This window comes from Catharus ustulatus, chromosome 4, assembly GCF_009819885.2.
Source record: "Catharus ustulatus isolate bCatUst1 chromosome 4, bCatUst1.pri.v2, whole genome shotgun sequence".
Taxonomy (NCBI): Eukaryota; Metazoa; Chordata; class Aves; order Passeriformes; family Turdidae; genus Catharus; species Catharus ustulatus.
In genome coordinates this window covers 31728525-31800613 of record NC_046224.1, presented here as the reverse complement: position 1 = coordinate 31800613, position 72089 = coordinate 31728525, and the positions used below count along the sequence as shown (strand labels likewise).

General features: G+C 39.2%; 2 protein-coding genes across 6 annotated transcripts; both read left to right on the top strand.

Moving 5' to 3' along the window:
* The first annotated feature begins 22613 nt into the window (after nucleotides 1–22613).
* Nucleotides 22614–24751, top strand: SMIM30 (small integral membrane protein 30). 2 transcript variants are annotated; one of them, XM_033058008.1, is made up of 2 exons: nucleotides 22614–22689; nucleotides 23396–24751. In XM_033058008.1, the coding sequence occupies exon 2, from the start codon at nucleotides 23467–23469 to the stop codon at nucleotides 23650–23652; it is 186 nt and encodes a 61-aa protein (XP_032913899.1). In that variant the 5' UTR covers nucleotides 22614–22689; nucleotides 23396–23466; the 3' UTR covers nucleotides 23653–24751. The 2 variants fall into 2 exon arrangements, with proteins under 2 accessions (XP_032913899.1, XP_032913901.1); XM_033058010.2 differs by lacking the exon at nucleotides 22614–22689 and adding an exon at nucleotides 22896–23114.
* An 18032-nt stretch (nucleotides 24752–42783) lies between these two features.
* Nucleotides 42784–52979, top strand: GPR85 (G protein-coupled receptor 85). 4 transcript variants are annotated; one of them, XM_033058339.2, is made up of 3 exons: nucleotides 42784–43154; nucleotides 43249–43802; nucleotides 45456–52979. In XM_033058339.2, the coding sequence occupies exon 3, from the start codon at nucleotides 45631–45633 to the stop codon at nucleotides 46741–46743; it is 1113 nt and encodes a 370-aa protein (XP_032914230.1). In that variant the 5' UTR covers nucleotides 42784–43154; nucleotides 43249–43802; nucleotides 45456–45630; the 3' UTR covers nucleotides 46744–52979. The 4 variants fall into 4 exon arrangements, with proteins under 4 accessions (XP_032914230.1, XP_042635152.1, XP_032914232.1 ...); XM_042779218.1 differs by having other exon boundaries at nucleotides 42784–43802; XM_033058341.2 differs by lacking the exons at nucleotides 42784–43154; nucleotides 43249–43802 and adding an exon at nucleotides 43812–44117.
* Nucleotides 52980–72089: the final 19110 nt, after the last annotated feature.

The window sequence follows — 72089 nt, the reverse complement described above, 5'->3', positions numbered from 1 at the left end:
AAATATCCACAGCTATGTTGTCACAATGGACTTTTCTAAGAGGATATGAGACTGCACCTTAGGATAATTGCAATAAGAGTAAATCACCTTTGTACCATTTCCTACTCCTTCTACAGATTTTGTCAGAAAAATTAATATGTCTTATACTGCATTCTGTACTTGCTGTAGTCTGTCTCAGGAATGAATTATCACCAAATTTTAATGCTTCAATACTGTGCATTTTTATTCTCATTATATTCTCCCTTTTTTCTCAATCTTGTGAGAAAAATTATAATAATAAAGAGAAAATAGCAGAACATTTATCCATTTATCCATTCCCTTGACATCCTTAATATTGTAACCAGAACAGAAAATTATATGAAAATGATTTGTTCTTATACTAAATATAGACCCAAGAAAAGAAATAAGTTTAAAATTAATCAGTCCCCTGAAGAATATGAATCCTTAGTCCATCTCCAGTGTCCTAAAATGTACTTCTACACTGAGCATTGTCATCAATTAAAGCTACAGTCAGTATTAAACATTGACATCTGCTACTGCAATGAGGGCTGCCGTGAACTAAGACTGCAATTGGACATAATACCATTTTGGTACAAGGAGGCATAGAGAAAAGAAAGGCAGAGCACTAGATCTCTGAAATGTTTTACAGAAGCACAGATATTAGGAAATCTGAACTCTGCAAGTCCTTGTCTCTAAACTGAAGAGGATCACATTTCTGCAAAATATGCAGAATATGTTACATTTAATGTTACTTGGTCATTCCTTCTTTTATAACAGAATGAGATACAAATACATAAATTGTCATTTTCTTGGTATATAACACTTCCATCCAAGGAAGAAAATAAATCCATCAAACTGTTTATTAGAGTACCATTTCATAACTACAATTCATCTTTAAGTACATATATATTTCTTTGAATACACATATCATTACAGTATTGATACACACATACAGAACAACCATAGTCCAAGTAAAAACAGCCAAACAACTTTTTGTAAGTGAGCTTAGGATAACCTTGCAGCTAAGTAAGCTGTCAAAACTGTCTGCACATCTTTACCAAGGAAGAAGCATAAAGAAAATTATCCTGGATGCCCCGCAGACTATGTGTATACTCAATAGCAGTGACCATGATCAAATTCATATTGCATCTTTTATAGACATGACTAGTTCACCTGATCCTTCCAGTGTCAGGTCTGTCCTTTAGGTTGCTCCACTGTCATGTAGTCAAGAGCTATTCCTGTCCCAAAGGGATCATCAACTGCCTCAGTAAGAAACGGGAGAAGAATCTGAGGCACAAAGACTTGCCATAAGGATGAACAAAGAATCAGTGACAAAAAATATTGTTGGACTCAGTGAGCCAGGAGTCTCCCTGAATTCTTCAGGGAGAAATCAGAGCGCAAGAATTGAATTAAAGCCTTTGGATGGATTAAAGTATATTAAGCCACTCACACATAAAGTAGAAGTTTAAGTTTTAGTATAAGTTTAAGAAAATTAAGTGAGTCAGTAAGTAAGTTTTAGTATGAATTCTAATTCTTTTAGTAAGTGAAAGGTTTAGATGCCAGAGTAGAAGTGCAAGTTCTAGTGAAGGTTGAAAACCATACTAGTGTTTTCAGTGAAGGTTCCAGAAATGCAATTTTAGATATAATATAGTAAGAATATTGTTTACATTTTTCAGATAGAACAAGATAGACCATATGCGTAGTTTATATGTAACCTGGCGTGTTAAGAAACTAGAATTCTAATAGGTTAAGGAGTGGTGGTCCGAGTTTGTGTCTTAACTTGTTGGGAAGATCTTATATAAAAGCATGTATTAAAGAGAGCTGGTGCTTTTTGCTATAGCTTTTTGCCATTGCTTTTACTATTTTACTTTTGCTTTGCTTTGCTTGCTGCCATCAGCAACACCAAGGAAGAAGACAGGAGTTGCCCAGCAATGTCGGCCCCTCCAGGACCTCCGGGAGCAGCTTCTGCTTCTAGCTGGGACTTTATACCAAAACTTAGCATGGACTTTAACGTCTGTGACTGTGCCTTTCGAGACTGATGTACTTCTGCAACAAACAACCTTTTAGAAACTATTAGCTGCTTTGCTCATTTAAGAAAACAACCCAACGAAGTTAGTGCTCAGAGCACCAGAGGTCTAACCTCACAACTATGATACGAGTTTCATGAGTGTCATGCCAATTCAGAAATTCACCAATCTGAAAAGCAAGATAATTTAATCACTGGAGCTGATGTAAAGATTTTTATTTTGATATTGGTGGAATACATCCAAATGCACCAATCAACTGCCTTTATAAAATACTTTGTATGTCATAAAGCTCATCTAAAGTCTAAACATTTTACAGAGAGTAATTTCACGATTATAAGCCGCACTTCCGGGTGCCAGCAACTTTTCATTCTTTGTCCATACATAAGCCGCACCTGATTATAAGCCGCACGTTACAGTACAGAGTGTGATAAAAGGTATCTATTCTATCACTATCTGTTGAGGGTAGGGGCAGTGATCCTTATCTCCATGGCAGATATTCTGCTAATGAGCCATCCATTGAAACCAGGCAGGGCATTGTTCTTTATCTTTTCACAACCCATCCTTCTTCCAGAGAGTCATTTTCTGCTAATGGCCCATTGAGTCCCACTGTGGGACTGATAAAACTACTTCATCCCTTTGGAAGTTGCTCCAGCCAGGGGGAAGAGCCCAGCATTTCTTACCAAGATAAAAACAGAGGCTTTGGGACACTAAGGGAGCCCCTTTCTCCACTGGACTCCAGAGGAAAACCGGATTTCTCCACATCACCACTGGACCTCCAGAGTGAAACTGCACCTTGTACTGAGCCACATCTGTCACTGCAGGAGGATGCAGCCACCATTTAATGGGACTGCTACCAACACCCTGTTTGACAGGGTGTCAGGTTGTACTCTGACTTTGTCAGGGTTTGGAGTTTGTTTCTTTGTAGTACTGTATTTCTATTTTAATTTCCCTAGAAAAGAACTGTTATTCCTAATTTCCATATTTTTGCCTGAAAGCCCCTTGATTTCAAAATTATAATAATTTGGAGGGAGGGGGTTTATATTCTCCATTTCAAAGAGAAGCTCCTGCCTTTCTCAGCAGACACCTGCCCTCCAAGCTAAAACAGCAACTTTTTGTTCTTTGTCCATATATTAGCCACACCTGATTATAAGCCGCACTTTGGGTTCGGACCAAAATTTTAGTCAAAATGGTGCAGCTTATAATCGTGAAATTACTGTACATATTTAACTACCTATTTGAATCTGAAATCAAGTTCATATTAGAAGCAGTATGAATCAAGGGGCTGTGAACATCATGGAATAGAAAACCCAGAACCCCTGGGTGATGCTGGGAGGGATGCTACAGCTTGTTTCCTTCTGCTGGTAAATCTGTACATCTGTACTGTCCCAGTACTCTCTTGGTAATGTCTCACTGTGTTTTAAAGGATTGCTATTTACTAATAATTCATTCTTTTGCCCAAATATCTTCCAATGAATTCTAAGAACATAAAAACCCATTCTTATAACTGCAACAATAATTAGTAAACTAGTGTGTTAATAAACTCATATTTGTGAGTTCCCACTAAAACAAAGGCATCCCCTGGTTTTAAGGAAACACAACACAAACACACAAGCTTATCATTCACTTTGATCAGATAAACAACTAGTCTTGTGTAATAATCAAAATGAACCTTTGGTTTGATTTTTAGTAAGCATAAGAAATTATCACATGACATAACTGGCTTCCTCCCTACCTTCAATGCATCATTTTTGCTTAAAAAGAAATTTCTTTCATTGAATTTCGTTTAAAAAGAAAGTTCCTTCCTGGCATTATATTATATCATCTAGTCCAACTCTGAGTTTAGGAAAGTCACAATAAATAACTTCATTATTAGTTTGAAATTCACTTCTGTGGATATACACAAAAAAATAATCCTGTTGTTGACAAGAAGCAATTAACTACAAGCCTTAGCAGAGTCTTGGAGTACCTAGAAGTTCACGTTATTTGGAAAACCAATAACTAAGTCTGTTAGCTCTGAATATCCATTGTACTACTTTAAAAGCAAATAAGATCTCCATTATCCCTGAAAAGCAAGTAAATTATTTTCATATTAATAATACAGTAATATCATTATGGTACTGTAGTCAAGGTCTTTTTCTAATTATGCTCTCAATAGTGAATACAACGGAAGTAGAAATCTATCAGTATGCAGGAAGAAAATTGAAAAGTATGGTCAAAGTCCATAAAGATGTTAGATCTTGTGGGCAAGGAAAACAGAGTTATTTTCAAAGATCAAGAATTATGGAAACATGGGTCACATGGCTTAAAATCATAGAGACAGAAATCACAGTTAAAAGTTTCGTATTTTCTTATTTGAATTTGTGATGAACAAACTGCAAATTACTGCTTTCAAGAGTTCTTTTCTGCGTCAAAACCTTGGCAGAACTACTGCTACCAGAAGAATTTCTGAAAATTCAATAAATTATATGTATCCAATGTGTCAGTAATGCATAAGAACAGCAGATCTGGGAAATCTGAAAATGAAGGAGAATATAAATTAATGAAGTTGAATATCTGAATTAAAAAGGGTAAACCTATGGAATTAAGATTTTTTTTTAAAGTAAGAAGAAACTAAAAGCAATGTAAAGAAATACTATAGCATTCACCACAAAAAATAAAAAGGTGTCTAACTCCTTCTTCAGTCATCTGAAATGACAGGAAATTGAAAAAAAGTGGCAAGAATAACAAGACTTCAGATCAAAGAAGATAAAAACAGATTTGTGCTTGTAAATTGACAAAAATAACTTGCTGAAGTTTATGTAATAGCAAAAAACCAGGGATATCAATGCAAGCATCTTAAATACCTAGCAACATCTATTAGTAGCTATTCAGAAACATAGTAGGACATGCAAATTACATTTTTAAGCTATTAAACTCTACAAGAAGTAAGTAAATGAGCACCGGAATGAATTTTGGGGTCAGGAATAAAGCAAGATTAAGAAAAGATTTAATAAGAAAGTATGGAAAGCCTCAGAGAAAACATCTGTAGCAAATACAGTGAAATTCTGCCAGCCTTGATGGGTGATCAGTATGATGAGTTAAGAAGACATGAGGTACCTCCTCTATAAATACGAATTTTCCTCTCTTAAGACTGCAAACTGTTTAAGTAACTACTTTTTTTCTGTATGCCTTAAAGACCTCCTGCAGTTACCAGCATTTTTCCTGAAACAGGTCAGAGTCTCCTAGAAGCACCTTTCTCTTTTTTTGCTGTGAAACCAAGAAATAGTATCTTACTATGCGTTTTTAATATTCACAAGAAATATGCTCTTAGAGGAAAGCGATGCAGTGAAATGATGAGAGCAGAGAGGGATCTTTCAAGTGCACAGCTTCAGCATGCCAAGAGCCCACCCTGCTAAACACACTCTTCTCTCACACTCTTCTAAGGGGAATTTTGGTACCTTGCTACCTCCACTACTGGCCATGGTGGCAAACTACTGGTGTCTCCTCCTCTTCAGTTCTCCTCCAGGCTAAACTCCACACTAGGTCTTCCTGCTTCTCCATAGCCTGATGCCTATGTCATCATTTTTACACATTCATTTACTTAAGCTCCAGTTTTCATGCTCCTGGCTGTGACAGTCTGTTTTGAAGGGCAGTTTATCTCCACACCATCAGTTTGGCACTGTCTTTGCAAGTAGTTATTATAGCAAGTAGCTATTAGGCATTAGTAGCCCAAAGTCTTTGCAGGTAGGGAGGGCTCATTCTCTGCAGCTGACTGGAAGGCTCCCAGGTGTTGCAGAGCTGCTGTCCCCCACCAATTCCATTGGGACTAATAACAGTGATGACTCAATGACTGATTCCTAAGTTAACTCTTGACGAAACTTCTTGGTTTTTCCCTTTCAGATTTTACACCTTTTCTTGTTGTGTTTTCTTCTTGAATGCTTCAGCTGCTAGCAATCCTGTCTCAACAATTTAACTTTTATGTCTAAGTTTACCTCTGTGACCTTTCTGCGTAATTTCTGACAGGTCTTCCTCAGCAGCAAGAGCAAAGGTTATGCAGTGGGGCTGTATGAGAACTGGGACTTAGAACTTGTGACACAGGTGCAGGCCCCTGGGTTCATCTGGGTGCACAGCCCTTGCTATTCTTTGCCAAGCTTTGGATCCTCATTCCCATATTCCTAGGAAAAGATTCTCCCAGAGTTGACCTAAAACCACATGCAGACTGAACAGAGTGTAGCTCCCCACCTATTACCAGGTCCAGCTCATGGTCAATCATCTGAGATGTCAAAGTCCTAACAAAAAGACTTTTTAAAACAAAGTGAGATTTATTGCTAGTTCTAGGGCAGAGATTGTGTCTTTTAAGACCCATATTCTTAGTGAGGGAGCTTTGATGTGCTATTCAAAGCTTTTTTTTTTTTTTTTGTTCACAGCTCACTGTACTGAGGGACCAAAATGCAGCCAGAGAGCTGACATGGTATAGGAAACATGGCAAGCTTTTAGCAGTATGATACTTCACAGCTGGTGTTTAATACAGCCGTTTGCTTGACCAGCTGTGACAGAACACATCACTGTCCAGATGCTGCCTTCTTCTGCAGGACAGTTGGGACAGGGCTGATAATCTTTGTCACTGTTCTAAAAGAGATTTATAGAGTCCAGGGATCTTAACACGCATGACTGACTGTTCATTCTCTTCAGTGGTCATAGGAGCTTCATTTTTTCATGCCTGACCAGGAAAGGAGAGTCTGCACATTAATCACTGACTCAGGAGTTAGTAGGTAGACATGATGGAGAGGTATAACACATAATGTAGTAAAGCTGCATTTTCCAGGCTTAGGTACAATGCTGAAAAAGTGCTTTGAAACAAAGGAAGAACCCAAGCACTCCTGCTATAACCATACTGAGAGAGAAGGAGTGAGCAATCACTGATCACTTGGGTTACTTTTTGCTCAAGTGCATAGACTGTGCACAACCTTTTGACTACCAGCTGTGATAAAATCAGACCAAAGAATTTGGCATCCCCACTACCTACAGTTTATCACATCAAGGAATAGGACTCATATTTTATCAAATTTATCCAATATATTTATCAAATATTTTCTCTGAGGCATTTGAAACTCCAAAAGTCTAGCTAATGACCTTAGAAATACCAAATCTTGTTGCACGACTGTTAAGCATCTTGGGAAGATGTTGGGTTGGAAATGGAGATAGGCACCTAAGATTTTTCAATAGAAAATAAAATGTATTTTTTACGACAGGTCCAGCATAAAGGGCATTTTCATCAGGAAGAAAATGCAAAAACAGTTTAAAATACTAAACAAAAGCAACATATAATTTTCATTCTGTGTTTTGGAAAAAATGAGGTGAATATTACAGAATGCTAGTGTATTTCACAGTAATCTTAGACTTCACCACTGTGCCTTCTCCCACAGAAAAGGCTCATAACAGTTTCTTGCAAGAGCCATTAACGTTCCTTTCCTAGATGTCTGTAGTGGTAAGCTGAAAGTGCAATTACAAGAAAACACACAATGGCTATGACATAGTGGTATTAACAAAAAGTTTGAGAATTTGCACAAGTTACCTAAAAGACTCATCAGCCTGGATGTACAATGACAGTAAATACACCATTAAATACTCCACAAACATATCCAGAGGGGGCACTTGAACAAGATCTGTTACCATGAAATGATCAAAATGAAGGGCTAAAGTTAATGTCATGATATCTAACTAGTTCAGACTTTTTTAGCTTTTACACTGATTGGCAAAAATTAGGTATCCCTACTACATTTTCCCAAGATACCTACAACTGCAGTTTGGTGAGAATTTTTTTGCTAACAAATCTGCTATTGCCAGACGTTCTATCTGACAGCAGCTATATCTGATGATGGGCTTACAGCTTGAAGGACATTTTAGGCATTTTAAAATTATGTATGTGACTACCTATAGGATAGTGAGTCCATATTAATTCCCCATACAGCACAAAAAACAATTAAAATTGTTAAAACAACAAGCCAGTACCGAAGTGGTTGGTCTTTCTGTGTTGGGTGATACAGAAGAATAGGGATGCTGGCCACTGAGTCCTAATAATTCTTCTGGGGTCTTTTTAGGTTAGTGATGACATGCTGGTTTTGGATGTGCTTTCCGGTACTCCTCAGAAAGGGAATGCAATTCAAATTCCTTCTCCATCAAGTCTAAGGACTTACTCAGTGTCTCTTGGCTTCTGATCTGGGTATCCTGAGAAGCTGTACATAGATGCATTGAGATCCTGAAGACCTGCTGATATTGGTGTCATCAATATATGCCAGCTATATGTTGTTCTTTCTGGTGCTTCTGCATTTCCATTCACTATGCACTCATATCAGTCTTCATGGTTCTTTATAATTCCTTTCATAGATAATATAATCACAAAATTATATCAATGAATCATGTGCTGACAGCTCCTGACACTTTGCTAAACAAAAACAAAATACCTGCACAGTAAAAAAACAACGCCAGAGTTACTAAAGAACTGCAGGATGAGCAAAAGACAAATCTGGGTTTAAAAAAGACCTATCAGTATTGTAGGAGCTGCCACCAACACTTCATCTCTGGGATAAAAAAACTAGTCACCAGCATCTGTTTTTCAGGAGATTAACCCAAGACTTATGCAAGATATTTTCTCAACAAATATGAGAGATGGAAAAAAGTGTTTAGGAGACTGGGGAAAAGGAACTACTATGAAATATGCCAGAAAAGGCCAGAGATAGGGACTAGTCACATCAAACTAGTCATGGAATAAATGGGTATCTGGACCTGCCAGCCTCAAAAGTGGTTATGCTAAAAGACCACAGACTTGTTCATCCAAGAGCAACTCAAAGATTAAATGAAATGGTCAACATAGTATTTGTTTGGGGGTATCTTAATTTATTTATAATGGCAGGGCATATTGCTGCTATTTTTAATACTAATCATCAGCAGGAAGAGGAAAATACAACGCTGGACATTACTGCTTTCAGAGACTGAGCTTCCCAGGCAGAATGTCTGTGAGCAGCACAGCAGAGCCCTTGAAGCTGCCGACTGAGTCAAACATGGACTAAGCCTGACCCCTGGCAGGATCCCCAGCACTGCACAGCCACAAGCAGAGGATACTACATGTTTCTTCAACAGTGCCTAACTCTGAGGCATTCTTGATTAGGCCTGCAACCTGATAACCAGACATCTAAGTCCCCTGCTACCAGCGCCAGGTCACATAATGGTGCATAATTCTACACTGATATAGCCTTGTCCCTGCACTTCAGGGGGTAAGGAGCGGCCAGAGACCGGCTCTATGAGATCCTCAGAAGCTATGAAAACTTGATTTCACAGGAAAAAGTTGGGGTGCAAGCAGAGCAGCTAACCTCTCTGGGTTAACCCACTCATTTTTGCCTGAAACACTCAACTGTACATCTTTCTGTATTTAAGGATACTTTGCCTTCCTAAGAGATAGAGCAGCTTGGCAGCCAGGACACTCCCACCTTATGTCGAAAATGCAAGTCTGAGTTCCTACTTTGAATCAGGCACAAGCAAAGATTTGAAGCCGAATCCTTTGGGCTGCTCCCCACAGTACACTCTTGTGTATGAGCACTGGCATTTACACACCTGGCTCCTAGGCTGTGGAGAAAGCCGTATCCAGCTGATCCACACCTTGAGATCAGCCAGAGTCTGGGGCTGCACTTCCACTTCCATGGAGAACCCTACAGCTACACTAAGGATTCCTTTCTTGGAGCTGCCAGTTGTCCCTCTTGAACAATTACCAGGCAGCTTGTTAACCATGTAGCAGTGTCAACTCACAGATGGCTCTGCAAATGCCTAGTGGCAAGATTATAGACACTTACTGGTTAAGAGATTGATGACAGTGGTATCACATGGAGATATACTCAGGAAATAAGTTCCCTTGATGAATATGACCTACAATTGCCAGGGTTATTACTACAGTGCTTTCAGGGTGTGATAATGTGAATTGTCTACTGCTTTTTCATCAATGAATTTCAACTGCTAAGTTGATAAAGCCAATATTTTAATTCAGATTCAGTTACTCATTATCTGATGTCACAACTGAAATACTGAAAACAATACTGAGTCCAGTTCAGTAACCCATAGGAAGAGTAAGCATATAGTAAAAAAAAGGTGATAAACCAAATTTTCTTAAATTATCACAGGGAGGATTAAACAACATTTATCCTCTCATTAGTCATCTCATCATAGGGCCTATTGCATCTAATAACTAGATAATATGTTATTCTGTAATACTGCTTCTTCAGGGAAGTTTGCATCTTATCAGCTTGGAAATGTCAATTGGAGGAAGTGAATCAAAGAAATCAAGATTTATTCTACTTCAGAATTATCCTAAACTCAGAGCAGATACTCAAAAAATTGTTAGAAAGAAAAATAGTAATAAATACATTCCACTTACAGGAATAAGTTATGGTTCTAGTATCAAGTAAATGGGGGAAAAAAAATTTATTGAATTTCTTCAACGCATTAACTCCTGATGCAGACAAAGCACTAATGTTTCTATTAGTCACTCACTAGGGTTTATAACGCTAACAAGTAGTAACACTTTTCGTACCACAAACTGACATCAAGGGCCTATCATTCATCCTTCATGTACACAGCATGAAAATTGACACTCCACAGAGATATTGTGAAAAAAGCCAAACACCATAGGATTATTAAATAGTCCAGGTAACTTTCCTCATCTTCCAAAGAGACATTTTTGCACACTATAACTTTCTACAAATGTATTACTGTCACAATGACTTGCTCTTGAGGTTTTTAGTCCAGGCACAGAGAAAAAAGTGTTCCTGTGCAATGTGAAGGACTACAACATGGAAAACTTTCAGTAACAGTCGTTGACCTTTCACTGTAGAAAACTGTCAGATCAGTGAAACTAAGAATGAGGATTTTTTTCAGTGGCTGCTGGGGTGTTATACAGCTTTTATGTGTGCACTGATTCAAATCCTGCCTGGACCAGTACTCCTCTTTCAGCCATACTCAGCTGATAATTACTCTGCTAAAGTTAAATTATTGCCATCAGCTTTCTCCTGAAGGAAACAAACAAACAAATAAACAAAAAGTTAACTCTTAGCCTCTCTCTTGTGTTCTCCTATATAATTGTAGTTCTGTGAGACTTCCCCAGACAGCCTCAGCATCAAGGCAAAAGGTACCTGTTCTAATGGCAATGAAAGTTACAGAACTGATGAGAAATTATTGCTTTACAGCAATAAATTTAGATGACATCCATATGGCTTCACATCTGAACCTCACCAAAACTAATCTTCTGTTTTCTTTCCGTAGTATGAAGAAAACAACAACTATCTGCAGCTCCAGCTGCATCTTCTATCCATCAATACATTCCACCAGCACTTAAATGTAAATTGGCCATGACATAGCTTCCTTTTCACATCAAAATCAAACTTTTTCACTCTATACCTCCTGTTAAAATACTAGTCCATGTTCATCTCCCTCTCTGACCCATACCACCTTGTCCTTCATGGCCTCCCCACAATCTGCATAAATCTTTTCCGATGCATTGAAAATATAATAAGCATGAAATAAAAGGAAAATATTTGTAAGGAAAGCAATGTCTAAACCAATCTGCATACAGATATGCTGTTCCAAAACACACACCCTAATCAATACAGGCTTTCTAATTTCCTGCAGTCATGGATAAATAAGAGGCTACATTACTACAAGCTGGGAAGAGAAAGTGTGACTTATCTCAATTTGGACTGCACATCATAAGAGTTGGGATAAATTTTGAATCCCTCAGTGCTTGACACTTCCAGAAGATGACAGATACTGACAAAAGAAGACTCCAGACACTGATATAAGTAATTAAAATCACATTTCAAGATATTCTGAAATAAGGACAAATAGGCAATGGGTTTATAATTTAGTCAAAAGCATTAGAATGCAGATGCTCAGACAAAATTGGTTTCAAATTCAGTAATCTCCTGTCATCCCTGTTTTGGGAGTTTGTTCTCTACATTCTCAAGAAGCATTATATAATAGAATCTATTTTCAAATAGTCTTTATCATAGATGCCTTTTTATATGTTTGCATGCAGAAAAAGTTTGTAGACAAAGTTTGTCTGAAAGGCCTCTGTTTGCAGGTATGCAATGGTATATAACACTGAGGGATAAAGCTCAGCTTCTATACACTGAAAATCCAACCTTAACACCTAGAAAAGTCTTACCAAAAAGTGGGACACTAGTTGAAGGAGTTAGTGCCTTCTCTATCTGCTGGGATACACATTTAGGGCTTGATCTGGCAAGGTCCTAAATGTACTGCTCCTGACAGTGTGAGCAATCAAGCATGTGAGTAAATTTAAACAGCTGACTCATTTCTTTGACTCTCTATTTTCCACATACATGCACTGGGTGGCATGTGACTGATGAAGTGCTTCATGGGATGTCAGCCAAAATGTGCAGACTCTCACACTGCTCAGACTGAGGGGAAGTTAAACATCCTAAATACTTCAAGAGGAGTATTTGTGTGTTTATGCACAAACATGAATATACACATACACATATGTATGTTTATATACATACAAACACAATTTTCTGTGTGTATTTCATACATAAGAAGTGACAAAATTTGAGCCTTGTCCTGCTGATACTAATCAGTTTATAGCCAGAGATGAAATTATTGCAGACTGTATTTCTAGACACTTCTGAAGAGAATAAACACATCCTTAATGCATAAAATGTGTAATTTTCCCTAGTCCTGCTCTAGAGTTACACAAAACAGCAAATACCCCTCTAAGTGAAGTAGCCTTGATCCCATTTGAATTTGAGCATTAGTAAAATTAAATGGTTTGCAATTAAGGATGTTGCAAATAAATTCTGAAATAGTGAAAGTATATATCTATATTACACGTATCTTTACAGCTTCCATCACATCTTTGTGATCTTTGTATCTCTGCTGGAACATAAGGCCATTCAGCAGAGAAAAGATTGAACTCTGTTGTTGCAAAAGACATTTCCTTAAACATTTAGGGGCACTGTGGTTTGGCAGGAAATTTCATACATCCTGGCAGAGATGATGCATTTTCACAAAAGGATTTTCCTTTTCTGTTTCCACATAAATCTGTGGAAGTTGCCACCAGCTGCAATGGGAACAGAAGTGGGAAGAGTAAGAAGGCACAGGATCCCTTCCTGATTTTGCTGTTAAACTTCTGCAAGAATTCCAGAAATTCATTTCATCTTTCCGTTGACTGATTATCTCAGATGTAAACTGGGGATGATTATCCCCGCTGTTCATCATAACACACCACAAAATCCATGCATGAATCCTAATATTTAAACAACACCCAGACTGTACTAAATCTATGAAAAAAAATCAATTACTTTGGCTGGTAAGTTTGGATTGAGTGTTCTAATACTAATCTGGCTATTACTATTGTTGCATTATTTATATGAATATTATTACAAGCATACACACGTATATAGCTTCCATATTTCACATGTCTTAGGTTTTTATCACCATGGCCACTGAAGTAATTAAGGTGAGATATGTCAATTTTAATTACAGGTATTTAGAACTGTATTTCTCAGTTTACACATCCCTAGTGATATTTTATGATGTGAATTTTCAGACTAGTAATAGAAGTTAAATAAAATTTCACTTAAAAGTTTCTGTAACATGCAAAATACAAAACCATTAAGCAGTTATATTTTCTGTAGCACAGTCATTTTTGTAAGAACAACTGTGTATTTAGTTCAACAGTGAAGCTCAAACCATTTTACTAATGAAAAAGGAGCCAAATAACCAATACTGGAATGAATTGCAGGCTATTGAAAGCAGATAGTTCCCTCATTCAAGGTGCGCCTCGTGAATGATGCCACTTACCTTTAGACTGGAATTGGAATAATCCAGACTTACTTTGCATTCTACAAAGTATTTATAGCACATTCTATGATAAAGATATAGGAAATGCATTCCACAAAGAAAACAGTTTTGCAATAGCAAAACTTCAGCATTTACCAAACAATTACATGTCGCTTGTAAGTTAAATGACTTTTGGTGAAATTAATTATAGGTTTTCTCATGGGCTTACCAGTACCATTAGACTGCTGCACATGCATCAGAAAATGTATGGAATTTTGGTAATATTGGGAAGAACAATTACTTGTTTTTCAGATACAGGTGGATTCATTGGCATAGTGAAGGCAATGAGAAAACTGCAATATAAGACAATAAGACAATACTTTAGATAGGGAATTCAAGAAACTTTAAATAAAAACATCCAAGGTGAACTGAAATATTTTAAATAGTTCTCAACAGAGGGATCTGCAACTATGACTTCTTTCTTTAAAGAGTCTTCTCATAGTTTCATACTATGTGTCTCTGATATTTTTATTATTTCCCATTTTCCTTCTTCAGGCTTTGTTAATTTTTAATTCTGTGTATAAATTTAATTACTTCCTGCCTTGGATATACTTCCATAAATTTCTGTGTATTAGGACTGTTCACTCTTCATGCATAACAGTTGAGCAGCCTTGTCCCGCATCAGGTTCTCAACAGTGGACAAAAGAGCTCTGAAAGATTTGAGTCAATCTTAAAATATTGTTTAGAAAAAGTGCTGAGCTGATGAACAGAAATAGCAAGTTGTATTTTTAAAGACCCATTGCAAGAACTACACAAAAGCATGTTACAACTAGTGACCCAGAACCATGGAGTATTTAATGTGTGGTAATTAATGTGTAGTCATCAAGGGGTGTATAAATTCCTCCCAAACTTCTGTACTCCTCAGATCAGTGTATAATTTATAGGGCATAGCAACATTGTAGGCACATAGTTTTTGCCAACAGCATGCTCAGCTGCGTTAGGAATAGCATTGCCAGCATAGCAATAGCAGTTAAAGGGAGGTGATCCTGCCACTCTATTCAGCACTTTGAGACACAGCTGGACTGCTGGGTCCAGTCCTTTGCTTTCCAGTACAGAGTGACATGGATATGACTGGAATGAGTCTAGAAAAGGGCCAGGAAGGTGACTAAGGGTCTGAAGCATCTGGCATGTGAGAGACAGTCTCATTTCAATGATGTCCAGTGGCAGGATAAGAGTCAATGTGTTCAAACTCAAATAAAGAAAACTCCATTTAAACGTGAAAAAAACTTCTTTACCATGACAGCAGATGAAACACCATCAGGCCCAGAGAGTATGTGAAGTATCCATCAAAACCAGGTGGTTGGATTAAGCAATCTCCAGAGATGCCTTTCACAGTCAGCAGTTCTGTGATTCTCCTTCCCTAGATAAGGAATTTTGGCATGTAGCTCAGCTCCTCCTTCTGAATTTTGTCCCTTCACCTGACAAAGATACACCACCTTCAGCCTAACTGAAATTATTTTTTTCCCAAACTGCCTTCTAATTTCAGCAAACATTTCTTGGGGCACCAATCTTGAATAAAACATATTTTAGGCATGCAAATATGAGGGACAATTCGCATAACGTCAGTTTTCTCATTTATAACTAACATGCTTAGATTTAGATGGTTCAAACTCCATGAGAAGGTAAATTTTATTTCTAATAATACCTAAAGATTGGGGAAAAAAAACCAAAAAACACTGTGGATATTTTCCTCTAAACCAGTATCCAAATGTTGATTAGATCTAGATTTGAAAAATATTATTATACAAGCTTATGATGTTAAAACAAATTTTTATTTTCATGAAACTTCTACTTGTAACAACCATATGCACAGAAGTCAAAAAAACATCTGACAGCATAGCTTGAGAAAAAAAAGATGCACTATAGAAAACAATGTGTGGATGACAGCTGGTACTCCCCCTGTAACTCTTATTCAGTCTCTCATGTGTTAAATAGCATCTTCTTTTATCTACCATTCAATACTAATGAAGTTGTCATCACCAGGCCTTCTGAAGCCAAATTGTTTCTGCTGTATACATTTTCCTGGCTAATATTGTAAAATACATTTTTCTCAAAAAGAAAAGGCAAACAATACAAAATATCAAACTACCTGTGAAAGCACTCTTGAAGAATGTGAGAACATCTCAATAGCTTACATGAGTACAAACAGTGAAATCAAGAAGACTAGATTCAGACTTTACTTTCTCAAGGCTGGAGGTAGTTTGGATGCATCATTCTGTTGATGTCTACCTCTATTTTTGTTACGCTTCTACAAAAAAGCCCAAGAAACCTGCTTCTTACAATCCACAAAAAAGCATAACAGTATTCATAATAATCACAGGGAATCCCCAGATTTGCCATTATTGATGAGTAGTTCTCACATTCCCCTGTGGAGTTCAGTGGGGAAGTCAATCAATGGGTGTTTAACTCTGGCTGGCATCCTCTGCACTCACTCCTGCAGTCTGGCTGCTCCTGCCTCCTGCCAGCACCAACTCCAGAGCTTTTTTTATTGCAGGGCTGGCAGCTGCCTCCATGTCTCTCTGCTCCAGCCAGCACTGCACAGAGACATCTCTCAAGTGCTGGCAAGAGAGCTCAAAGAGATTCCAGCAGGCAGAGGAGATCCCCTGCCAGGCTAAAGGACTGAGGGAAAAAGAATCACTGGGCTATTTAATCCTTTATTTTCATGTCTGTATAAAGGACAGCAGGAAGTACGTGACCCCAAAGGAAAGAATTTTCTATCAAAAAATGGAACCATTCTTTCTGTAAGCCTTTCTGTGCTCTCAGAAAGAAGCAAGTTTTGCTTCTTGGAGGGATCAGAAGGAGTCTGCCAGGGTGACAAAAGAAAAGAAGTTAACCTCCTGACAATGATAATGGGTTAAGCCAGTATGAAGGAAGCTTATACTGCAAAGATCTTCTAAAACTGAGGAGAAAATTGTCTTTGGTACAGCAAAAGAGGAAATGCAACACCAGAGGATTAAGAAGAGAAGGAACACAGTAAAAATGAGAAGGGAAAGAGACGCTCCTTTGCAGCAGTACTTTGAATAAACAAAGTCACAACGAGAGACAGGACATGACTAAGTCTTCCAGTCAGAGATAACTGTTAGTAGGCCTGTGCTACAAGCAGTAAGACTTCAACACAATCAAGCAAGAATAAAAAAAGAGGAAAGATGAAAACATGAGTCATGGATGGTATTCAAAATTTTATTTATCAATAGGAGCATCCAGGGGACAATATTAGACAGTTGAAAACTGAAAAAAAACTACAGATGGAAGCCTAGCACACCCCCAGCAGCAGAATAAAGAGGAGCCAGCACCAAAGATTCAAAAAGCAAAAGCAAAGAAGAAATAGGAAAGGGTGATTTTTTTGGAAGTGCACTGGGGGTCTTTTAAGTGTTTTCTGGATTTGGGAAGAGGAATGAAAATTTCTAAAGCAGTCCATCAGTCAGAGCCAATGGTGAAACACAGGACCTTATGTCTAAGCTATTAAGTGAAGATATCAATGTGATATTCAGATGATGGAAGAAGAATTGATCCATACTGAAGGGGATATAGGATTAGAGAAGTTTTGAATAGCATGTTTGGAGAGGTTAGAGATGACAGGAATAAAATAGATCAAGTGATAGGTACAGGAAGATAATCTAATGGGTGTTTTTATGACAGGGATGATTTGTGACTACCTAATGTTATTTGAGAGGAAACTTAAGGAATTTGAGAAAGGAAAAAAGACAGGATGAAGTAGACACACAGGATAGGAGGGGAGAGGATAATAAGAAAGGAAGTAAGAGAAATAATGAAATCAATATTTGTGTGACAGCAGACCAAGAAGTAAATATGGAAAAGGTTAATGATACAAGAAATTAATTCTGTGTTGTAACTTTGTTTTTTCTCTGCAGAAGCAAATGAAGTAGTTGCAGTAGAGCCTATTTGTTCAAAGAAGGAGAAAGATATGGTGAATTCCAAATGAAGAAATTCATGTCTGTTGTAGGAGAAAAACTGGATGTAGATCTATGACTGAAGTGAAAAGATGAGGACATAGTGACAGTCAGCTAAAATGTCAGATTAAGTATCATCAGAGAAAAGTACCTCAAGGGTGAACATGTGCATGCAGAAGTGATAATCACTGCCCCATAGTCAGCATCTTATCTATAATCAGAGTTAGCCTTTCTCATTACAGCAGTGCAACTGATGTCCAAAAATTATTCTGAAAGCTTCTCAGACATGCTCATTTCAGCCAGGGCAGAGGTAATTTTCTTCGCAGTGGCTCGTATGGGGCTGTGTTTTGGATTTGTGCTGTACACAGTTCTGATAATGTAGGGATGTTTTGGTGGTTTCTGAGAAGGGCTTACACAGAGCCAAGGCTTCTTCTCCTTTTCGTACTGCCACACTGGCAAGGAAGCTCAGGGTCCATGGGAGGCTGGGAAGTGACAGAGCCAGAGCATGTGACCCCAACTGACCAAGGGGACACTGCAGACCATATGACATCATGTTCAGTATGTAACGTGAGGGGAAGCAGGAGGAAGGAGGTGACATATTGGAGTGATGGCATTTGTCTTCCCAAGTGTAGGGGGTTGAGATTGGCTGGATGCCAGATGCCCCCCACAAGCCACTCTATCACTCCTCAGGTAGGAAGGGGAGAGGAAATATAGAAAAAAACTCATAGGTTGAGATAGGGCAGTTTACTGAAGAAGGAAAAACAAAAAAAAGAAGTTTGTGCATGCATAAGTAAAGGGGGAAGAATTTAATCTCTACTTCCCATCAACAAGCAATGTTCAAATGTTCAGCTACTTCCCAGGAAACAGGGCTTCAGCATGCATAACGGCTGCTCTGGAAGGTATACACTGTAAAATAATGAATGCTCCTCATTCCTCCTCTCTCCCTTAGCTCTTATAGCTGAGCTGACATCATATGGTATGGAATAATCCTTTGGTTAATTTGGGTCAGCTGGCCTAGTTGTGCTCCTTCCCAGAATCTTGTCTGCTCCCAGCCCTTTAATGGGAGGAGACAGAGGAAATGTTAGAAAAACAGCTCTGCTCAGCTGTAGCCAAAACACTGGTGTGTTATCAGCACCTTTCCAGCTACCAAAGCAGAGCACAGCACTGTGAGGGCTGCTTGGGCAAATTAACTCCAGCTCAGCCAGACCCAATACAATTTCCACCCCTTATTCCATACCATCTACATCATACTCAGATCCCACATAATTTATCTCTCTTCCAACTGTTCCATAGTATTTATTTCTCATTACTGGAATCCTTTCTTTCCCACACATACAACTTAAACTACATCCTTAAACAATCTCTATAAACCAAACCAACATACCTGTTCATTAACTACTATCTCCCATCCTTTCACACACAGATATTATTTTCCCATTTCATTGGCTTCCTCTCCCTTTCCTTGGGGTCTACTCCATCAGGATACATGGTCAGGACAGGAGAAGGGTATGCTTGATCACTGGGCACCAACACCAGCCCAACAGAGGAACCTCAGCTCTGGAGCCTGGAACACCTCCTCCGCCTCCTGCACTGACCTTGGTGTCTGCAGAGTTGGTCCTGTCACACATTCCCATCCTGCTCTTCTCTGGCCACAATTACAACTGAGCAATCGCTTTCGTTTTTTTTCTTCTTCTTAAGCATGTTATCACAGCATTAGCACAGCATTAGCACAGCATTACCACCGTCTCTGGTTGGCCCAGCCTTGACCAGTGGCATGTCTTGCGAGCTGCCTGGCACTGTCTGACATGGAAAAAGGTTCTAGCAGCTTGTCACAGAAGCCACCCCTGCAGCCTCTCTGCTACAAATCCTGGCCATGCAAACTCAAGGCACCCATAACTGTTATGTGTGAAGGGGCCCTGCTCTCCTGGGAATGGCTGAATATCTGCCTGCCCATGGGAAGCAGTGAATTAATTCCTTCTGCTTTGCCTGGTGCAGCTTCTGCTTTCCCTATTAAATTGTCTTTATCTCAACTCATGAGTTTTCTAACTCTTACCCTTCTGATTCTCTCCCCCAAGCTCCTGCAGGGAACAAGTGGCCATGTGTGGCTAGATTGCTAGCTGGGGTGAAAGTATGACATCAGATCAGTGTGGTCAGGCAATAAACAAAGCATTCTCAAAAAACTAGATGAACCAAGAAAGAGGAAGAAAAAACAACCCAAAAGCCCCACAAGTACCCCCCTCAGGGTGTAGCTGATTATAACTTTTTCCGCTCCAGAAAGTACACTTTATTTTCAATTTCCAGTCTCACATATACCTACCTCCTTAGCCTTGTGCTCAAAATTTACAAAGCTTTAGCTTGTCAGCTCTGGGAATTCTCTGACTTTCCTCTGAATATTAGTTACATAATAGCTTCAGCTAAGCAATCAAAGTGGTGATAGGTCAAAAGGAAGATTTGCCTGGGGTGATGCAGGAAGTTGATGGCAGAGCTTGAAGCTGAATACACATTTCTCTTCTATTCTGACAGCACAAAAACCAATAGAGCCTCCTTGACTGTTTGGATTTTGTTGGCTTTTTTCCAAAGAAGCACTGTTTCTGAAGCCAAAGCTACAAAATGCAATGGCACTGAAAGAGCTAATAAGCCAAAGAAATATCCCCAAATGGCACTGTTTTCTAGCTCTCGATGGCACTTCCAGGATGTTACTAATAAATTATATATCTTACAATCAATATCTTCTACATGCATACTGTACTTTGTGTCATTTCAACTGCCTGTGAATGTGTACAGTTCTTGAGATAGTAAGAGGAGTGTTTTAAGCCCAGTCTTTCTCTTGGATTTCACACTCTTCACCTTCAAAATACTTAGGTCGAAAAATGTCACAGCTTTTTGGTACTGACATTTCTACTTATAAAAGACAGTCTTGAAAGTCATTGCTCAATCTCTTTGCGTCTGCTGTGTGGGACTAAATGACAACTACTGAAAATTTTAGTTGGTAACTGGTGGCGACAACATATACAGCACCAGAGGAATGAATTCAACATTTTTTGACATTGCAGAACAGTGTAATATTTACTTCAGTGCAAGATGCAGTAAGTGGACTAAGCAGGGCCAGGACTCCAAGGCCCACTCTTCTGAGGTGACAGCAGTGATTGAGATGACACATCCTGCACTTCAGATTGCATTCTTCAGGTTCTTTAGGGGTTATGATTTATCTGTGACTGATTAAGGAATGGGCTAGATATCACGGCATTACTCTTCTCCATGCCATGACATTCTCAGAAATTTCAAGATTCTTCTCCTGTGAGTGCATCTGGCATCAGCTTATTGAGGAAATGCCTTCAGAACTGAGTATGAAGAATCAAGTATTTAAGGTCTGAAAAACTGTGAAATAGGTATTTCATTAACAAAAACAATGTTTATGAGTTATAATTAATATTAACTATTATTTGCATTGTCAGAGTCTAGGCACTGCTGTTTATAAAGATGATGCTTTCATGGTACTTTGAATAATGGTGGAAAAAAGATGTTTCTATCCCTGGAAATTTACTGTCTACGACAATTGATAACTGATGGATTCTGACTGATGGGGAAAAGAAGAAAAAATTGGTAAGATTATTATGATCGGCACAATAATAACATCCTACCTCAGACATGAAGTTCCTATGGCCATGAAGAATGGCTGCACAAAAGCAATTACAATGAAATTTTATAAGGCAGAGGCAAAGCTGTATGTATGTTGAATGCCCTATCTGGATATCCATTTCTTTAAAGAAGTTCACCAGAAACTGGTTTGCTAAAGAGAAATGTTTATAAAAGTTGCCTTTTTTACAGAAGTGAGGGGGAACATTGTGAGGACATGGCTTCTCAGTCATGAGTTAATGCTTGTTGTAAGGAATTACAAATTCTATACTGATTTTGACATTAAATTAGCACAGTTTCTTTGGGTTATTTCTCTGAGAACTCCAAAGAGACATACTATGAACTTATAGTAATTGCTTACTGGTCTTTTATCCAAACTTAGGCACACACCTTTGCCACTGAAAAATAAAGACTGGGCTCTACTTAGGAACTTCATTGTGCAACAAAACAGCCTAATAGGCAATTTCTACAAGCAGCCTTATTCAAAGCATAAATAAGATAAAAATTGGGACGAGCTAAGATCTTGGGGAGTGCTCTCAATTACCTGTTAACACTTCCCTTAGTTTTTTGTTTCACAAGGCCGCAGGCTGCTCTCCACCATATAAAACTGCTTTAACTGCTTTCCTCAGAGTAGGAATTGGTTATGATGGCACATACTAGTATAGTTATCACAAGGACCTGAAGTCTGAAATGAGGCAAACTCATGGTGACTTCTACTCTTTTATTTGTAGAGAAAAAAATCAGACGAGCAGCCCACATCGGTGTGTTTGAGCGATACTTTCACTTCAATGGAGCCGCAGTGAGGGCACGCGGCCCCCGCTCTCCCTGCTGACATTCCCACGGGTCCATCGGACCACGGGCCCTGCGGGGCTCCGGCTGGGAGCCGCCCTGGGGAGCAGCCGGCACCCCCGGCCAGGGCTCCCGGCCCCACCGCATCCCTCCAGGCCCAGGCCGGCCTGGCGAGCACCGCTCCCGAGCCACCGCCACCGCCTGTGCCCCCGAAACGTCCCGGGAATGGCGGTGGGCGCGGCAGGGGCAGCGGAGCGGAGCGCAGCGGAGGCGGCCCGGCCGGGTCACGCCCGCCCCCGGCCGCGCCACCGCCCCTTCCTGTCATGGCCGCGGCCGGGCAGCGGGAGCTCGGCGGGGCGCTGCGGGCCGGCGCCTTCGGCTGCTGAGCGCCCCGCGGGCGGCGCGGAGCGGGGACGGCCCCAGCCCGGAGCCGGCGGCAGGAGGTGACTGAGGGGCACTGCACGGGCAGGGCCTGTCGGGGGCTGCCCCGAGGAGCGGCCGGCCCCCAGCCCCGCGGCGGGACGGGGCGGCGGGGGCGGCCCGGGGCTGGCGGGCTCCGGCCCCGCCGGGGTGCGAGCGCGGCAGCCGCTTATTCGGGTGTCCCGGCGCGGGTTTTTGTCACTTGTTTGTGTGCTCCTTGGGGGCACCTTTCCAAGTTGTAGGAACCACGACAGACGTTTGTCCCGCAGTGAGGGTGTGCACGGTGGCCCTGCCCAGGAGGTTAAATTCACGGCCTCCCCATGTACCGTGGTGTGTCCGTGCTCACGGACCCCGAGGGTGACGGTGTTAGGAAGTGTGGGTGCGTGATGAGCAGCAGCCGTCAGGCCCTCAGCACCTGGTGAAACAGGCCCGCGTAGCGAAGCACCAGGTAAGCAGGCTCTGGTGGCTGCAGGCAGGGGAGCCTGTTGTGACTTCACCTCATGGTGAGTCAGAAGATTACTTTCCACAGAGTTTCATAACAAGATAGCAAATCCACTGTGGCTGTCTCATGATAGTAAGCCATTTGCTTTTGTAATTGGGAAGATAAAACCTAAATTTCATGAGCCCCACACAGATACCTGTAATAATGCATCAGTCAGTTGGCTTTTGGCAAGACAAATCGGGGGGTGGAAGGAAAATCCTGTAACATTCCTTTTGTTTTCCTTGTAGATACCAGTGAAGCACCTGCTGTCCACCACTTTCTTCATTTAACTTCCCCTTGGGATCAGCTGATCATCAGCATGCCTTCAACTGAGAGCACGTCAAAACTTTTCCTGGTCCTGGTGTCACTGCTGCTGGTGCTGCCAGCAGTTGAAGCCCTGGATGCAGGAGATACCATTGCCTTCCTCCTAGGCCTCGCTGTCAGTGTCGTCGGATTCTGTGCCTGCCTCGGCTTGTATGCAAGGAGAAGGAATGGGCTGCAGTGACCTCAAGAAAATGCTCAGATGAAGTGAATTTCCAAACACAGCTTGGGGTTGGGTGTAAGACTGAGCTTTGGTTCTGGATAACTTTCAAAAAATATGTACTAGATATTTCTCCAAACCCCTCTTACTGTTCAGTACAACAGAGTCAAGACTGTACTCAGTAAAAGCGATTTGTATGATCTATCCTGATTACAAAAAGATAGTTTTATATTGTCTGTGATTAAATATTGCCTTAGAGAAGGGTAAAAACTTTTTGAATGGGGAAGTAAAACTATAGAGTGGCTTACAGTAAAAGTTTATAAATTTAGCATGTGAGGGACGCCATCAACAAGTTCTATAATTTTGGTTTCGATGTTTAATCAGGAGGAAGCAGCTATTAATCTTCCAGTCAAGATGACAAGAGTTTTGAAATTAGTCCTAACTGGATAGCTAGTGAGCATACTGCTCAAACTTGTGTGCTCATGCTCATATTCTCTGTAATGACAGTTAACACCTAACAGATCACTTCTGCTGTCACATGGATGAGACTTAAGAGAACTAAGGAAACATGAAAGGCTTTTTTTTTCCTTTTAGAGTATTTTTAGAATATTTTTATTTTAGAATATGCTGCTCTTTTAGCCTGTATTCTTATTACCAAGTAGATACACCTCAGAATGAGCACACCATTTTTATTTAACATGTATTTCACAGAAAAGTGCATGTAAGGCTATACAAATCAGATTAGGGATATAGGCTTTGTCTCTTGTTTGTTTTTGTACTCAGCTTTTTTCTAGGCCCACCGGGTTTATGACTTAGTTTATTTGGTGTTTGTACTTTTTTTTCTGCAAAATGGAAGACTTAACTATTTTGATGAGGACTTCTGTGTATTTCTGCATTAGAAGGTTGTTAGAATTATAATAAGACCATTGTGCACATATGTTTTTTTACAATGTCGAAAGAACTTGTTGAAATCCTGGGTTTAATCAATTACTCCATTGTTCTTGAGTGTATTCCTGGTGACAAACCTATGTTGCTAGCTAAACATTTAGGCTTCTCTAACTGATGCATATGACTTCCACAGAAGATTAGGACCAAAACCAAAGTAAAATATCCTGGTGCAAAATGGGAGATGTAAATAGTCTTATTCTGTTCATGCTCAGTCAGATTGCGTGGTATATGGTTGAAAGACAGTAGTGTGTCTAGAACCTGTTTCTTTAAGTACCAAAGGTGAAATGGGCTCAGCCTAGAATGTCTTCCACAAGTCTGTCTTGCTTGTTAAGATGTTCTAGCTTGAGCCAAGGAGCACAATCTGTGACAGCAGCAGAATAAGCATAGGAAGATGAGCTCTCCACAGTTCACAGAATTTCCTTCTGATCTTGTGCTGTGGACACTGCCACTCTTTGCTAGAAATCTTGGCTTTTATCTTTCAGAATTACCTATTTTGATAGTGTTCTTCCACATCCTCTGTGTCTCTGTTCAGTAGAGCACAAAGCAATGGCCATGGGCAGGTCTTACGTAAGTAATTGTGCGGGCAGATCATGTTCTCCAGATCCTGATTTCTGCATGCCATTTTTGGCAGAAAGGGACACAATGCACAATTACTATGTACAAAGGAAATCTACAGCCCTAAGAGGAGCTTCAGACAGAAGTATCATCTTTGAAAGCTGCCTAGCAGCAGTAGATGATCCTGTACATGATAATTCAACTGGGTGGGTTGCAAGCAGAGATCGAAGTATGATCTTTGATGTTCCAGCTTAGCTAAACAAAACAAAACAAAAAAAAGGCAAAAAGCAAACAAATCAAAAATACCAATAAACCCCCCTGTGGATGATACAATTCCTCCAAAGCCATCTTCCCCTGGCCTCTGGAACTTGCTATAATAGATAAGGTATCCTAGATACCAAGGTTCAGCCAAATTCCTTAAGAATTTGGTCACTCTCCTAACACTTCGGAAGATAATTGGTTAGAAATTAGGATGTGTAATTGGTCAGTTTACCTTTAGAACTTCTCACTTAGATTGGAGGCTGTTCTTTGTAAAACTTTTATTGGTTGTAGCTTGAATCCTCCCTGAACCTATAAATATAGTTATCTGCCCTTTGTTCTGAGAGAATCCTTGCTTGACCACCCTTCATGTGAAATAAAGACTCTTGTGGAATTCGTCAAGTAAGATCTCCGATCTTTCTCTGTTGGCTAAATGTGAGTTTTTCTGAGAGATAGCTACATTTTAGCACTCTCTGGTCCTGGCAAATACCACCAGGGACCAAAAAAGAAAACCACACCCCCCAAAAAAATTTCCACTCAATTTACTTTATAGTGCCCAAAGTTTAAAAATTTTGTCATTTTTTCAGTAAAATATTAAGTATTGCTCTTTCAATAGAATACATTTTAACACAAGCAGATTTTCACAGACTCCATTATCTACTCCTTGGGAATGATCCCTGGCAATGGTCTGACAGAACTGGGCAACAATTTCACTGCAGGAGAACAAAATTTTAAGAGAGTTAATTATCTTCAGGCAGTAGGGATATGAGAAACTGTATTATTTGCCCAAAGCTGTATGTACTTCATTGAAAGGTGTTTGCATTGAAAGGCTTTGTTTCCTGGGTTCTGATAGAAACTTTATTGTTAATGACTTGAATTTCTCAATTACCTGCGTGTAAAATCAGATACCCCTGTTCTTCCTCTGTCTTAATAAACTTTGGAATATGATTTGTCATCACCTTGATAAGTAATTCTTATGAAAAGGAAAATTGAGATGACAGGCTTACAATCTGGTGCAGCTTATTTATGGAGGAAAAACGAAACGTTCCTGACACCCCGGAAGTGTGGCTTATAATCGGTGCGGCTTGTAATTGTGAAATTACTGTATTTCTTTTTTCCTTTTGACTGTGATTTTTCAACATGTCTTACATAGTTGCCTTTATACCCAAAAACTTATTTATGTCAGTTTTCTAGCTGGAGACACAAGGATATAAAAGACCATTTTCTGTTGTTTTTTTTTTCTTTTTTCTTTTAATGAAATATTATGTTCTATTGGTTTAGTTATTTGAATCATACGTTTTTGTTTTTCTTTTTTAAACTTTAAAAGAGCTCGTTTTATCCCAGCATTTTGTGAAAACAGGGTTCTAGCTCTGTCACAATTTCAGCTACTGCACAAATCAGTTCACTGTGCACTAAGCTAATACTATTAGCTGTTTTCAGAGCAGATAGTAGAAACAGCCTGACAATGTCCACCTCTTAACTAACTCTGATAAAAAAACCTGCAGGACAAGAAAGAGTTGCTTTTGAATGCTGTGATTTCCATATGCTTTAACAATAATGTAGCTTAAAAAACAGCCATCCTAAAACATATACCAGTCTCTTGATGAATGGACAGAAGGCCTTCCCTTCTGACATACCTTCAAGTGCTGCACACCAGCTAGGCCTTACCCTTCTGCTGCATACAGCAGTACCTGGGGCTGGAATACAAAGGCTTTCCACAGTTCCTAATGCACTTGCTTCTCTGGGTGAATGAATGCTGGTACATCTCTTTTCCCTACTCAGATAAATCCTGCTGCTGGTGGTGATGCTGCTTTAATACTATTGTGAGACCTGGCAATTCTATGACATCTTGCATTTGAGGACCTTTAAATGTTTACAGGTATTAATGCTTGCATCCCAATTGTATCCTTGGGGCAAAGTGGAAGGAGAATCACTGGCTTATGATGGAGTCACAGGAAGCAGTTGGTATCTCCAAGATACTGAGTTTTCTGGAGTGTGTTTGGCTTGTGGTTCTCAGCCACTATGCCTTTCCATGGGAGCTGTCCCTGGTCTAGCCCAGACTCTTGTGTACTGACTAGACTCAATTAAACACAGTCTGAAGCCCTGGTTCCCCTTTGCATAATGCTCTTTATATAAGCTTTGTGAGAAGGGAAGTTCACTGTTTATAACAAGATAAACATGGCTGAATAAGTCTGTTGACATGGTAGATGTACTAATTATTATGCTACAGAAGTAACCTTTCCATTCATTTCTACATCTGATGAAAGGTTTGGCAGATCTAAACTGGTGTAATGATGAAATTGTTAGTAGTGGTGAAAATGCGAGCTTGAGACTGGTTGACCTCCCAGTTTAAACTTGAACAAGTAGTAAATGATCTGAAGTCAACAGAAGTATGAGTTGTTCACCAGATGAAGTGAAACTAATTCTGAACCAAATGCAGCAAAACATACTGGGCAAGATCTGATGTGACTATTGATGCACAAGACTGGACTACTTAATTCCTGCCAAAATCAATCTTCAGAACTTTCAAGTGACAATTTTAATACATTAAAAGACTACACTATACATTAAATAAGACTACACTGCTAAGTGTTCAATTCTCAAAGAATGTAATCAGTTTTTAGATTACAAAGATATTCAGTTCACATGAATACATAGTAACACCAAATATTACATTTGGAAAACAAGTTTTCCAATAAGCAACATGGAACTTACATACCGGGCATGATATGACAAATAACAAAAAAGTACATCTTTCTTTGAACTAAAATTAAAAGGACAATAAAATAATATAGGCATTCAAAACATTTCCAGACCTTTTACTGTCTCCTCAGCTCAGTTTCTCTGTAATGGAATTTGAAAATGTGTGGGAAGCTCTGTCACATTAAGGTACAGGCATACTAGACAGTCAGCAGAGCCTTTTGTTTCTGGATCATTCATCTGATCAGATCAAAACAGATTTTCATGAGGAAAAATAAAACAAAATGTCCCTTTTGTGTGCTAAGCAAAGAGACCCATAGAATCATAGAATCATAGAATGTTAAGAGGTTGGCATGGCCCTTAATACCACCTGGTCCCAATCCTCCCTGCCATGGGCAGGGACACTTCCCACCAAAACAGGTTGGTCAAGGCCTTATCCAGCCTGGCCTTGAACACTGCTGGCACTGGAGCATCTACACCCTCCCTGGGCAATCTGTTCCAGTGTCTCACCACCATCACAATTAAAAATTTCATCCTAATACCTAACCTAAATTCCCCCTCTTTCAGTTTGTACCTATTACTCATTGTCCTGTCACTACAGTTCCTGATGAAGTGTCTATCTCTGGCCCCACTCAGATATTAGAAGGCTGCTATGAGGTATCTATACAACCTTCTCTTCTCCAGGCTAAGCAGCCTAACTTTCTCAACCTGTCTTTTAGGGGAAGTGCTCCAGTCATCAGCTTCACTGCCCTCCTCTGAACTTGGTCCTAGAGTTATATGCCCTTCTTCTGTTTGGAGCACCAGAACTGTACCTAGCAGTCCAGGTGGGGTCTCACAAAAGCAGAGCAGAACAGGTGAATCACCTCCTTTGACCTGCTAGCCACACTCCTTTTGATACAGCCCAGGACACAGTTGGTTTTCTGGGCTGCAGGTGCACACTGCTGGCTCATGTTGAGTTTTTCATCAACCATTACCCCCAAGTCTTTGCAGAGCTGCTCTGAACACCTCTCCACTCAGCCTGTAGGTGTGTCTGGGATTGCCCTAACCCAGGTATAGGACCTTGCTGAACTTGATGTGGTTCAGATGGGAACACCACTCGAGCCTGTCAAGGTGCCTCTGAAAGGCCTCCCTTTCCTCCGGTGGGTCATCTGCATGACACAGCTTGGTATCATCAGCTTATTTGCTGAAGGTGCCATTACACAGCATAAGTGAAGGCTGGAAAGCAGAGTGTCCTCCATCAGACCTAGGAGCTGGAAAAATTAGAGGCAGGGAAGAGACACTTGTGTCCACAAGCACACTGATGCAGAAATCTAGAGGTTGCTGCTGGGTTGGGTTAAAGTTTGTGTTCTGCTTCAGTCTTCCTGTATTGGCCATGTTCCTCCTCACTAGTCATTGTCTTGGAAATTTCAACAGGAACCAAGAGTACTGGCAGCTTTCTCAGCTGCCATCCACTCAAGACACTAAAATTTTACATATATCTTCATACTACTACTCTCCACTTGGCAAGTATAAAGGCATGAAAATTACCTTCTTTTCCTGAATGGAGCTGAAATACTGCAGAGCAACACAGTTCTGGAATTCAACTGCTTCAGTCTAAAGCCCCAAATGTGAATTATGTCAACTCCAGCCCAAGTCAACATTTTGAAAATATTAAGATATTAAGATTTGACAGCCAGAATAAAAGACCTTGTTGCTCGTGGGTTTCCCATTGGCATCAGTGGGAGTTTAAGAACAAGGTCAAATTCAAAATACAGGTTTGGATGCAGTAGATATGATGATAGGCTGGAGGGGTCCCTGCATTTGACCAGTAGTGCACCTTGCACCAGATGGTGCTCTGCTGAAGGGGTGACCATACTGCCTTCTGAATCCCATATAACTTTACCACAACCGTCCCCCATGCCTATGGCAGCAGGCTGTCCTGATGCACAGGATGCTGGCTAACCTCAAATCCTGCCTAGGAAGTGACAGACAGCTGTGTCTCCTTGGGTGCCAAATGCATGCCCAGGCCACTGCTACACTCTCACTCTATAGATTCATCTCTTACTGTGAAAAAAGCCAAATAGGTGATGAGCTATTTGTTTAAACTTTCGGGAATAGCTCTGTAGATGATACATCTTTAACCTTCCATGCCAGATTTCACATTTCAAAATTTAATATTGTTGGTACACTAAATTCTTAAAAAACACAGTATATAATTTTTTTAAAATACAGTATCCATGTGGGCTGAAGTGAATGCATCTAGGAGAAGTAGAAAAGCAGAGGACACTGCCAGATGAAAGGATATTCTAAATTGTCCATCCAAAAAAAGGGGGAAAAAAATCATCTTTGGTAAGAGTCTGAGCCAAGAAATGTACAAGGTGACCTCCAGAGGTCCTTTCCAACCTAATTTACTGTATGATTCTATGAAATCCTAGTTGTAAATGGGATGCATAAACAGAAGCTCAATTCATTTGTATCTTCATTGCAAACAAGGATATATTTGTGGTGAACAAATCTAATCACAGTGTGAGCCCATGGGGAACCTGACTGCAAAAGCTGTGAGGCTGTTCAGTCATCATGTAAGACCACAGGGAAACCAGATGTACCAGGATTCTCCCACTGTGTCTAGTGAAACTCAATCCCTGAGGCATTAAAAGGTTATGGAAAAAAGGGAGCAAATGCAACACATGTCCACTAATCCTCTTTTCAGAGTGGGATTTTTAGAGATGGGTTTATGGGGCTAGTACTGTACTTCAAATGGAATTCAACTGCTTCAGTCTAAAGCCCCAAATGTGAATTATGTCAACTCCAGCCCAAGTCAACATTTTGAAAATATTAAGATTTGACAGCCAGAATAAAAGACCTTGTTGCTTGTGGGTTTCCCATTGGCATCAGTGGGAGTTTAAGGACAAGGTCAAATTCAAAATACAGGTTTGGATGCAGTAGATATGATGATAGGCTGGAGGGGTCCCTGCATTTGACCAGTAGTGAACCTTGCACCAGATGGTGCTCTTTGGGAACTGCAGCCATGTTAGTCTCCATCTACATCTCTTTCCTTAGAAAAATAATAGCTGAATTATTTATTGTGATAACTGAATGCCAAATTTTCATCTAGTTTAAAAACAGCCTGAAGTTTCTGAAATCAGTGCAGTCATCCTGATTTAAATTCATTTTGAACAGAAAACACAAGAGGCTTCATTCTGACCTTGCACCAGCCCTTATGCAGTAGAATTATTCTTGATTTCCATTTATGTGAAAATCTAAATTAGTTCTTAAAATAGACTTTTTTTTCTCCCAGTCTGCAACCAGTAAATTATTTGACCTACATCTTAATAAATACTAGAAAAAAATTATTCTCATTATTCTCATTCCACAAATACACTTCAGAACTTGTGTATTCAATTTAGACTCTACTGTTTTGCCCCCCCCCCCAAGATTTATCAAGAAAGGAAAGGAAAATCCACAAGCCAGCCCACTGTCAAAGACACCATACTAATACGAAGTGCCTCTTTGCCCACTTTTAATATATGTGTGCCATACATGACTGGTGTACATCTGCTTACCTTTCTGCCTTGTTGTTCTTACTATTTCAGCAATAAAAGCAATCTGTTTGTGTCAAACTGTTCCTTAGGAACTCCTTTCACCTAGTCTATGTGGGGTACTACGTATTAAATAAGAACTTCATAGATTTTCTTTTCCTGTCCAAAAGTAACACTGAAATCCCAGTAAAAAGGATTACATGCTCTCAATTTCAGAAGGACCAGCAAGGAAATTACTATAGCTATAGATAGAAATGCAAAGGACTAGAAATCTCAAATTTCATGAGTTTTGCCAGAGGTTTCTCTGCTTAACTCCCAATACATTTAATAAGAATTAAGAATTAAAATCTCTTCTACTTTCAAAGGGATACTGACCTTCCAGTAGTGAATGTAAAGCATGTGATCACTTTATGTACAGTACCAAAGTAATCTGAAATTGACAGTACATAATAATTGCCAGCCTGCTGCCTTAGTGTATCATAATGTCAACTGTTGTAACTCAGGAAAGTTGCCTAATTCATTGTAAAATACAGGCTTTAGGAAACAAATGTCATAGAAACAGGGCAGAGACACTGACAGATATACCTATCAAAGGTAGAGAAAGATGTAGCTTTTATGAAACTGGGACATTTGTAGTGTATTATAAGTATATATGTTTCTTTATACTTACCACCAATGTAATAGAAACCCATAAACTACATTGGTTCCAAAAGTTCGTTCTAGGATGCTCACACTGAACAGACCAGAACAAATCTTTCACCGAACCCGGGTAGAGGGGCTTAAGAAGTCCCTTCTCAAAACTGCTCTATAATGCACTTTTTTTCACATCACAGCAAACCTAAGCCTTAAACCATAATGCTGAGTCAAAATCTACTAGACTTGTATCTATTTCTTCATTTTAGCACTTGGAAGTTCAATGTTAAAGTCTCAACATATTCTCAATACAACCAATTATTCATCCTCTTACTCTTCTTGTATTTTTTGATTTCAGAAGCTCCCAGGCATGGATTAACATGTAGGCTTTTTACATTAAAAAGAAGCATTCCACTTTCTGTTTTGCAAGTGTATCTGTTCACTGGGAGCTATATTTGAATAGCCATACTCCAATTTACAGATTTTTAAGTGAAGGTTAAAGAGCTTAAGGGTTGAAAAGCCTACCTCACCTTAAAATAGTTTTGTTTTTAGTATGTTCATTACTGTATTTTAAGACTTCCAAGTATACCAGAAGCCTGAAAGTTTCTTAAATAAGGCCTTTACTTTCACTGTCTCCAGCTTCTCTGTATCCCCTGAAGGTTATCCCAGCTCCATTTATTGTCTAAATAGGTTTGCCGAAATTGGTAAAAAATTAATTTGAATCTAACCTTTTAATTCCACTAATTTTATGTTTTCATCTGTCTCTATCTGGCTGTAGCAGCAAAAAATAACTTCTTACATCCCTGCAACAAGTTTTTCTTCTGATTTCTTATGTCTTACTCCAGAATCACCAGTAAGTTACCTTCCCTTTTTAAACTTTTGCTTCTCTTCCCTTTTTTTATTTCTCTTTCAGCATCACCAAGCTTTCCCAAGATGTCATCCATGTTTTGGTAACTAACCTACATGGGAATATAAATCATTCTGAGCAATTGCCAGCTCTTTATGGCTGAAGGTCTTCCATCTGATTTCAGCTTGCCAGCATTTCATTATGTCCCATGGTTGGCCTTGTGGCAGTGTCCTTTGAAAATTCAGTGCACTAAAAAGGTTAGGAAAAAAGAAGTAACTTTCTTTTCATCAACATAGAGCATGCAGGTTGAAACAGATATACCTTGAGGACCCGTCATTTCAAAGAGAATTTGTAAGTTTTACACAAATTCTTCAAATTGCCACAGTTTTGTTATGCATGAGTATCTATGAATAGTTATTATACATAATAGAGAGATACAGTATCAACTAAATGTTCTGTTAGCTTTTGAAGCATTACATTAATTCCAAATTTGCAATGCAGCACACAATAACACAACAGGTATGTTTTACTTGGTTACTGCTGGTACTGTACTGTGAGGAGCTGGTGTGTTGACTCATTAAAAGAGCATTTTTTTGTCTACATACTTATCTCAGAGTGGGAAAAACAGACTAATCTTATTTCCACATTTTGTTTTAATAATGTACAAATAGGTACAGTGAGACTTAATAAAATTATGCAGTGAGGAACTCTAATAGCTTAAGAGGTAGTTTAATTATCTAAAACATGACTTGAGCAGAATCCATAAAAAAAGGACCCAGAAATCCCTTATGGCAGCAACAGAAAGACTTACCAGTGCAAATTTTCAACTGACATTTGACATTTGCCCTTTAGACATGAGGTTGCAAGCTTTCCTTTCACATGCAGAACTGACCAAGAGTGTGCAGTGCAGAACCCCTGTGGTCCAGATGTGATACAGAGCATAACCTGAATGTCTTGCTTCCAGCAATGTCCCTGTAAGAGTCTGATCTGAGTGGTGTATTCAGGTAAGGTACGTCAGCAGTAGTGCTGAGTCCAGTGAATGCCCAAATGCTGCAGGAAATCCAGATTTTTTTTTCCACCTAGTACTTACTGACATTGCTCAAAACAAGATCTGGAATTCAAGCCCAGTCTCCCACCTCCAAAAAGAGTTCTCTGAAGTACTAGACAGGACAGTTCTGGAAAGAATGGTCTCCTGTTTATCCTGGACTCTCCAGCTGCAAAAATGCAAGAGCAATGAGAGAGGGAGAGTGGGATGTGAGCAAAAGAGTCTGACTTCCATGTTTGCTGCTTAGGATACCTGCCTCTTATGGCAAGATTTAGGTCCTGGTCTCAGCTTCATAGCCTGACACTATGCAATCAATCAGAAAACACAGCAAAACCAGCACTAACCAATCTATGTAGCTGGGACCAGACCCATACATTTCTCCTGCCATCACACTATCTTATCTAGTACAGTGCAACATCCTGATTCTGCTCAATGTTTCACTCTTTTTTTTAAATACCACACTCAAACATTGGCTGACCACATGCAAATACTAGTCCAATTTAGCAAAAGATACTGCCATTTGCTACTGTTAGGCTTGACTAGTTTTCCAGGTGACATTTCAAATAAAACATTAATTCTTTCATACCTCCATGAAACAGGCAATGCAGTAGTAAATTAATATTTACAGTTTTAGAGTTACATCAGAGCTGCATTCAGGCAGCTCCTACTGTGCCCTCACAGTGCTGTTCTGATAGTATTTGCAGAATTCAAATTGTTGTGTTTTTTAACAAGATGACCTCCCTTATTGAGAGACTGTTCTCTGCATCTTCACCAGTATAAAACTTTAAATTATTTCTCCTTATTCTACACATAAATGAGAATTTTAATCATTTAATATCCAGTAAACTGACAAAATGGGACTATGGCATAAGGTTCTAGGTATCAAATTATTTGCAGTGAACAGTTAACAGCTGATCTGCCATGAATATCTGAAACTATTTTCACTTTCTAAATCATAACACCTAAAGCTTTGTAGTAGAACATATATTCATGGTAACTGCTTGCAAAACCAATGTTCACCCTCCACCTCAGACATTACAGATTTGACTCTGTCTCAATCTTGTGCATTCAAAGCAATTATCATTCAGCAGCACACCTTTTAAAACAATTTCTATTTTCTTTACAGAGCTTTAAGTCAATCCAGAGTCATTAAACAATATTATATAATACAAATATATAGACATATATATAGTATCCATACATAAATATATAAAATGTGTACCGTGTATGTGTTTTCTTAAAACTTGAAAAATATTTGCATGAAGGCTAATGCCTAGGTGTGAACTGGTTATAGCAGAAAAAAATAAATATTTCTTACATTGACACTGTTAATTTTTGTCCCTAAGCACAGTCTAAAAGATAGCTTTGAAAGATGTCAGTGACAGTTATCCTATTTTATCCTATTATTTTTAAATCCCCCCTCAGTATATTGCTAGAAATAGAAAATTCTATTGTCAAATAGTCTCTCTAATCCTACAACATACTGTCCATCCCATGGCTCACCTCTAAACTACCTTAAAGACAGCCGAAAATTGAAGTATTTATATATCTCAGCTCTACAAAAATGATTGATTTGACACATATCCTTATGCACTGATAATAGTCATGCAAATATGAACACATAAGCACAAGAAGAAATGGTGCAGTAACTGCAGCAGAGGCAAAAGGAGCTCAGCAGTGTGGCTCAGTATCAAACTGATACTGAACTGGTCAATAGGATGTGCAGCCTGTCGCAAAACCAGCATGGCCTTTACTACCTGCCATTCCGCCCTGGATGCAGAAACCACATATCCAGGGTCTGTTCAGTGCACATCTGAGTGTAGCCAAGCCTGATCACCAAGACACCAAACAAACGGATTAAAATTTCAAGCCTTGACCAACAGATGAATCACTGTATGCTGAAGCCTCTGTTACAGACCAGGGTCCCTAGGGAGTGGTGGCCAGTCTGAAACTGGAGGCCAGCCAAGGGAAAAAGGTAAACTCTAGGACATGCAACCAACACCTACATTAACAAAATTTATAGGAAGCTCACCTGCCTCTGAGACCTCTCTGCTCATGTATCAGACTTCACTAAAATCAGCCTTCAGGTTTAAAAGAGAAGGAAAGGAAGAAATATGCATAAATTCACTTAGGCATTATATAGCTTCATGACAGAAGGTATATGAAAAATAATGGACCATAATCACTCCTTTCATTAGGCCCCAACTACATCCTAATAATCTCTAGTGAACCAACAGCACTAAAAGACATGGGAGAAAAACCTGCTAACCCAGTAGTTCCCCCCAGCCAAAGAATATTCTGTGCATATCGATAATGCTGGAAAACTATGAAAGAGTTTGGGATAGAACTAGGTTTACGTAACAGGTAAAGTTACATGCATCTTACATAAGTCTGTCTTTGCTTTATATTGGATACATTAAAATGTTGAACACAGCTCAGAACACAGCTCAGCTGGAAGAAGTCATCTTTCCTCTGTCTCTCAAGCATTTTCAAGTTTGTCTGTCAAGGCAAGCATTCTGTTCTGTAATGTCACTAACCCCATTCATTTTGCTCCACAGTGTTCCATTGGCGCCTGTAATGGTGATAGGAAAAATGTGTTCCTCAGTGCTGTGATTGGCACTGTTAATGACCATGACACTGCAGAGCTGCTCTGTGCTTCGGCAGGGTTAGCTGATTTCAAGACCTGATTTTCCATTTAACAAGGTAAACCAGGAGTATTGTATAGCTGTGGAAAAGCATTTTACTGAAAATCAAATGTTAAAATCGCATAGACAAAAGGATTATAAAACATAATACCTGAGAAGGAGTGAGGTGCAGAAAAAACACAAACCATTTTGTTTAAAAAATAAAAACTACAAGATTTCTAAAGCCAACAGACAACACTTCTAAAATCACTGTAAACAGATTCCCCCACTGCAGCAAATTAACAGAGCTTTCCATGTTAGTGGTCCTGAGTGCTGACTTGCATTGACAGGAAATCTTTGCATGTATGGAAGTGCTCCCCTTCGACTCAAAAGTCATTGATACATGGTAAGATAGGAGAACAGTCACTGAAGAGGCCAAGGTTGCTTAGCTGTGCATCAGAAACAAAACATCATTAACATGGCCCTGGGTCAGTGCTCCCAATTCAACTTATAAATTCTGGAATACTTTCTAGCTGTTTCTCACCAGATTGTTTTCATATTATTTGTTAGATAAGCCTCATGCAAAAATCATGCTTTTCACCCATTGTGATTTAGTCATGAATTCCTAATGTGCTCAGCTGCTTTCACATATTTTGGTTGTTGAATTATACCACTGTGATGTATTCACATTACCGTATGTCATGCAGAGGAAAAACAAATAGTGAATGGAATGTATTTACAGTGGTTGAAAGACGTATTGTAGATTATACTAAAAGATCAACAATTAATTACATTGATTAAACAGCAGAAGAAAATATATTAAATAAATGAATCACTATTTCTGTAAGACTATTCCTTGTGTCTATGTATATGCTTCAACAAATCCCATCTACAAGATATGTAAGAAATGGTTTTTTATTTTTTGTATAGAGAAAGAAGTATTCTCCCTCCTGTTCCAAATTCAATTACCAAAACACCAACAGGTTTTCTGGTATAGAAAGAGCGTGAAGAGACTGGATTTAGCAGGAACTTCACTAAGATTGGTTCATATTCTCTTGATGTTCTGGCAAGAGGTTCTTTCTCCTCCCCAGCCATGCAGGTAAAAATAGTCTTCCTGAGGTCAGTAGCTCAAGGCCCTGCTGTAGACACTGTTACTGAAGCATTTTTACAGTGTTGCCCATATTAACTAAAAACTCTTGATGGATTAGGAATCTCAATGCTTCCCACTAACAAAAATGCAAGTTCAAAATAATTCACGTTAAAAGATTTGTTACACAGACATGCAAGATAGTGTCTATCCTCCACTATGAAAAAAATCTAACCAAACAACCCCAAACTTGAACTAAACAACTTGCATAAAGACTACATTTTGAATATTACATTATTTACATATTTGCATGGAGAGATCCAAGATGAAAGTATTAGAGAAATACTCTCAAGTATTCTCAACCATTCAAAAATAGTATCTGAACAAATGCTTGAAACTACTTCTTCAGATACCATGGAGTTCCTTTTTTTTTTCCTTCTATGGAGCTCAGTATAGATCTGCATCACTGTGGATGTGACTTGCTTTATCATTTTTAAGTCATTTGTTATCACTCATCCTCAGCTGTGAAAACAAGCATTTTGGTAATTCTTCAGCACAGGAGCACACATACATACATGGTGCACAAACAACAAAGACAGCATATGAACCTTTCTTTGACTCACTAACACTCACTTTTCTCTTTTCCCCTCTATTCATATATGTGACACCACTATTTCTGAAGTCCAGCAATTTCAAAATGTACCTTATCTTTTTGCAGGCACAAGTAATTACCAGTGCAATTTAACATTGTTAATTACTCATGGCCACTGTTAAATTCATTTGCATTTTTAACTACCTGATATGCAAGTGAAGACAAGTAATTCCATGTCCACTCTACCTAAATTGAACAATAACTGAACTTAACAGTGCAACACTGATGTAGCAGTTTATCTACAAAACCTAGATGTAAATTATGTGTCCAGTCTTTCAAATGCAGTCCTAGTGACAAACTGGTAAAAGGTATTTAGAAGCCTAAGGATACAGGTGAGTATCTAAAGGGATTTTTTGAAACATATAGGTGCCTCACTCCCATTGGAACCACGTAGAGCAGTTTTCCTCTGCAGGACAAAGTATTTTTCATGCTTGGTAGATAAGTATATTTGCATTTAAATCTTCATTTATTCCTGTGTAAAAATGCAACACAGATGTACTTTTAAGAACCAAAATTAATTTTCAAAGGCACCTATGAAATATTTTTTAATACTGAATTAAATGTTTTTGAGAAATACTTATAAAACATCAGGGGGTCTGACTAAACGTTAACATTTTAAAATGTAATTATTATCCATAAGAATTTTTATAGCCACATGAATGTAATTTTGTTGAGGGTGAAAACATGCATCACCAGGCAGAGACCACTAAAGAGATTTTCAGTGTGGGGTGAAATTTATGTTTGTGTTGAGAGCCAACCCAGGAGCCAGACACTGCCAACAAATGTCTTTACTCTGAAATCACTTTACTAAGGATAAGAACCAAATATATTGCAGATGACATTCTCTATTGTGCAGGGGTCCTACACAGGTCTCTGTATTATATAAGTCTTACTTAAATACTATTCCACAGCTGTACAAATCTACTGCACGGGCAAGAAAGTTCCCTTGAAAAAATTCCTTGAGGCCTTTGAAAAGGATGCACTTTAGTAGCATCTATCACAGTTTCTCAAGCAATACATAAATCTTGTGCTGGCCTCTGCACAGGGGTGGGCATACCTTGTAGATTATCTCTCCTGTGTTGTAGAAACATTGTAAAATCCTACAGTGCTTAAATTTACATTATGCAGAATGGGTTGACATTGCATATATACAAATTTCAAGACAGTCAGTAAACACATTAATTACTGAAATGTTCAAGACAAAAGGGACTTGAGTACTTAGATTTTTATCTGACAACTTCTGGCCCCATGCTGAAATCCTCAGTCCACTGAAATATTTGAGAGACATTACTGAGCATATATCTCACCCCATATTTTCAACTGTCATCATTACCCTTTCTTCTAACACAATCTCTATCTCAGATTCTATTAGTGAGATTTCTCAGACTCTAAAAAACCTCTCCCATTCTGAGGAAAAGGTTCAAAACAATGGGAATCACCCAGCATCCTCACCAGGTTCATAACTGTGGTACAGATTTTCAGGGCACATATCCTCAAAAGAAACAGATGGCAAGTACCCCAAATGCTACCTACACACCAACAAATTCCTCTGCAATAATATTTAACTGGGCCCCGTCTCCGCACGCAGGTTCCTGGCTCCCTGGCCACGAGTACCCAAGCCTCATGCGAGTGAACTGCCCAAACCTGCAGATGATATCAAAGAATGACAATATCAAAGTAGGGTTCTCCAAAAATATGATCTTGATCTGGGAGTGGACTTAGTGGATCCAATTCACTAAACAGTGTTTCTTGGTCATTCTTGAATAGTACCTAATTTGGAAAAAAACCCAAAGAGCTGGGATACAGAATCCTCAGTCATCATCAACAAAGCTGAGTATTTCACCAGTTATTTTATTGGCCATGATAATTAAATAACTCAAACAGGAGAAAATGAAAGAACTCTGTACCATAACTCTCAAGAACTTTATAGTAGAGTTGTCCAAACTTGGAGATGGTTCTCATCTTTGATCTAAATCAGAAAATCAGCAAAATTGCCTTGCCTCTCTCATTTTCCAGTGGAAGTTCTAATCAGTCTGCTGCTAACTCTAACAAGGTACATGAACCTCCTGTACTTGTTTTCCTACTTCACTTACACTGTATCCTTCTACCCTTCCTTCATGAGGCATAGCAGTACAGAAGTAGGAAAAGTAAAAAAGTCAGGGAAACATATTTATTTTCCTAAGAGGAATCACTTCTGATGTGCTTGTTTGGGACCATGGGTCCTCTGTGTTTTGGAGCCTCCTTTGTGTTGTCCTTAGCATGACCACTGCTTATATTGTGTGTTGGGCAATTTATTCAAGATTCAGGATCTGTCCTTGTGCCAAAACCCCAAGAAATTCTTCTTGGCTACCCCTAATCCAGTCATTTTGCAACATGGGCTGCCTCAAACTTTTTCTCCTGAACCTTTCCCATCTCTATTCAAGCTGTTTTGAAGAACTTATTAGCACAGACCTCATCACCTGTCCTTATATATCTCTTCTCCCTGCTTTCCAATTGTTCTTGCTTTCTGGAGCCATCTTTTTCTGACATCTGCCTTCACCTTCCACATTCTCAGCCCTGTGACTCTTGAATTTTTTTTCTCTACATGGAGGATGTGACGTGCTACCTGTGCAACAGTTAAACACAGCATTATGTCACCCCACTCTCTTACTTTGCAACAAAGATTTCTCTTGACTGACTCTACCCTTACAACGAACAGAATAGAGTTCTTTAGATTTGTGACTCAGAATGAGATAATCTGCTCCCTAATGTATCCCTTTCTCAGTGATTTCTATGTTAGGAAACTAACTTTGCTTTGCGGCACTTCAATCTAGATGTCAACATTTTGTTGAAAAAATTTAAAGACTTGTTCTCAGGTTACGCCTATGATGATGAATGGGTTTATGCTGAAGTGGTGGTTGAACACTGAATGAATGCTGAAGTTCACAGCTTACTTCTAAGCAGTTTGTTACATGTCTAAAAGGAGAGTGAGTTTTAAAATGTTATTTAGCAACATAATTTTGTAACCTTCTCTAAAAGAAAGCCCAGACAGAATAAAGTTAAAACCCATGGCAATGGATCTATTTTATGACAATGATGATCGTGTTGCATTGTTTACTCCTAAGAAAAACTCATCCTTCTTAAACATATCAGAGTGTAAAGAATAGGCCCTGATCATGACCATACTATAGTCATTCTGTACCACATATTATGAATCTTCCTAATCTTGCACTGCAAATGTTTCATTTCTATGCATGGCATTTAGAGAAATCATTGCTATATTAGGCTATTAAAATTACTTCCCTGCCCTTCACATTTCAAGAATGACTTCAAAGATCATTGTTTGTGTCACTTTGAGTACATATATTTAACAACAAAGAAAGAATACCTGGAGGGGTCTGCATAGCTTAGGTGATTGTGACATGAGAAGTGCAACTTGAATTAGTAACTTTAACCACCCAAAATGCCAGTTTTTAAAAGTGCAGCTAACCCTTGTCACCCCAAAGATGAGCACCATCATGTCCTCGTAACTACATTTGCAGAAAAAAAAAAAAAAAAAAAAGAAATGGTGTGGTACTGGTGTTTTGTGTCAATTTTCTGTCTAAGAATGAAATTTATCCGAAACAAACCACATGGTTGAAATAGCGCAATGTTGGTTTTAAATACATGCATTTTCCAGTGGCTGCAGACCTCCAGGCTTGGTCAGGCTGCTAGTGAAGCTAATTTTGTGGTTTGGCAACCAAATCCAAGGCCTTTTAGTGAGTGTCCAAAAAAAAGAACCCAAACCTGACAACAGCTTTAAAAAATGCCAGCAGTCTACAAACGGTCTCACAGATGTGACACACATTATGAATCAACCCTATAAATCTGTCCCACAGAAGGATTTATTCTGGCTTGAGTGGAAGCTCCCAGCGAAGAAGTTCCTCAGGATCCAAATCTCTCGACCCAAAACAAGCTGCTCCCCAACTGCCTTGCAGCAAAAGCGAATTACTCTTGGGGCATGGCTTTCATGTTCCCTCTTCTCCCGGATAAACTTCCATACAAACCGAAGAGGCGGGAGGGCGGAGGGATCCCAACCCTTCCCGCCTGCTCCCGGTTTTGCCGCGGCGGCACCAGCGAGGGTCAGTGCCAGCGGGTGCGGGGGCCGGCGGGAGGTCCCTGCGGCGGCCCAGGCCACAGCCCGCCGCCTCCCGGCGCCGCCGCCCCGGCCCACCGGCCCGCATGACATCATCGGGACGGCTCGGGATCGATCCCCGCCGGCCGCCGGCTCGGGCGGGCGCTCCTCCGCGGCGGCCGCCGCTGCCGCCCTGCGCGCCCACGGGGAACGCCGGCCGTGCCGCGGACGGAACGGGCTGACACCGGATCCATCCCCGCCGCCATGCAGCGAGCGCGCTGACAGTTCTGCGCCGGCTTCGGGCTGCTCCACGGGCTGCCTGCCGGGGGAAAGGTGCGGTGTCCTCACGGCCCCGCGGCGAATGCGCCCTCCGCGAACGACGGCGCTTGTTAAGGAGCCCTCCCTGGCTCGGGGGTCAGGAAGAAGGAATTCACCGGGTGGGAATCGGGAGCAAGGAAAACGAGCCACGAGCGGGAGGATCAAGCAGCAGCAGCTGAAGAAACCGCCCGGTGCCTCTCCTGACAGGCTGCGACGCGCAGCGCGGCGGGCGCTTGCAGACCCCCGCTGTAAGCGAATGGGGCGGGGGGGGGAGCCCAGAGGCATAAACAAGGAGCGCAGGACCTAATTCCTTCCCCTCCCTTTCCTCACTGGCTTGCCCAGGCTCGCCAATAAATCCAGCTCGGCTATACATCGTGATGGGAACGTGCTGCCAAGGAGGCTGCCTTCCCGTCACTGAGGATGCTGCCTGCCCCTCACTGAGGAGGCTGCTGCCGCCGGGGCTGCCTGCACACCACTGAGCAGGCTGCTGCTGCCGCGGAGGTTGCCGTGCCCTCTCTGAGACAGCAGCGGCTGCCGCCGCCGAGCCTGCCGTGCCCTCATTGAGGCGGCCGCCGCCGCTGCGTTACAGGCAGAGATTGTGGCGCTGCGACAGGGGAGGACGGGGCTCGGCGCGCAGGGGGGCGGCGCGAGGAGCATGCGCCGCCCGAGCCACTGACTGGATCCTCAGCCAAGGTACCGAGGCAAAAAAAAAAAAAAAAAAAAAAAAGGAAATAACCAAAAAAAAAAAAAAAAGGAAGAACGACGAAAAACGAAAAGGATTGAGAGAAAGAAGAATGAATGACGGTGGAGGAGAATAGAAAAGACCGCCAGGGTAAAGCAGCCCCGGTCGGCGGGAAGGAGCAGCTCTGGCATGTGGGGATCTCCGGCGCCAACAGGTAGGAGCAGAGGGGCTGGGGGCGCCGAGGGCTGCCGCGGCTGCAGGTGCGTGCTGAGAGGGCTCTCCCGCTCAGGGGGCTATTTCCAAAGAAGTGGCATGATGGAAGCCCTCACAGACAATGCCTCTTCCGCTCTCCCCAGCTCCCCGCCGCGGGGGGCTCTCTCACGGCTCCGGCAGATGCGGCTGATGCCAGGCAGCGGCACCCGGGCTGCCGTGCAGCGCGGCGCAGTCCAGCCCTGCATGGCCGGGCGCGGGGGAGCGGCGGTGGCCGTGAGTGCGTGTGCCAGGCGCGGCGGAGGTGCCAGCGGGGCCGGTGCGTGTGCGGCGTGCGGGCTGGGTGTGCGGAGGCTGGGCCGGCCGCCGCGGGGACAGCTCCACGGAGGAGGGGGAGCGGCGGGGCTGGCGGGAGGGGGAGGGGGAGCCTGATTTCATGGTTTTAAAACGATGCCATGATCTGATCAGCCTCTGTTTACACAGCAGCAATCAGGCTCTTTTGTGGACGGTAAGAATGGAAGGATTTTGCTGGGATTCAGTGGGAATATCCTTTGTACACCCGAGGTGGCATAGGAAACACTTCGTGTGAATAACGAAGGAGCCTGATCATGCCTGCTGTGGCTCCTGTCCCTGGCTCTGGAGGGAGAAAAAAGAAAAACAAAACAAAACCAAAAAAAAGCAACAGACAGTTCTTTATTTTATTTTATTTTATTTTATTGCATGATATGGGTTCCGGTACGATTCACTGGGAGGATTACTGGGAATCGCGGAGCCCTAATTAGCTAAAAATAATTTTTAAAAAACCCCCAAAAAACAAAAAAAAACCCCAGAAAACAGTTTATATGTTAATTTAAGCATAACTAAAACTAGCCCTCCTGAAAAGATGGGCATTATATCTTGGCTGTGCTGCCTATTTTTGCTCAGTATTTACACTGACCGTTGCTTATTATGAATTATGTCGAGGCTTTAACGATTTGCATTAAAGCATGGGGGAAGGGGGGGAGGCCGGGGGGACGACACCCTAAAGCATGCTGCTGTCGACTGTCTAGATACCTGTTTATCTAAAAGCCTAAATGATAAAATTATGGTTTATAGCAGGAAGGGAGGGGGGTAGTGAATACTGTTTCTCTTACAAAATGCATAAACTAACACTGTGTGATTAATGTGCTTTGGTGACTTGGGTTAAAAAACATAAATTCTGCAGGGTTTCTTTGGGTGTGATCCATATCAACACAGCAGTTGCCTCTTAAAACATTGACAAATACTGTAGCCATAAAATAAATGTAGGTAATGTCAGAATATCAGCAGTCTTTGGGGATTCTTTAAAAAAGATGTCAGTGATTAACTCCTGGGCTTGCAAACTGGGAATCTTTTGATTCATAAAATCTCTGAGGCTTTAACTGTGAAACTGTATGTGCTACCAAATATAAGGAGCATTGGTCAGTCATGAAACTGTAACAAGCCAAATCTGCCAATAGTCAATCATACTAAATAGTAAAAAAAAAAAAAAAAAAAAAAAGCCTCACGTTTTTTAAAAACAAACAATAGTACTCAAATTTACAACTTCATTTGGTTCTCCATAAATTAACATCTTTGTTAGCACTTTCTGGCATCATTTTGTGTTAACTTAAGAACTGATAGCTCGATTTTTTTTCAGATATTTTGATGGCATGACAAATCAGAAAGAAGAGGATGTACTGTATGACTAGACACAAGATCAGTTCTGTTTGTGGATTACATTTTCAGTAAGATGTATGGATCTATTTTTTCCTTGTTCTTAAATATAGATCATGAGACTTGACTGAGGCAATATACATATCATCCATCCATCTATGGCGAACTACAGCCATGCAGCTGACAACATTTTACAAAATCTCTCTCCTTTAACAGCTTTTCTGAAATTGACTTCACTGGGTTTCATAATAGGAGTCAGTGTGGTGGGTAACCTTCTGATCTCCATTTTGCTAGTCAAAGATAAGACCTTGCATAGAGCTCCTTACTACTTCCTGTTGGATCTTTGCTGCTCAGATATCCTCAGATCTGCAATTTGTTTCCCTTTTGTTTTCACCTCGGTAAAAAATGGCTCTACGTGGACGTATGGGACTCTTACTTGCAAAGTGATTGCCTTTTTGGGGGTTTTGTCCTGCTTTCACACTGCTTTCATGTTATTCTGCATAAGCGTCACGAGATACTTAGCTATTGCCCACCACCGTTTTTATACGAAGAGACTGACCTTCTGGACTTGTTTGGCTGTTATCTGTATGGTGTGGACTCTCTCTGTAGCCATGGCTTTCCCCCCAGTTTTAGATGTGGGCACCTACTCATTCATTAGGGAGGAAGACCAATGCACTTTCCAGCATCGTTCCTTCAGGGCTAATGATTCCTTGGGATTTATGCTTCTTCTTGCCCTTATCCTCCTAGCCACACAGCTTGTCTACCTCAAGCTGATATTTTTTGTTCATGATCGCAGGAAAATGAAGCCAGTCCAGTTTGTTGCAGCAGTGAGCCAGAACTGGACTTTTCATGGTCCTGGAGCCAGTGGTCAAGCAGCTGCTAATTGGCTGGCTGGATTCGGAAGGGGTCCCACACCTCCAACCTTGTTGGGAATCAGGCAAAACGCGAACACCACAGGCAGGAGGAGGCTACTGGTTTTAGATGAATTCAAAATGGAGAAGAGAATCAGCAGAATGTTCTACATCATGACATTCCTCTTTCTGACCTTGTGGGGTCCCTATTTGGTAGCCTGTTACTGGAGAGTTTTTGCAAGAGGGCCTGTAGTACCTGGGGGATTTCTAACGGCCGCTGTCTGGATGAGTTTTGCCCAAGCTGGAATCAATCCTTTTGTCTGCATTTTCTCCAACAGGGAGCTGAGGCGCTGTTTCAGCACAACCCTTCTTTACTGCAGAAAATCCAGGTTACCAAGGGAACCTTACTGTGTTATATGAGGGAGCATCTGTAAATCTTTAGCCTTGTGAAACACTACCATTCTCTGCTAAGCAATTGTGGCCTGTAGCCATGTCTTGAGAAGAAAATCAAGAATGGGATGTCAGCAGCTGTAAGGATTTGGGCAACATTCTGCAGTCTCTGCAATAGCTCACCTCTAATCCTGTTTTAAACCTAAACATGTTCCTGCTGACCACTGCTGAAGGTTTGTAATTAAGAACAAAGGACTGAACTACTGCCCTGAATTCCTTTATGTGGTTGAAATCTAGATTATGAAAGTAGCAGGTGCTAAGTATCAGTGCTAAATGCTGTGTATATCACTACATAAAATAAGAACATCAAAAAGATTAGCATTGGACATCTTAATAAATTAAGTTGATATGAGGTTAATGTGTTGATAAAACTAATTTTAGACATCTGAAGACCTTTAAAACATTTCATACAATTATTATTTTGCAAAGACTGAAAACTGGGGACTCAAGTACTGTAACTGATTAAAGATGTGCCATGCATTATTGGATTATCACACTTACAAATCTGTTTGCCTTGTGAGTAAGTTTTGGGGAGCATTCCAAAGCAGTATTTTTGTTCATATTTTGACTTTAATTTTTTTTTCTCCAAATATATTACTCTTTCTAATTACCATTTTCCTTAACAGTGAAATTACTAACATTTAACTGTATTCTGTGTTTTTTGCTGATTTGGTATAAAGTTTAATAGATTCTTATTTATATTTTTTAAAAAGCTAGATATCAGTCTGTTAGGCAACGTTAATGATAATATCCAGTCATAATTGAACAGTTATAATTATACAGAATAAACACATGTTGCCTTAAAGGGTTATCTAGTATCTTCCATTTTGTTTAGCATTGAAGCAAATAAGCAAGGAAAATTGAATCAATAACTCTGGTCAGTCATTTGGGAGTGCATGAAAGATCACTTAGTCCTCTTTTTTCCTTTTTACTCCAATGGTTCCCAAAATCAATATGCACATCACTGGGATTATCTGATTTTTTTCTAGGTGTGCCGCCCTTTCTAGTTCGTTCTGAGAAACACAGGCAGTTGATGTATGTTTATATTTTAAGACAGCTGTCATGGGGAGACCGCAGCCTTAGTATGATATCTTGCACAATTTGTGAAGCATTTATTCTACTGAAGGCACAGTCTTGTTTATATTTTCTGCACATTTTGGTGTATTGGTTGTTTTAAATTATTTAAGTTTTAACTTGTGAAAGCATATAATATGATTTCTTAGTATTTTAGAAATACATTAGAGTCTGTGAGTCTTTCCTTCTTTAAGATACAGATGTGTGGATTTCAATATAAAGTTGCATTTGCCAAAATTTACCTGTGTAGCTTGTTAATTTTCTTGGAATAAAATTTTACATTTTTCCAGTTATACAATTAACCTTTTTTATTTTGTCTAGTGAGCTAGCATGAAGTACTGAGAATGTAGCCATTATGAATTATTATCCTTTGCAGTCACTGTATTCCCAAACTGTAAATGCATGAATGATGGGGACCACAGGATTGATAAATTATATTATCTGCAGTAGCACTATTGTGTAGTTTATCATAATTACCCATCTATCTGTTCTAATATGTCAGTTATATTTAAAGTTACAACACAGTATTTGACTTTAACTTCACAGTTTAATTTTGGAAAATGTGTATAACTGAAGCACAAAATCATGAGTTTATCAGTCATAAAGAACACATATTTTTCTTAATTTTGGCAGAGACAAGACTAGAGGTCTTAATTCAGTATTGGTATATCTTGTCCTTTGTTGTAGTTTTATGACCAGCAAGTTAACGTATACTTACATGAGCAGCAGTCAATAATGGAAATGCTTAAATTTGTATGATAACATTATACAATATTATATGCAACAATTCAGACAGTTGTGTGTCTGTATGTGATCAGACAACTTGATCAAAGATTTGGTGAGCAATCTGTTTGACCTCACTTACACTTTTATACTGAGGTTGAGTAGTTGAGAGGCATGGCTTTATATACTGTGTTGAAACAGAAAAATTGCTAAAATAATGAGTCCTCATCAGTATAGGAATGTTTCAGAACGTAATTTGAAATGGGACCAATAAACTTCTACCAAAAGGACATTTTTATTACACTGAAAAAGGCTTTGAAATTAAGGTAGTTAAGCAATTGTCAAAGATAGAAGGAGTGAATAAAAACTGAATCGTATGTTGAGAAAAATTCTGAAAGTCATCCCACTTAAGTTTATTAAAAGGTTGATTGGCAATAACTTCAGTCTAATTTCTTTAAAATAGTAACCTTTACAAGGAACATTGATATTACATATTGTAATAAAGAAGTACATATAAATAAAGTTGTAAATAGTATATAGTTGTAGAAGTAGTCAGTTCTGAGGATTAGCCAGAAAATTTTCAACTATGAAATTTCAAAAGCTGCAAATCTGGGGCCTGACCTAACTCTCAATAAAGTCAGTTGGTGTTTTCCCATTAACTTCATTTGGAGTAGAAGCAGGCCCTAGCATTTCTATAGTACTATACTTCTGAAATACTAAGAAGGCTGTATTTACTATGCAGTGGGAAAAGAAAAAAATTAAATTATTTCCCTGGAAATTTTGCAAGCAGCAACTGATGTAAATTAAAATAATAAACAGTAAACAAGTCTGAAAGCAAATATTTTGCTAAATGTTTTTCTTTTGATATGAATATGATTCCTTTGGCTATATGACAATGCTGTATTGCTACCTGAGAAAGGGCAGATACTTTTCATTAAGTGGATTTTTAGAATTGTACCAGTAAGAAATCTTGTGACAAAGTATTTAGTTTTATTTTTTCTCCAGTGTTAAAAGGACAAGGGGATGTTCAGTGAAATTAAAAGCCAACATATAAAGTAACATTTTATACAAATTTATTACTCAGTGGAACACACTGGTAGGTGATGTCAAGTAGTTTAGAGAGATTCCTACAAAAGCTGTATGTATACATGAATTAAATCTGTGCTTGCACTTTTTGCCATCAGTGTCATTTTGATCCTAGTCAGCATATCAAAACTAATGTATTAAGGTATAAATTCAAAGGAGCAAGAAGGTTCATTCCAATTCAGTACACTGTTGTGTCACAGTATGAAAAGCCTTTTGCTTTCATTTTAGTACAGGAGTTAAGCTATTGCCAAAGCTAGAATACAGGACTAGTACATTAGTCCTTTCTTTTCAGAACAGCAAAGAATATCAAACTATTTTATGTGTGCATTGGTCTTTAATGTTCATGGGTAATGTGAAGTCAGAAGCTTTAATTTTCTGGTGAGAGACAAAAAATACCACAGATCTCCTGATGAAAAAAGCTGTCTACTCCTGTTCCTTTCCTGCCCTCTGTTGCCACACCAGTCCTTCAGCAGCCTTTCCATCAATCTTTTTACAAGAGTGAATGTTTCATACACTGAGTATTGTATTTCTCCTGCTCCTTGAGAAGTTTCTCAGCCATTCCTCCTCCCCAGCAGATAAGCTCCTGCAGCAGCTTCCCAGGGTTTGTCAGTGTCTGGGTTCCCTTCCTGAGGATGGAGAGGGACTGCCAGTTCCTTCCAGCTGCCTTTGTAGTTCATGGATCTTCGGGCACTTGGCCAGCATGCTGTGTGTCTCTGTCTTTTGGCTTTTCATGAAGTAGATGCTGTTAAAAATGAGAATGGGGAGGGGGCAGCAGGAAACTACTTTCCCTCTCACAAATTTTTCACAAGGAAACCACTGTTTTTGTTGCATTGCCCAAGCTCGTATTGTATTTTAAAAGCATAATCAGTGTTAATTACCTTCTAAATAAATAAAATATACAGTTAGCCAATTAGGTAAAAGTTTTTGGTACAACTATAGAGTCTTATTATAAAATGGCTTTTTGTCAGTCTCTAGGCCTTGGGGGAAGAGGAGTCCACTCTCTGTCTGCTTTTAAGTGCATTGTGTTTGTTCACTTGTTTTGCTTTTGCTTTGACTTTCAAGCATCTCAACATTTTATTTTTATTAATAGGAGTCCAGTATTTCATCTAGTTGTTATCACTCATGGATTTAAAAATTAACATTAAAGGGTACTCTGATGACTTTTGAGGTGAGTTAGGGAGGTGTTTTGGCAAGTGATTGATTTTTAGCAAATGTTCAATAAACCTGTGGGCTGCTGGGTTCTTCCATAGTTGCACAGTTACAGAGTCAGTTCTTAATTATTGAAACTAGCAATGGAGTAGACTAATGCACATAAAGCTAACATGCAGGTAATACAAAGCATGTCCACGTTGGATAAGAACTTCCTATGTGCATTACATTTATCAAGGAATAAAGTCAAGTAAAGAGTGAGATCAGAAATTCAAAGAATAATGGTGGGTGTTTTTCCCTTTTTTTCTGCTTTGTTTTAGCATAGCACTGCTAATCTGCAACCTGGGTTACACACCCACATACAACTGAGAGTTGCCTGTACAATTCTGAATAGCATATAGGCATCTTCCTTTAAGTTTATATTCATTGAGAGCTGTATGAGTGCACACTACTAATCTGATTGACTTTTCAGAGGAAAGAGAAGGCTCAGTCTGAGATACTGTTTTTCAAAATTAAAATTCAATAGAATTTCTCTGCTTTTGTATACTGAAGTGATTCTGAGTGTGAAGAAATCAGTGATTTAAATCAGCAATGATCATAAGTATACTCTGGTCATGACCATTAAAAACAGGACAAGATGACATTTTGCAATGCATGTGTCACAAATCAGAGTTTGATATTACATACCGAGACTTTGTGTGAGTGGGCTGAAAATAGTTCATATTTTTCTTTTAGAAAAAAGTATGATGAAGCTATCCATTTAAATGGATAAAGTTTTTAATAGCCAGTGTGGAAAAAGAAGGCTGAACTTTAAAAATTGCTCATTATAAATAGCAAACAGTTTTGGCGGTGTTTTTGTTCAACTGAACTGTGTAATTATATAAGTATATGATTACCAAAGGAGTGTCACAGTAAGTTAGGTTTTTTAGTAGTCTAGAAAGGAAATAAGTAACATCTATCTTCAGACAATTGAAATTCATTAATTACAGTCATCTATATGTTTTTATAAAATTTAGATTAAAAAATAATTATTTACATTGTCTATACTTATTGATTTATGTACTTAAAGAACAATGTAAAGCTTTAGACATTGAGTTGGCTGATGCAGCCCATTGAAAGACTTCTTTGTGGCACAAGTTTTGTACTGTGTTTTGTATGTAATATATGTAATAAGCACAAGAGATATAAAACCAGATATTATCTGATATCAACTTCAAACTGTGCTTTAGGTACAAAATTTCTCCCAGTGTTAGGCAAATGACTGTCTCCAGAGATTATTCAAAAATATTCTGTGCTACTTCACAAGAATTCTACTTCACCTTTGTTAAAGAGCAGTCTGGTTAAAGATGTGTATTTATTTTCATTCTATAAACATCAAGTTCAGGCATGCTCACATCCTTATGCAAATTGAAGAAATTGCTAAAAATAGAAAGTTTTGCACTATAATAATCATGGTGGATCAGATTCTTGAGATAGTATTAAAGGGTGGCACCGATACTTAATGACTACCCTAGGCAGAAGGTGGAAGGATGCAAAAAAGTATTCCTCCCTGTTTAGGAGCCGTTTAAAATACTGCTGTTGTCCCATAGTGAAACCATCTTCTGTGGAACTGGCCCAGCACAGGCCTGCAACCCACTCCATGTTGAGTTGAATCAGGACGTTGCACATACTCTGAGTACTCATGGGAGAAATTCAGCATTAGCAGAGGTCAGAAATTCCTAGACTATGTTCATAGGCTGCAGACAAGTGATAGATGCTTATCTCCTCAAAACAGAAGTCACAGAATAAACAGAGGCCAAGACATAAATGCTATTGTAAACTGCTTGGGATTTCATGCCCTCTTGGCCCCCTCAGAGGTCACTGAGAATACCTGTTTCATTATTTCATTCTTTGTTTGGGTTTTTGTTTGTTTGTTTGTTTGTTGAGTTGTTTTGAAAATACATGCCATCTCAGTTGCTCTATTCCATCCCACCCATTGCCAGTTGAACATTTGATGTAATGCTTAATCAAGTCTGTATATTCTTTAAAATATGTGTCTAATAGTGAAATGTGTTTGTAGCTTTGCACTGATTATGCAGATATGTATTACTGTTTGTTCTTGCTCATTTCCATAAGCATTTCTTGTGTTTCAAACACACAAATCCTATTTTTGAAATGAATGCATTCGACAATCATGTGTTTCCTCATTTTTCTGTGAAAACCTTTTAAGTTTTGGATGTTTCTCTTGTTTGTTCCAAAACACTAAATGCAGATTCTTAGGATCCATCACAGGGAACATTTGATTTCTTTGACTGAAGGACTGTTTGGACATAATGAGACTGAAATGTCTATTTAGGTCCTGTATAATAATTTATGGTGATGACTGGGTTATAGAATCGATAGTGGTGGGACTGCTGGAATAGGATATTTTGGTAACTGTGGCTTTAAATTACATCGTAAGTCATCTAGCACAAAGGAGAAATGCTCCTTTTGTAGGATAATTATGTAAATGAAAAGTAAACACACACACAAATGAGTACAGTTCTATAGGATTTTGATTAACATATTCAGTCATAGCTGTAGCAAGATGGGCATAAAGCAAAAAAACAAAAAGATAAAGTATTTTACCATTTGAAACTTAATCCTTGTAAGTTTGGCTTGATTCCTGCAATCCCTATTATAGGAAAATTTCCCTTCTCTTTTGTGGAAACTCATCTCAATAAAGGCTACAAGATCTTTGTAATTTATATCAATGTTTATGTTTTTTACTTGACTAGTTCTCAGTGAGAGCATGACACAGCAGGACTGTAAATGTAATCTCTGTCATAGTGTATGTGCAAAATGAATCTTTGAGTGGGTTTCAAGAGGGAGTCTGTACGCACATAGATTTATTTCTCAGACTCTCCAAAATAATGTTGTATAGTTGATACCATGTAGGGAGAGCTCAAGCCCTGTAAGGGCATGAAGTATCACACTTGAGTATGGTAAGTGACTTTAAAATCAGATGCAAGGAAGGTAAGGGACATTCAGTAATAGCTTCCTATTAATAGTTGTAAATAATGCTTTTGGAATAATTTGTAAACCTCCTTCTAAGTTCATAAGTAGTGGCAAGGGCATCTGCAGTAAGGTGGAGTGAAATGCTGCAGCTGAGTCCTTATGTCCCACTATTTTAGATAGGGGTGGACTGGAAGCAGTGCACATAGGCTGGTTCCTCCACCAGCCACTTTGCGTGGTAGTAACTTTCACTAACCTCATCAGCCTAGAGATCTGCTCCAGATGGATCATTTGGCCACAGTCAAATTTTTGAAACTTTTCTTTTGGTGTTTTCTGTGAGTGGTTTCTGTTCATAAGAGGTGGGAAGAAGTGCGTGGAAAGGGAATGCATATGTTGAGCAAAATCCTTTTCAGCCCAGAACTGGAGTGAGGACTTTTTGTAAGGGTGCAGATAGGCATGGAAACCCCTCATAATTTTACCACATCTGTCAAGCACTCCTGTTCTTTGGCATAGTTAGCATACATCCACACAAGGGTCTCACACGGTGTCCTTCTGTTAGCGTTCAGTCTCCCTTTCCCCTGTACACCACCAGAAAGACAGACACCATTGTTTCTGGAGACACTGCTGTAGAAATGACCTTCCTCCAAGAGACACTGTCACAAAAGTTGAGATTTGCTGTATCCTTTTGTATCAGAGAATGCAAATCAAATTTGTATGTTTTGTATTAATACTTTGTGTTGAATTTTCTTCTTGGCATGCTAATTTAAAAGCAGTATCACAAAAAAGCCAATTCCCAATCAGGAAGACTACCAGTCTAACTGGTAGACACACTTGCAGTGGGAATATTATGATCCTTCTTTACCAGTTGAATGAATATTTGATATTATAATAATTATTACAATATTTGATTATACTACAGCCCTGAAAGGGTTAATTTTCTGCTTTGGCATTTTCCTGATGTAAATATCCTCATTCCATTTCACGCAAGATAGGTTTGGCAAATGTGGATGTTTTGGGTGGTTTTGACATCTAAGTTATGTCACCTAAGGACAAGTGCTGGCTGATGAATAATTTATTCACTTAAATTTCAGAAGAGACCATGTAAAACTAGCTCCAAAAAAAAAAAAAAAAGCAGCAATGTTTTCTAAATTCATGCATGTGATCCGTTAAATATTGGCTTTGGAACCTGAGTATTGTCAAACTTAGCATTCAAACCTAATACAGAATTAAAAACCAAGCTGTAAAGATAATTCCTAATCACTAACTATAATTGCAAAATGTTATTGTTATATATATTCTACCTGTCTTCTCCTTCGCAAATATTGAAAAAATGGTTATGATAATATTTGGATGGAAAATCCTTGCCCATACTGAAATTATTAACAAAATGTTTATAGCTTACGGTGAAGACGGGATTCTATGTATAAACTTTTATTTCTAAAGACCATGGATGTATACCATACAATTGATGTATATACTGCACTCATGTATGGCCACCCTGTCTGAGAAATGAGTGTTTAAGGCCCAGTTCATGTTCTTATGCTTTGTAGTTCTGTTTTCTTTATATCAAGGTCTTCATACTATGCTCTTACAGCACTGAAATCTAAAGTCCTGTTGTAATTTGTATTTATATAAATACATGGTGCTTGATAGCCTCTTTATAGAAAATTATCCCTTTATGTTAGGTTCTGTGAAAAAGCACCCTCTGTTTAAAAGTAAATAATTAAAAGATAACACAAGAAGGATACAGAAAAGTGGGATTTCAAGAAATTATGAGGCAGTGCTGTTAAATTTGTTTTGAGGCAGTGCTAGTAAATATAAGCAAGGCAATCTCAACATATTCTAGCTTTTTTCTCTTTTCCTTTTTTTTTTGGAGAGCAAGAGAGATGATTGAAAGTAAAGTTTCAAAAGAATTGAAAAATAACAAGGGGGTGGATTCTCAGAAGAGAAGAGCAGCTTGGGAGAAAGTACAAAGGCTGTTCCCTGAAAATGTAATTGTCAGTGATAATTGTCAGTGGTAGTCTGTCAACATGAGCAGATTGGAATCTCTTGATAAAGAGAAAAAGATGATAGGCCAAGGAGAGCAGAATGAAGTCACATTGAAGCTGAGGGAAGAACTGCAAATGACTACTGATTCACAGCATTAGTTAGAAAGAGGTAATTAGAGGTCATGTTGAAAATAAGGTTCAATTAAAACAATTGTTGAAAGCCAAGAACATTGACTCCAGGTAGTGATTGCAGTCTGAGAGCTTAAAAGGGAAACGCAGAATAAAATGGCAGAATGGTTACCAAAATAAGGGGGTACAGACCACTGTCCTCTTTATTTTTCATTATAAATTAAGGAAGAGACTGTATGATGTCAGAATGGTGAGCAGAGAGAGGACAGAAGAAGGTGATAAACCATAAAGGAGATGTTGAGAGTCAGAACTAGTTATTGGAAAGGGTAATGGGAGGTGACAACTGTTGACAGGAAGCTGGCAGAAAGAACAAATTTGGATGAATGACCTTGGAGTAACATGGGAAGATGTGGATTGACATTCCAGAAGATGGAGGACTCTGGGAAAAATGGAGAGGATGACAAGAAGAAATGAGAATGATATCAGTCAGGGACTGAGAGGCACAAAGAAGCATTGAGCAGTGCTCTTGCCAGGAGGATGACAAGACCCAGACAGGAACAGGTTGTCTATGAGAGGCTCTGCTTATCAATGGCCGTGTGCTGGCCCATGGCAAAAGGAAGGGAAAGCATACCAACCAAGGGATTCCAACCCTTGTGAGGTCTGGACACTGCCCCCCACTGCTGAAGGGTTGGCCTAGATCACCTTTAAAGGGTCTCTTCCAATTCCCAACTATTCCATGATTCTGTGAACTGTCATCTCAGTGTTCTCAAGTCTTACTGTAGGTAGTATTACATCTGAGTTCAGTAGGACCTTGAAGAACGACTGAGTAGTTTCCATCACTTATTATTCTTTCCTTTTTAACAGGATTTTCTGCTCTCTTTCCATATTCTTTCTCTTGCTCTTTTTTCAAAATTACTCTACTAAGAAAAACTACATTCTTTGTGACGCTGTATATTTAGAGCATGTTGGCCCAGCAATTTTGGTAACTTTCAGACAGAATGATAGCTTTCCAGAACAGTGAAAGTGCAATTTTAGTGCAATTTGAGAGCACTGCCATGTTTTATTATCATTGTCTCCTGTAATGGTGGTATCTTGGTTTGGTGAAGTAACCATTAGGACGAACGCCAGTAACTTCCAGATTCTCATTGCACCTCATTCTCATTCTCACTCACCTTGAGTGATTCATATAAGCCAGCTTTTCAGTTATCTACTAATTTTAAGCAATTCAATGACATTTTGAGCTTCCAGTTTAAGACACTAATGAATAAATATGCAAGGGACTGCAGTACTTTTAAGTATAGATTCTCTTAGTGTTGTTGATGTATAGGTGGTAAAATTGATCAGAAATTCTCTGTTTGACTTGTTTTGCCAAGTTTTGGTCTTCTGCAGGAAATTTCCACTTACACGTCTCAGACTTTTCCTTCCTGAGAAACTGAAAATACTCTTTAAAGTTTCCTGTCTTGACCACTCTTTAAGATTAGAGCCAACAGTATTTGCAGGTAGTCTTTCAAAAATGAGGTAACCACATTAGTGGTCAGCTTGAAAATGGGTGCTAGAACCTTTTTTTCTGCATAATTTGCCAGTTAAATTAAATGACTAACAAAATGACCTACTTGAAGGGTGAGAGATTTAGTTACGTAAAGTTTCTAGATTTCTGAAACTCATTATAAATCAGGATTTACCCCCTTTACTTGACAAGGCCATGGTAAGATGCTGTGCTAGGAAGCAAATAATTGTTTTTTCAGTTAAAGGTCAATGAGACAGTGTGGAGGTCAGCTTTCATTGCTGACTGCAGATCACAGCCCAAAAATTTGGAGACAAATGTGACAGATGATTTGGGATGTTCAGATGACCTCATCTTGCCAAGAGATATGTTCATTAAGTTGTCAAAGAACTGAAATGTATGCGTTGCCCATCCATCTGGCATATAATTTAAATGCAGCTGAATTCCTGACCTCAGATATGATATAAGCATTTCTGAGTAGACATGACTGATAAATGTGCATAAACAGAGGCTCTTAGAATAAAATTGTGTTTTAAAAGCAGAGTAAAAAAACTCTTCTGAGATCTAGCGTCTCATGACAATATTGATAGATGGTAACATACTCATATAAAAAAATTAACTGAGTACTAAATAATATTTTTAAAATATTTGCACAGGATTTTAGTACAATTAATAAAGCTCTCTGTAGCCTGAAGAAAGGTGTCAGAAGTTGAAGTGCCTGAAACTGAGATACTGAATTAATCACAATGAGTTTTCTGAGGGCTGAATAGATAATCTGCATTATTTTAAATATTAAAAACCTTTGTCAGGGTAGATGTGCCTGCAAAAATGCAAGCTGGCAGTTACACATGATTAAGTCACAGTTGTCTAGGCAATTCTATATCTGGGTTACCACAAAATATTATAAATAAAAACAAGTATTGGTACCTGAGGTTTTTTTAAATTTACCTCTGTCAGGCAGCAGTGTTGTCATCATTCAGGTGAATTTTAGCAATGTCATTTTAAACTTTATATTTGAAATTGTATCATACCAATACAATGTTAGAACCCAAACCTGCAAAACAGGGTGACCCATAATGATGCTGTGGACGGAGTAGCACTGTGGAGATTTGGTGTGTCTCTTGGGGGTTCACATGAGCAACCCAGCTTCCCTTGAGTCTCAGTGCAGTTTCAGCAAGCAGGATGATGATTTGATATTTTTGGAGAGAAGTTCTCTGATTTCTGGAGGTTTTCAATGTAGGCATCTGAATCAGAGGCTGGTGCTTGATGGTGAACACCCTTTCAGTCTATTTTCAGGTCTTGCTATATGAACACTGCCTCGATTCTCAAGACTGTAAGAAAAAGAGAAGATTCATCTTTCACAGTGCAGGAGATCTGATGCATGAATTTAAACTTCTACACAAACAGATGGCAACATTTTCTTTTCCACTCCCTTTTCTCAGCATGGAGCATCACTGTCTTCAAGTCAGAAATCCTGAGATATGTTTATCGACAGAGCTAATAGCAAAGCCTGCATGTGCTGTATGAGCAGTTTTAAAGAGTGATATGTTTCTCAGTCTCATGAGGACGTTGAAAACTTACTTCACTTGTGAGCAGTTCCAAGCATCTTGTCAGGGCTGTTCATGTCAATGAGGCTATTGTAGATACCCATGGGGCATCCATGTTACCTGTGTAGGTGCAAGTGACGCCTCCTAGTAGATCCTCAAAATCCACATAGAATTAGTAGATTGATAGGGCAGAGACTCCTGCCAGCATCCAACACAAAGAATTTAAAAGCAGACTTGTAACATTTTGGTACTGAAGATACAGGGTTTAAGTATTTCTATGGCAACCATCAACACTTGATCTGGACAAATACTGCCCTACTCTTATTTTAGCCTTCATCCTTTTCCATTTCATACAGCCTTAAGACAATGTGTTCTGGAGGGCAACAACAGAAGAATCATATTTGAATCATATTTGTCCCTATTCAACAAAAATTCAACAAAAAACTAATTCATGTCCTAAGCTCTCTCTGCAGGATGCCCCTATGCTTGCTGCTGAGTGTCTTACTGTTGGAAGACAGAGTTCATGCCACAGTGAAAGCTTAGATTTACCCTGCCAGGACCACTTTAATCTGTAAAGATTTGCAGCACCCACTCTTTAGTCTGTTTTCAGAGGCTCAAGAGCAACCTAAAGTGCAAAACATTCCATGTCCCTTGTCACAGGTTCTTGTTTCAGCTCTCAATGACCATCCCATAGTACCTTCCTATATATATCATCTGCAAAGAATCCAAACAGACTGGTATTCTGGGACATGTGTGGCATGTTCAAGCTGTGCTATGGGGGTTATGCCTGTCCAAATGCTAGTGCTTGAAGGGCTCGCTTTAAAAAGGTGGCATGCCAGCTCTTGAAAGTGTCCTCCTGAACGCAGGCTTGCATCCAAACAGTTCAAGCTATGACTGTAAGCCACACACAACTCACAAGGTGATTTCTACAGTCTAGGGGGGTAAACAAGCACTTCTGTACTTGAGAGCTGTGCTGGCACAGGATGTCCTTAGGCAACTGGTTGATGAGTTAGAATACTCCTAGCTTTGTTGTCATTGCTTGTGCCTCTAACCCAGGTAGCATCCTGAGCAGCAAGAGTTGTCTCTGAGGACCAAAGAAAGAATAAACCATGGTCGCTGCAAGGAGGGCAAAGGGAAGAACTGAAGCAGGAGAAAGGTGGTGGACATTGGACTCTAATCTGAAAGAGGAGGCATAACAGATGACAGGAATTAAGTGTCAGAAGGTAGGGTGCCTGGGAGCAGTGTGGGTGGTCAGAAAAGAGAGGTGATGTGGACAGATGACATGAGACAGAGGGGTTTAGGGGCGAGGATTAGAAGAAACACATGGACAGGTAGATGTGTGGATCTGAGTGGGAGAGTGTGGTGGTTTGAAAGGCTGCTGGAATGTAAACCATTTGTTAGTAGCCATTCTGTGCATCACACAGTCAGTTAAGATGCAGATGAAGCGTCCATGTGAAACATGCCTGAAAAATGAGAAAAAATGTGGTGTAAAAATTTTCAAGGAGTCTGGAGGGCAGTGGCAATTGGACATGATGATCCTGCTATTTTCCAGGTCTGTAGCAATTCTGGTGTACACCTCAGTGAAGCAGGAGAAGTAAGAGGGAAGGTGTGAGAAACCATACTTGAAGGAGGTGTGTAGTTTGATGATGCTTTCCCTGCAGGCTTTTTCACAGTGTGCTCCTGAGAGGCCTTAACTGGAACTGAAAACTGCTCTTTTGCAGAACTCCTGAGGGATAAGGGGAAGAGCATTGCCTTGCACCCTCATGGGGATGACTTCTTTCCTACTTTCCTTGCAGTGTGACACAAGGAGGGAAATTAATATTCCAGTCCACTGAACCTTCTTGGTGAATCTGGCATAGCATTATTTAAGATGACTGATATTTTACCTTTATTTTTAAATTCATGTAATCTATAACACCATTTGAAAAACCTTGCAGATCACAGTATGTGCACAAACTCACCTAATTTGTTTGTTGCAAGGACCCCAACCATAAAGTGTGTATATCCAAGGCACTTGTGAATTAAGACTTAAGCCATTCAAGCAAGTCTGTAAATAACATTCAGTAAATAACATTCAGCCTCCTGGTTCCCAAAAAATATCCAGGCAGAGCCAAGAGAACCAATGCTTTCAGCACAACACTGCCCTCTGGAGCTCTGAGAGAGAGACTTTGCTCATTGCAAACCAAACAAAAAATAGAGGGGGAAAATCTTGGTCTGCAATGTAAAAATGCACAGCACAATGTACACAGTGTAGTGAGTAAAGGAAGCCACTATACTGTGAAAACAGTGGAAAAATAAAGACATTCATCCCCATCTCAAATGCCAGGAAATATTTTTTAGCATTGAATGGAAGGCAGAAAGAAATTGAGAATTTTAAACAGACCTGAAAGGAGTGACCCACCATAACAAAAATTCTTTTGAATTTTCCTTAAAGGCATTGGCAACAGTCTAACAAAAAAAAAATCTATTGGGAAGGAAAAAATAATTTGCTCTCTCAAAAATCTATTTTAGATGCAGTTCTTTTTCTGCTGTATCCTTTCATATTTTGATAGTGTTTGTGTCAACGCAAAGATGATATGTTACCTTGTGCTGTCAAAAGCTTACCAAAATAAACCTCATCAACAAGGCATTAAATAATAATATCACCTTTCCCCTGAAGTTTTTATATTCTCTGTGATGTACTTATGCATATTTTTAAAAGAACTTAAATTATTGATTCCCACCTTCCATCAAATCTGTCTAAGCAGTGAAGTGTATATAGAATGTTGTGTTGTACTAAGCTTTGTTAAAGAACAGCCCATAACCCTTAATTGAAAGCATGGACTTGTTAGAAGATAATTTCTTGACTTTATGAAAGGCTGAGTCTTGTAAATACAGCCTATAACCAGGAACAACCCATCATTGCTGTTTCTGATGGCAGGTATTATTCTCAGTAATATACATGCATGGAATTGGATTCAAGGATTTAAGAACCATTCCAATACCTTCTCCACAAAGTATTTTTCTATTAAAGTAAATGATGGAAAATATGAGGTTAGAAGGATACTCTGGAGATTATCTATGGCAAACATCTGCTACAAGAACAGTCAGCTACAGAAGGTTGCTCAGGGCCACATTCAGTCAGGTTTGTGTGCTTCCAAGGGTGGAGGATACACAAATTAGTTTTGGGCAAATTGTTCCTTGCTTTGATCACTGTTACAATAAGAAAGTTTTGTCTTATTTTTAAATTGTATTTCCTGATTTTCAGTTTATGCATGTTGATCTTCAGCCTGACAGAATGAGAGTCTGGCTCTGACTTCTTTACTCTCCCAGTCAGGCATTTATACACACTGATAAGATGTTCCCTTAAGTAGTTCCATCTCTCTCAGCCTCTCCCTATATGTCAGATGTTCCAAACCCTTAATTGTCTTTGTGGCTCTTTGTTGAACTGTCTCCAGTATATCGATGTCTCTTGTAATGAGGTAATGCTGGACCCAGCATGCCAGATGTGTCCCTCCAGTGCTGGGTAGATGGGAAGGATCACTTCCTTCATCCTGCAGACAAGGATTCTCCTAGAGCAGCTCTGGATGCTGTTGTTGCCTTTGCTGCAGGAGCTTATTGCTGGCCTGTGTTCAGTTTGGGGTCCACAAGGATCCCAAGGGCCTTTTCTGCAACGCAGTTTTTGAGCCAGTCAGCCCCCAGCCTGTGCCAGTGCCTGGGGCTCTTCCTCCTGAAAAGAATTCATTGTGCAATTCAGTGTTATCAGGACAGAAGCTGCCAATTTTGAAAAGAACTGAAATGATGACTTGGGAATAAATAACTTGTATTACTGTAGTTGAAAGAAAGGTTATTTAAATACCAGTAGACTAAGGGGAATGGATTGAAACAAACAAAAATGGCAGCAAAAAGGAAACAGTGATCCTCATGTGAGTGAATGTCTGATCATAGAAACAGAATTCCTGAATTAATCCCTCAGGGCTTGAGCCAGTATATATTTAAGACTGTAAGAGCTGTGGATTTGGGGGCACTAAATGAAGCCAAAATGTTCCATGAAGAAAGGGAAAAAGTTTGCATAATGTTTTTTCTATCTTGCTAATAATAAGCAGCAGTTAAGCAAGGATCTGGAAATAGTGGGAAATTCTGAAAATATTTCATAAATTGAATTTAGGTTATGAAAAAAGTGAAAATATTAATTAAGAACCTTAGAAGTCAGACTCAGTAAGGTAATTGTTTATCTGCAAGAAATTAATTATGTGCATAAATGTTTGCAGCACTGATACATCTATGGGAAAGGAGATCCAAAGTAAATAATAACACAGAAGATCTACTGTCCTCTCTCCATTGATCAGGGAAAAAAATTAGCTTGGCACTACAAGATTCAAATTCCTATAAGTGTCCTAGATAGTTGACTGCTGTGCAAGTAGGAGGAAAAATAAATGATTATACATTTTACTCTGCGAGGCTAGTTATGAAATACTGATGCCAACACTGCAGTATATGATAGAGCTAATACTAATTAGCAGGTTTCCTCAGCATCCTTAGTGCAGATGGCCAAGTTTAATAGCATGTTTTAATTTCACTTCAGATCCAAATGGATAGCATGGGTCAGCTTGGCTGATCTGCATTTGTGTATTGAGATCATTCTTAAAAGCTGCTTTACCCTTAACAAAATGAATTTCCCCTATACTTGGTTTTGTAAAATTTACATGACAGCAGCTGTAATTCAAATACCTTTTCTTCACAGAATACAAGCTGGAATAAAATTGGAATACAATGTTTCCAGCACATGTCCTGGTTAGGTAAGTGATAGGATCTGATTTTAGAACCATGGATTAGGGCTGCTTTGAAATATAATTTATGAAGAAATGGCCCCTTCATCTGTGTTCTAAAGTAAAAATAGATCAGAGACCTGAGTTGCTTGTTTTTATTTCAGTGTTTTGTTAGATAATATAAATTTTCTATACAGCATTCCAAAGTTTACTTATTTTACTCTTTCCTTAAAAATTGATCTAAAAGCTCTAAATGGGAGGTCTTCTCTTTGCCCAGAGGTGAAGATGTTTTCACTTCCATGCTCACTGTGCATTGTGCGTATTCATTCTACAAATACACTGAAGAGCATTTGAAGGTATTTGTGAGAGTCCTTCCAGACAGGATTGCCAAAGAAGAAACCATTGAGGAGAAATCACTGCAGGAGTTACCTCTTTTATTCCCAATGTATACACAATTATCTCTGTCATCCAACCACATTTTGGTGGATGCTAGCATTATGACTTGAAATCTTTAGGATTTTTTTTCTAGCTGAATACCTGCAGACACAAAGTTTTTACAGTGTTCCAGGTTTGGATAATCAAATTTGTCTTAACTAATTTCTCACTGATAGCCTTGTTATCATTGTTTAATCACTAAAGGAGAGAAAGGTCTTGTCCTCAAGAACATCAGCTTAAGTCCAGCTCTATGTGTGTATTTAGCTAACTCAGAGGACATGATGTGGCTCATAGTGATTAATAACTATGTTCTCCAGAAGCTGGCATCTTCACTGAGGTCTGCAGTATATCTAATTGAATTGGCCTCACTGAATTTAATCTTGAGATCCTCAACACACCAAAATTAAGTACAATTTTAAGTATAGTTATTAAATTAAACTTTCATTTTGCAAGAAAATATGGGCATCTAACACTTTAGGGACACATGAGATTAAAGATTAATAATAACTCAATTAAATTTAGAACAATTTACAACTTTTCTTTAGAAATAGAATGGAATTACTTTTCTTAAAAAAGACAGGAAAAAAGCCAATTATTTGTATATTTACCCATTATAGGCTAAGTCATTATTTGCCGTAGGTCCTCTGATATTAGGAGTTAGACTGAATGATCCTGATGGGTACCTTTCAACTCAGCATCTTCTATGATAGTAGTGAAATCAATATATAGTTGAGGATGTGGAATATCATCTGGGCACAGTGCCAGCAAAGTCAGTGACTCTACCCTTGACTTAACCAAAACTACCATCAAAATGGTCATAATTTAGGCTTTGGAATGGCTAAAGATGAGGAAACTATTTCATACTTGTTTGTTTAGAGGAGTGTCAAGGTATCATTAGGGAGTGTATCAAATTAACAAGCCTACACATAGGACAACAAGGAAAGCCTGTGAACTGAGCTAAGTAAGAGCTCACTGATAAGTGACAGTGGGTCCAGAAACACTCTGCTGACCTTCTGCCTTGTCCTAGCAAGATCCAGGGCACAAAATCCTCTCCTGGGGAAGGGTGAAAACCAAAGGGAGACCAAGCATGAAAGAATTTGGGATATCTTAGAGAATGTAACTCTTTACTAAGAGATGTCTGCACTGGATTGTAGCCTACCTGACAGTCTCTAAAATAATTTCTAATAATCTTGGTCCCCAGTCTGCAAAAAGAGTTTATGCTGGGTGAATAATTCTAAAGGTTTTCTTACATTGCAAAGTGATTAACCTGGTATCAGTATCAGGGTAGATATAAGGAATAGACAGGAAAACCTAGACAGTAACTAGTCCCAATGATAGGATTCATGATGGGATTAATGAATGATTAATTCTATTGAAAACAAAATTAATTTACCCATACTCCAATACTTCTTGCTCAATTACAAATGTAATTGTTAAAAGAAATATTGCAGATGTGACATACTTACACTGTGGTACATCACTTGACCTAGACTTGTACAACCTTCTACTTAAGAAACAGAATACAAAAATAACTGATTAAAGCTATTGAAACTGAACTGACAGTGTGACACTGTAGACTCTGAAATTTCATCAAATAGAAAAAATTACCACACCCTTCGAGCATTTATTCTTGGCCTCAGAGGATTTAGCTTTTTATCAGTGACATGGAAGAAAAACAAATCATGATGAAGAAAGTATGAAAGTATGCAGGAATAGAGGGAGCAGTAAACAATGAGGCTGACAGATCACTGATAGAATTTGGATTGTGTTTTTGAGCAGGCACAAGCAAACAATATGCATTTCTGTTGAGTTTATTGGCTCATACTTAAAGATCAGGAGGTGTGTACTAATGAGTAATCACTCTGATGATGACTTACTATCCAGGTAATCAGCCAGACTCCAGTTCTCAGAGCACAATTGTGGCTGAAGGGACTAAATTAAATCCTTCAGTATTAAAACAAAGCCATGTGAAGAGGAGTAAAGAGACCATCTCACTTTTACATTCAGTATGGATGTGACTGCTACCAGAATACTGTGACCAATTTCTGGCTGAGGAAGTGTGAAAAATTGATCAAGATTTAGAAGAGCAGAGAGAAGCACTTAAAAGAAAATTGTGCGAAGACGATTAAGCTTGAAAGACTACAGGAACTTTTTTATTTGAGGCTATTGCTTAATCCCATCTAGGAAAAAAGAATTTTTTCAGCTGAAAGATCAGCCTGGTATAGGTCAGCAGAAAGGGCTGATCAAACATCAACTCTACCAAAGTCCCTTACTGGGTTCATGTGTTCACAGGAAGGGTTAAAAATGTAATGTTTTAGTACTGGAGTCCTGTTGGGACTGAGTGGTTCCACAGAAACAAAAGATTGTAAAAACAGTCTAAATTAAAGAAAGAATCCTATGACTTGGCCCCTCATTGCACTGCTGTGCAGTGCCAGGTGAACAAAAGAAACAGAGAAGGTCAGATTAGATAATCATCTTAGATCTTGGTACTTATCTGAACCATATGGTTATCGTACCCTACTTTAATCATTTGTATCAGCAGAATTATTTTTTAATCTTATTAGGACAAAATGTCCTAGACATTTAATATTTTACATGTCTAGTCAAGCTTTCCTTTTTGGGGAAAGTGTATTTTTCCATAATATCTCAGCACTAAATCAGAAGTGCACCAGCTTGCAAAAATGAAGAATGGGGCACAATCTTGATTAAATTTCTCCATTAAAATAACTTGGTCCCTAGCGAGGGCATTGTTGGGGTTTTGCAGCACATTATTGTAACTAAAAGGGCAAAGCCATCAGTGTTTGTTAGTTTGGAAATGGCAAAAATGCAAAAGATAACATTTGCAGTGCAGTAACCCTCTGCAAGCATCCCTGCATTTCTGAGAGCATTTCACATGCAAGCTGTCTTCCAATTAGTGCAAGCCAGATGAAGTTCTGAGCACTAAATAGAAGCTGGTGAAATGATTTTGCACAGTAATTGACCTCCCACCACATGTCACTGATACAGTGTCCTTTCCCCTAGCTGTGGCCTATAATAAAATTTTTGGAAGAATATTAACCTGGCTGTATATTATTTTCTGCTTCATTAAATATAATAGCAATTCTGGCAAAGCCTTTAGTTGATGAGAGAGGTTTGCCCTCCACAAGAAAGCATCAGTATACTAAATGCTGGATCCCTATCTAATTTGCTTACAGTCAATACATTTTTTAATAGAGACATTAGATGGAAAACCCACAAAGGACCAATTATAATTCACAGCCCACAAAACTCTCTCAGTTCTCAACTTTATCTTTACCGGCAAGCACTCCCCTAGTCCTATGAGATCTTTAATGGGTTTTGATGCTCTTTGGCCATGAGGATTCTGAAGGAGGAGCAAGCATATCACCCTCTTGGTGGTATCACTCCTGTACATAAGAAAGACCCTATAAAACAAAAGGGCTTGAGGGTCTGTTTTCAATACTTCATGCAACCTTAGAGCATCTTCTCTTGCCCTTAGAGTATCTCCCTCTTTCAGGTCATTTGTCACTGTCCCAGCTTGACTGGCAGTGATAGTTAACCTTTGCTTAGCACCTGGAGGTATTTACTTTGTACTTAAATATATTTTCTCTCTTGCATACTGATAAAATGCCCACATTTACAGAGGATTCTTTTATCCCAAAGTATTTCAACAAGCTCTGCAAGCTCTAGATTTACAGCAAGTCTGTACAGTAGTGTAGCTTTTTGCTCAGTACAAAAGACAGTAGACAAAGTCTAGGAATCCTGATGTTTTAACAAGCAACTGCTGAACACAGAATTTAAGCAGAGGGATCTGAATTTTACTGAATATTAGTCTAGGATGTAGAGCTAAGTTCAAGTTGCTGATGAACCCATGACCACAAAACTTGCCCAAGTGTCCTATGGGACTCATGGAGGAGCTAGTGCAGACCCACAAACATGTGGACACTGACATTGGATGTCAGTGGAACTGAAGCACTTCATCCTAATGGTGCAGCCCTCAAAGCTGTGCTGGGGTCCTTAGGCAATACTAGATCTATCAACACCTTCATTTTCATGTTGATGATTTAAAAAAAAAAAAAAAGCAATGCTAATATTTTGCAAACACAGTATTCAAACTACAGTGATGCTGCAAAAAAAAAAACCAGTTATGTCTCACACCCTTTGCCAGTTAAGACTCACAGACAAGCTGTCCATGCCCTTCCCAGGCCTTCTCCATTATTCTGGTTTAGGCCAAGCTCAATGCAGAGTGGCAGCAGTTCATTTCAGTACTAAACAGTATTACAGCTGCAGCAGGAGAAATCCTAATTCAGATTCCTGGCCTTGGCAGTATCTGTCACAGATGGCTGAGGGGGAAAGAAGGTGTTGATTTCCATCCAGTCCTGGCTGAATATGAAATTGATAAAGAGCAAGAAGAATGAGGAATTTTCTCCAGCTTTGCTTTGGTCAGTGTGGGGACCAGTATCACTGAGGCTGAGGAGAGCCTAAAACTTGAGGCTCCTTCTCCCTGAGCAGGCATGGTAACTGGTTCTACAGAAGACAGTGCTTGGTTGAAAGGAAACCATGAGGCTTGCTCCACCATTGGAAGAATACTGGTGGGTGCTAAGCCTCAGAAATATTCTTGCCTATCTTGTGCAAAAGACATACATCTGGATTCGGGGGCTATAAGGAAACCACTGAGAAGTCTGTCAGATCCCTCAAGGTGAAGGATTGAGGGATAGAGACCTTGAGTTCCAGTACAAAGGATATCCACATTCAGCCCAGACACAGTTTTTATGTCTCACCCACCAAAAAAACCAAGAAAAGAGCCCACAACAAAATCAGCTTTCCTTCTTCACAGTAGGAGGCTGCACTGATATACTAACATTTGAAGTCAGGATTACTTCCAAGTTTAAAAATCTGACATATTCAGAATCTCACCTAAACTAAGCAGTCATTTTTAAAATTTTGGCCTCAATATTAAAAGTTGACTTTGAAAAGATAAACGTTTATACTGGATTTCTATCATAAACCAAATTAAAATTGTTACCTTTCCTCATTTTCAGTTACCTCTGTCTATTTAATACATGCTTCACTAATTCTGTTCTGCACTATTGGTCTGGAATTTAGTCTGCATCATGAGAATTCTATAGTTGATAGCACTTTAAACTTGTCTATAAACAGCTTTTGATGACTAATATACATTTTTCTGTTCCTGCATTAAATTTGTTCCAAGCAAAAGGAGACTGTTTGGAAACAACACATTAAGTTCTGTGACAAATGAACTACTTAATATTTAATTTCAAATCATACTAGGAAAACAAATTAATTTTTTCTCAGGCTAACATCTGAAGGGAAAGATGTAAGATAGATGTAAAAAAATAGAATTAGCATCATTCTGATAGGATTATGTGTTCTTAAGCCATAAGGAGAATAATTTTATATGTGTGCTTTATATTGTTCTATATGAAAAGACAGTCACTTTAGATTAATTTAATTTTAATTCCTACATGGCAGCTCCAAATAAAGAGGATGAATAACCACATGTAAAATGCCTTTGCTTATTCCCTGTTCTGAAACGGATTCATTATTTAAAATATTACCATTAAAAATGAACCATTTTCACAGATACAATGAAACAGATAATTTTTTTACAGGCATCCTTACAACTCTGAAAAATGTGAATATCTGTTTACTGACAAGCTTTTGAAAGGTATCCTTAGTTGTAAAGGCACAAAGAGACATCACAGATATCTTCTGTCCTACATTTTTAATGCCACTGTCACACTAAATGGCACTAGACTTGATCATACCTTTCTCGTGGATTCTTCTTTTTGTGCAGTCCCTGCTTGCATCTGCAGCTAAAACCAAACTAGTTCCCATGTTTCACAATTGCTTCTACTGTTCTGTGTTGTAAGACATCACTACTGCTGCCTAATGATACTTGATTTACACAGCTGCCTTATCCTGCCCAAGGACAGACAGGGTGTGTAAGTGCCCCGTTCAGCCTTGAAAAAGCAACCCAGCGCACAGGGGATGCACTGAGCATGTTTTGTGTCACTGTTGGTGCCTCTGGTACAGTCTTATGTGGCTTCCTCACCTGTCCACAAAGGTAAAATGTGTGATTAGAGAGGATTCCTGATGCAGGTGTGATGTACTGAGGGCACACGTGCAGGCAACAGTAATGGGGAGATCATGCAACTAAAATTGGCATCCAAGAGGAGCAACAGACCCAAATCATGCCATTTTGGCAGTTTGGCTGATAATTTCCTTCTCTAAGTTTGATGAATGATAAGTTTTCTTATCATTCATAGGATCTCTGTTTTAGCTGAAGCAAACAGCAGAGAACTGCATTGCCTAAAACAGTTTTTCAAGGAAACGGGAAACAAGCAAACTGAAGACAGAGAGTTTGACATTAATATTTTCAAGAGGTAACACAATTGTGTTGCAAACTCAGATTTTCATAGTTGTTTCTGCTGACTCCACACAAAGGATTTTGCTACTAATATGCAATTGTATTTTGTGATGCAGGTCCTTACTTCATGCCAGCTAAGCTTCTATGCCAGTGGAATTACAGGATTGTCTATGCTATTCTGAGTACTTTAGGAAAGGTACAAGAAATTTATTCCTCAAAAAGTCACCAGATCAACACAAAATGACCTCTAGCTAAAAGTTGAGATACAGGTAATATTTTTAGCTTTCAAGCCAACTCAAAGAGTCTTATTCATTCTAAGAGGTGGTTCATGCTCTTCCACATGAAGTACATGTGATTCATGGGTTGAGTCCACTCAGACTCCTTTACTATAATATCTACTGTACAGGAGCATCATTTCTTGGTGTCATCCTCTTCAGTAGTCTAATTTGGTTGGTATAATTTGGCTGATGTGACTGCTGGGCTTTCTTTTTAGCCAAATAGAAGTACAGAACATACTTTTTAGTAATTCAGTGCATTTTTAACTCCAATATGGACTCTTTTGAGAAGCATTAAAGTTATTATTGAGGTAAATAGTTCATGGGAGAAAAAAAGTAATGTTTTCAGCTTAAAAGCTGAAACTGATGGGGAGATGGAGTTTTTCAGTTTATTTGAAGAGCTGCACTGATTGTCAGAATTCAATCAGACAAGCCATCCACATTCCTTCAGCAATGTTCTTATTCTCATTCATAATTTTGACCTGTCCTCTCTTGATAAATTAAGACAGTCCTAATGGGCTCTTTCACCAAGAGAACTGTTTTAACCAAGAAAGGGGCATATTCATTGGTCCAAGCAATAATTTTCCCTCTTGCAGTCTACAAGTTGTATTATTCCTTATCATTTAATAATAAAAGGAAGTGTCAACATTATTTCTTTCTGAAATTTTGAAAAATTTGTTTCTTTGTGCAAAATAGCTGGTGCCATCATAGTCTGTGATATTCTGGGCCATATCCTAAACACCTGACAGGTTAGCTGCATTCAGTAGCCTACCCTCTCATAGTATTTTTTCATAGCTTTTGTGAAAGTAACTTAAAAACTGTCCCCTGAAGCTTTTTTTCTTCATAGTTAATAAAATTATATGATGGTCAGGGAGTACATAATGTTTATGTAACATCTTTGGATATTTAATCATCCTGTAGTTCTTTAGTAGGTCCCTATCAAGGCATGAAGTAATTTGACACTTTGTCTGGTTATCAAATAACAGGAGATAATCTATGAAAATATAATTCTTGATTATTGCTACACTTCAGAAGGAAAACTTCCTCTGGGATTTCAGAGTCACCAGTCTTACAGTAATTTAGGCCACAGAGATAGTTTTAAAGGCTTGTATTTCATACTGATGTTTCTTTCAATTAAATGTATCAATTCAAAGCAAATACTTGTCAGTTATTGAAATGCTGAAAAGTAAGTGTAATGCAGATCATATTTCTATTCAAATTAACATGGCTAAATATTTGCAGTATTTTGTGATCAGATTATAGATACAGCTGGAGGAGCTTATACCAGAGTGCCTTC

Coding starts and splice junctions, on each gene's coding strand:
- SMIM30 (XM_033058008.1), top strand. CDS start 23,467: ATGCCTTCAACTGAGAGCACGTCAAAACTTTTCCTGGTCCTGGTGTCA.
- GPR85 (XM_033058339.2), top strand. CDS start 45,631: ATGGCGAACTACAGCCATGCAGCTGACAACATTTTACAAAATCTCTCT.